This window comes from Erithacus rubecula (assembly GCF_903797595.1).
Source record: "Erithacus rubecula genome assembly, chromosome: 3".
Lineage (NCBI taxonomy): Eukaryota > Metazoa > Chordata > Aves > Passeriformes > Muscicapidae > Erithacus > Erithacus rubecula.
In genome coordinates, this window is record NC_136689.1 from 103,588,443 (window position 1) to 103,649,390 (window position 60,948).

At 37.8% G+C, this 60,948-nt stretch overlaps 1 protein-coding gene across 3 annotated transcripts; it reads right to left on the reverse strand.

Moving 5' to 3' along the window:
• Nucleotides 1–611: 611 nt before the first annotated feature.
• SS18 (SS18 subunit of BAF chromatin remodeling complex) lies at nucleotides 612–44,058 on the reverse strand. Of its 3 annotated transcripts, XM_079302754.1 has the most exons (11): nucleotides 43,646–44,058; nucleotides 40,083–40,159; nucleotides 38,715–38,799; nucleotides 26,812–26,965; nucleotides 20,432–20,653; nucleotides 11,500–11,667; nucleotides 10,675–10,779; nucleotides 8,405–8,497; nucleotides 7,556–7,678; nucleotides 4,805–4,938; nucleotides 612–2,689 (listed from the first exon to the last, which is right to left on the reverse strand). In XM_079302754.1, the coding sequence occupies exons 1-11, from the start codon at nucleotides 43,712–43,714 to the stop codon at nucleotides 2,663–2,665; spliced, it is 1,257 nt and encodes a 418-aa protein (XP_079158880.1). In that variant the 5' UTR covers nucleotides 43,715–44,058; the 3' UTR covers nucleotides 612–2,662. The 3 variants fall into 3 exon arrangements, with proteins under 3 accessions (XP_079158880.1, XP_079158881.1, XP_079158882.1); XM_079302755.1 differs by lacking the exon at nucleotides 8,405–8,497 and having other exon boundaries at nucleotides 43,646–43,834; XM_079302756.1 differs by lacking the exons at nucleotides 8,405–8,497; nucleotides 10,675–10,779 and having other exon boundaries at nucleotides 43,646–43,844.
• Nucleotides 44,059–60,948: the final 16,890 nt, after the last annotated feature.

Here is a 60,948-nt window from a genome sequence, read left to right on the forward strand (position 1 = left end):
TTTAGTAGAAATACTTCTGCATGGAGCTATCTCAAGTTGTTCTTTTGGCATAGTATCAGAGGAATAAGGTAATTTTTGTCACCACCAATTAAAAAGTTTTACGAAACAGGACTGTTATAAAACAATTAAACCTTGCAAATGCAGTAGTCTCTAGGAGGGAAACCCTGGAGGAAATTCTGCTTATTAAAACTGCAATTTTAGTTTCCATTAAAAAGGAGAATAAGACAACAGAAGATGGGTTGGCAAGACAAATTATTTCTTAATGTCAGTTGAGCCTATTTCAAATGAGATAACATATCTACACCAGGTTGGGTTCAACACATTTTTGCCTCGTCAACTCATTTATCTAATTCAGTCATCTTGATTACAGCCTCATGGACCTTCATTTTCAGAGGAAGAATTTCTTAACAAACAACCTACACAACATGCTGATTACTGAACAGTTAATTCTAATTAACTTGGCTATGGCAAGAGAATTTTGATAAAGTCCTAGACTGCAAATAAGGTTTGGTTATTCTGGCCAAACATCTTTAAAATCAAAACCCACAGCAGAGTCTCCAGATGAGACATCAGAGTGATAGGGATCTAATTTAAAGAAACAAATGAGAAAATTAAAATCACAAATAATTTATTCTTCCGTTAGAATTGATGGAGTACAGTTTTAAATAGCAATGAAGTACACAGTGGTGGAAAATTGGCACAGAACCTACAGCTTTTAATTCATAATAATGTTCCTCATGCCATATCTGTTCAAACCTTGATGTGTATTTTCTATTGACTTTAAGAAAACTGTTTTCCCTTTAAAAAGGATGCACAAATTGAAAATCTTGTCTTCCATATATAATGTCATACTATGAACACGGTTTTTTTTCTCCCTGAACATTGATTGTGAACTGAAAAAAACCCAAAATATTATTTTCCTCCTGGATTAATTTAAAGTTTTATCATTTATAAAAGTTCCCAGGGATTCTTGTATGCATATATGTCTGCAGAACAGAATATCCATTTATTTATCTGATGCACAGTTGCAGGGCAGTTTCAAAACCAATTTTTTTGTTATTGATCAAAGTGCTGCCTCTCTCTCACATGCAACACTATAAGCATTAACGCAGTACAAAACAAAATTTGGCATTTGCCTCACCAGAGGTGTTATACTTGATGCTGTAAAATATCCCCTTGGCCTCATGCTAATTAATAAGAAAAATGGGCACAAACAAAAATGCCCCTCTTCTGAAGTTACCAACTGCCATTAGGAAAGCTGTCCTGGTTCCGGCCAGGACAGGGTTAATTTCTGCAGTAGCCAGGAGGGGACACCTCGTTTTCCAGGGACCCTTCCAGGCTGTGCAGTGTGGAGTGGAACTGGGCTCTGCGTGGTGAGCAATCAACGTGTGTGAAGCCTTCGCCTCTTTCTTGCACCCTCTGGCACTGGTATTGTTGCTGCTACTTTCATTTTCTTATTTCATTGCTGTTTCCAGTAAATTGTTCTCTCAAGCCGTGATCTTTACCTTTTGTGCCTCTGGTTCTCCTCTCCAGCCTGCCACAAGGGAAGGGGAGGGAGAGTGGGGAGCAAGTGAGTGGCACGTGGTTTGGAGTGTCAGTGGGAAGACTAAAATTGGGGAATACCATTCCTAAACCACAACAAAAGTTTAGATAGGTTTTACAAAGTCCTCTAGGCTATTTTAATACATACAAATTATTCAACTAAAGGTTAAAATACACTTATACAATACAGTCCTGTTCTCCATATTCTTTTTCAAGTTCTTTGCATATTCAAGCCAAGTAAAATTAACACTTGTCATTTTCTTTGTTATTGCAATTATTAAGAAGGATTACAGCTTGCTTATGCAAAGCTCTGACAAAACACTTGAGAAATAAAACCCAAACATTTATCTTGTTACCCAAAAAATGTTGCAAAAAATTGTCAAACTATGTTAGAAACAATTTTTACAAAACCGCTTCACTCAGAAAAATTGGAAAGCTTAAAAAATTCATCTTTGCACAAGACTATATTACACTGTCCTTAATTATGTTCCCATTTAGGTAACTGGGATTCTCAATCTTTGTATGTGAACCCATCAGTGACATAGAATGCTCTCCATCTTTTCACTGTTATCTTTATTGTACACCATTTCAAGACTAATACAATCAAGCATTTACCATGCCTCTACCCATTTTTTTAACAGTAGATTTGCTATCCTGCCCAGCGAGTAGTGTACTGTCTTGCATATTCACCACATGAAAAACATAATATACAAAATATTGCTGCTGTAAAAAGTGTGCATTTCCCCTTTCCCCCTACAAAAAAAAAAAAAAATCTGTGGAAAAAATATTAAATTCCCATAACCTTCATAAACATACAAAGCTGTTCGCACCTCTCAGTCTGTAACAGTATATTTGACATACAGTTCTCAACTAACTGCAAATTGTTATGTCACAGATTTTCTGTCCAATATTGCCATCTAGAGTAGAGATGTGAAACTAGTTTCTGAGAATCTACAGTCTTTAACAATTAACCCATAAAGACTGTATACCATAAAACAGCCACAAGATTTTTCCAAAATCTAGATGGAATAGGAGGTTCTCATCTCGGGAAGATGTCCACAGTGCTGAGGAGACAATATGGCTGCTAAGAAATTTTGCCTACTGGAATGTGAGTACTTTTTCACTGTTGATAATTTCCATATTGACCCTAAAAAAAAATTCAAAATACATAATTAGATCACAAGGCATATTTTCCTACATTTAAAGCTGTAATTGGAAGACCATCCAAATAAACTGTGATTGTAAAAGGTGGAAACAAGTAAAAGTAAATTATATACTGATAGGAGTAACTAGTGTAGTTTCATCTCACTAAAAATACTATGTGCTTTAATGCAGAAGTAAGATCAGAGACATGAATTTAAGGCCAGGAACCTAATTTGCTCAAAACAGTATACCTTTATATTCAACAGGCTGCTGTGAAATTAGCAGAACATCATCAAAAAACAAAACATGGGGATTACTTCCCACTTAAACTTTGAAATTTATTTCTAAAAGTCAAGGTGACCTAAATTCACAGTAGTTTAGAAAAATAACCATGACACAGAGGTATCTAAAATTATTAATCTATCAAGCATTACAGAATAATGGTACATGTATTTAAAAACCAAAGCACATCCCAGTGAACATCAAGAACTAGTCTACGGGTGGCAATTATTCCAAAGATCTGATACACAGAATTATCACCCTTGTTGATATTCTCTACTTCTTTTGAATTTCATGTACTGCAGAGGTGGGCAGGGGTGAAAGCATCAATGCTATAAGATTACCATGATCCTTCACCACAGGGTTCAAGGCTTGCAGTAAGACTGTACTAGAAGTGAACATGCTCCAAACTGATCCTGCCACCATTCCATGTAAAGTACTACCACAAGGCAGCATTTTACATTTTAATTTTATGTTGCAATGTCAGTTATGTTCCATTATAATGTAACAATCAGTCATGAAGAAGAGTTTCACAACAGCTGCCAGATGAGAATTTAAGCAGCACAATTCCTAAGGGAATGGCCAGAATGAAAGAGAGGTCTTCTATAATTGAGTTTCCCAGTGGAACTCAAGACTGCACAAACTGGAGGAGCACAGCCTATCAGCAAAGAAGGTTATCCACTTCTACTGTAAGGAAATCTGGAAAAAACTCGGCAAATTGTGATTAAGTTTGCTTGACTCTATGCTGGCCACAAGCAAAGAATTCTCCTGCAGCTTACTGTTTTCAGAGGAAGTTACTGGTTCAGTGCATAAACACTTTATCTGTTAAATAATTAAAAGTAACTGCATCTCTAAACTACCACATTGAGAGTTTGTTCCTTCTTCCTTGTCTACTCTAATTTCTGTAGAAAGCCGCCCAGCTATTCTTCAAAATTGTGGGCAATTCTCACTTCCTCAGGTAAGTTTTCCTAGAAAAAGTCCAACTGATCTTCTACTGACATAGCAGAATTTTAAACATCAGAACCTCCACTTTATCATTTAGTAACCTTTACGTTATTTATACTAAGGAAAGTAATAGTGTACATTTTAATGACATTTCTGAATGATTTATAGAGAAAAAGATTTTTACAAATCAGTACCTTCTACAGGAACAAAACCTGTTTGATCCTTTAATTTTAAGACAGCTTTTTACATGAGCCCTTCACTACAATTCCAGCCATAAGTTTTGGTGCTAATTGTTTGCTTGCTTTAATCTTGTCTTAGCAGTGATAGGAATGAAGCAGTTGGTTTTCAGGTCACTTCTTTCCCAGGTTCACTGCCCCCTTGTACTGCTCAGAGAAAATCTGTGCAAAAACAGGTTTCATGTCTCCCCATAAGCTCTGAAGCTGAAGGACCTCAGCTGCATGCCTGAGGTGCTTTTGCAGCTGAAGAGGAAGATTTCTGATTAGGATTTGTGTTTGTGGAAAATAAATTCAACCACTTATATTGCAAAGAAGTAATGAAAAATGATCCACCATGAGATTTAGAAATCTCATCTTTCATATTAGTCATTCACTGTAAGGCTATGAAACACATCACCTTAATTTTTAACATCCAAAAATACTGCTGGGAATACCTCACTTTGCCAAATTGCATTAAAATTTAGCAAACTCAGGAGAGAATGACTAACCACAATTCCATACAAATGATTCTTGGTAACTCACCAAGAAATAAACTCCATGAGAACTGTACGTACATACCTGAAAGACTGTCCTAAAATACATTAGTTTAAATGTCCAGAATCTGAGATTACCAAATGAGTGTGTAAGAATCACAACTTTCTCATCAAATGAAAGAATACCTGGTCATATCCATAAGGCCTCTGCTGTGGTGGTTGTGGTGGCCCAGGCTGTGTGGGTCTGTAGCCCCCATACTGCTGTCCTTGTCCTTGTGGATAATTGGGATACTGAGGCCCTGGACCACTCTGGGATGGACCTGGGAATCATTAAATAGAAAAAAAAAAAAAAAAAGAAAAAAAAAAAAAAAAAAAAAAAAAGAAAAAAAGTGCTTAATATGTTGGAAAGAAGAGAACAGGAAAAACCCTGAATTTTACAGCTAACCAGGACTAAGAAATACCACTACTGTGCAATTAGGTCTTTTGAGTGGCCCACCCCCTCCCCCTGGAAAGCACCTTTGCTGCCAGGGCCTGTTCTCCAATCAGAGAAACATTTACTTTCATTCATATATTCATTATCTAATATCAATGCATGTAGCTCTACATACAAGGTCACAGGACAGAGAACAAGGCAAGAAATGACAGACATGAGCCCTTTCCAGGATTTGGAAGGCAGTCCTCTGATGTATGCTGCTTCAGTTCCAGAATTTTCTAATGCCAAGAGCAGCCAGATAATCAGCTTTGTTTAACATTTGGACTTTATGAAGAGACCAGCAGTACTATGCTGCCAGAAAGTGAAATCTCACACCAGCAGACAATCACAGACAGGGTGTCAGGCAAGCAAGTCATATATGTATAAAATGTGAGATGTGATAACAGTAAAAGCTACTGTGAGATGGAAAAAGCACCCTCTACTCCATACTCCTTTGGTAATATTAACTTTCCAGAAAAAGGCTATGAAAAAACCCAAATTTGGACTCCAGTCTTTTTTGTCTGCAAAAAAAGCAGTTCTTTTGCAAGTATAACTTTCTGTCACTATTCACAGGGCCTTGGCCTGTCTAGCATTGGAAGCTGCACGTTACCACCATTAGGTAGTGCAGCCATGTTCCAAACAAAATTATCTCCATCCCCTCCAGCACTGGCAGAGATGTACTCTGTATTTCAGTGGCACTCTCTGTGAATCCTTTGCATTGGATCTGTTAGCCTTTTCAACACCACCCCTTAAAAACTTTTAGAGCTGAAGATTTACAGCTCTTCAGAAGTGCTTTTTTTTAAACAAACCAACACTATTTTTCCCCTCAGAAGAAACAGATGTGTTTTAGCAATTGTGATTCAGTGCTACAGAGGGCTAGTTTTAGCTACAGACATTGGACATTAAGATGACATCAGCTGGTACCTCCTTCAGTAATTCTGAATCTATAAGACAGTGAAAAGAGGAAAACCTCCATAAGCTATTACCATTCTCCTCAGGCCTCAAATCCCCTTGAACTATGCAGTTTCAGCTTTCCACAGTGAAATAAAACCTTAAAGATTGATAATAATGGCTGAGATATTGATTTATTTTTGAAAATTAGAAAACAAATGAATATTAAATTGAGCAAGAATATGACATCCTAGAAGTGCTGTGTTCATCTGACAAATGAACACGGGTTTATTTATTAATGGTAATTCTTTATAGCTGAATTCTAAATATTCATTGACACATTTCACAGAAAAAATGGAACTTCAGTAACAATTTCTGCTAAAAAACAGAAACTGAAAAATATGTTATTCTGTTTTACAAATTATGTTGAGTAAGTGGCTCCAAAAGATTTCCTAATCCCTTTTCTTATAGTATTTCTTAACCTAAACTTTCAGAATAGATCAGATTCTATTTCTTTACTTACAAAGTTCATCTACATGGACCTCCACTCTGATCTTTAGTCTATTCCTATATAATGTTTAGCAGAATGTAGGTACAAGTATTACTTTAGAACTAACAATTCATCCATAACCTCCAGAAGCAGAACACTTGGGAAATCTCAGTGGATCCTCTAAAAACTTAACTCTGTCTCAGCATAACTGGATTACATGTGAATCTGGCATTTATCTACATGGCAAACAAATTACCCACACATTTCCACACATATATGATGCTGAAAGCTTTAGCATTGAAGCCTGCAAAAGAGCTGAAAGCTAAAATACATGGAATTCATGGAATTTCAGAGAATCCTTCTTCTGTCATAAATATATATGACTTTATAGACTATGCAAGCAAGTAAAACTTAAAGAGCAGTAGTTTCAGTATGGTCTGCTGACATGAAGTTTTTTAGAATTAATGCAGCAAAATTACATTCTACTGCTTTAAGTTTCTTTTTTGGGAGTTTTTCCTTGAATCCAGGGATTTGTGGCAGAGGATTTCTCATTTCTGCTGTGTATCAGAAGGTTTGGACTACTAGTGCAAATTTAAGGCACAGTTTCTTTAAAGCTGCACTGTCAATGCTTACAGTCATTTCTCTACTAATCAGTATAAGAATTTGAAAAGAATGATTCATGTATGTTGAATGAAGTTTTAAACCAGTTTTTCAAAGACTGTTTTATCTGGCAAATCAACAGATGAAATGGGTTCTTTGTCATCTTTGTAAGTGCGTTCAGCTACAGAAGACAGAAAAGAGCAGAATCTTTCTGGGTCCTTCTAAATTGCAGACACCCATTCCAATGCTGTTTAGTCACCTGCAGTTTTCTGTGTTACCACACTCTCCTAGACTGCCAACAGATCTAATTCCCAAAAGATGCTGACTTCTACGTTTTCTTGTATCAGCCCAGTGAAACTGAAGGCACAGAGCTGTTCTGTGCAAGCCTGGTCTCAGGACACAGTCTAACAGGGATGGTGTAACACACAACAAGGGTCTCTCTTAGTCTTTTCTGTGACAGCTCTCTGTGTCTTCAGGTTCTTACCATAACCCTGCTGTTGTCCTGGATAGCCTTGTTGGCCGGGATATTGCTGCTGTTGTGGTGGATAACCCTGCTGTTGGGGTGGTCCTTGATATGCATCTTGCTGCTGACCATATTGTGAGTTTCCTGTAAGATCATTGCAAGAAAGCAAAAACTCATAAAGATACCTATTTTATCATTTTTTTTCCTTCTAAGATGCACAGCCAACAACACAAGAACAAAATGAAAATGCAATATTGATTTCAAAAACTGAACAAAACAAAGAAAACTCAAACCAAACAGAAGGAACTCGGCCAAACAAACTGCAGTTAAAGCCAATTTTGCAAAGTTGAACTGCAGCATTTTCAGCATCTCTGCCAAACGAGCATTACATTTACTGGAACATCACAGTCATAAGATCATGACTATGCTAAATAAAACAAAAATAAAAAAAAAGACAAAATTAAGGACAGCTACAAGAGCACAGACTAGCTACACAAGATCAGCAAGCTGTTTCCTAACGGCACTATAATTATACAAAATATATACACACACAAAAAGATATACAACTGAACCAACAAATTTATGTTAAAATAAAAATTTCCATTGAGGTAAAAAAAAAAAAAATCTCTAGAGTGTTTTAGTCATTTTACTGTTGTTAGAATGGCAAATTGTGGTTATATATTTTAGGTGTTTGCAAGAAATTATTCTGAAGGCTTCAGGTTCCCTGCCATTTCCAAGACAGCCAGCAACTAGTATTCTACAAGAGCTTTGCATGGGTATAAGTTGTGTTGTGCGAGAGTGTCTGTTCCCGTTGAGGGTGGGGGAGGAAAGGGGATGTATGTGCGTATGTGTGTGAAGGTATATAGATACCTCCTTCGTAGTAATGTTGTGAGGAATCCTCATAAGGCCTATCGTAGCCTTGTTCAGGATACGACGGTTGCTGATAACCGTAATCATTATGACCTACATCAATTCGACAAGAGACAGGAAGAAACGTTAATGGCCTCTGAGTGAAAACCCTAAAAATATTTCATTTCTCAGAAAAATGAAAAAAAAAATTCAACTGGATATACATGAAAAAGAATTTTCAATTGTATTAGCCAAAGACTAATTAATATGATTTCCTTTTATATTGAATTAACATGTGACAGGGGAAAAAAAAAAAAACTTAATGCAGTAGCTCTAGAAACATCACAGCAAGGGATGGTCTTAACCTTCCGATAATCCTTGTTGGGGGAGTGGGGGGGGAAGTACTTCATCTTTCACTCAAAAAAAAAAAAATGAAAGCATTTAGGCCTTTCACATGTAAATAACCTGAATTAAATTAGAATGAACAAAGAAAGCAATTATCATACTTTGTCTAACACCTGTTCTGCTGATCTCCAATTCAAAAGCATATGCTAAAAGCAGTGTGAAATATAACAAATAAAGCTCAATGAAGTTATGAACCATCATCTACAGTAAATTCTGTTTTTGAATGACAGAAATAGAACACTCTCAATGTTTTCCCTATAAACAGAATTCCTACTGAAAGTGCTAAGAAAACTTTTCCTCTTACATTCCAGTCCTGAGCAGATTCATTACAAACAAACCTTTCTATTCAGAGACTACAGGCATCTTCTGATTAAGAAACCAATACATGCAGTAAGCACCCCACCTGTTGTTGGTTTTAGTACACATACATTTTGTCTTACAGATGATCAAAATATATCTTATTTGATAGCTTGGTCGAGAATACGTGCCAAAACTTTGTTTACATTCGAAATTAAATAATACAAACTTGTAATAAAAATTCTAGATACAATAAGGAAAGGAGGAAATAGTTCTGAAACTCAGTGGTTTTGCTATTAGGTCTGCAATTGTACAATACATCACTGACTGAATCTTACATGCATACATAACCGTCAAAACAAGTCTGAAAATATGCTCCTTGTATTATACATAAGAGTAATAATGAGGTAATGATAAAGGTGACTCCTTAGAAGGAATAGATCTTAGAAGTAATCCATGCTGTCACAGAGCTCTTGATAGTTACAAAACTGCCCTTACTAGAGCAAATTTACAATTTAGCATTCATGTGTGTACATAAATGTTCCAATATTAAAGCTGAATAATTACCAGTTAACGCAACTTGTAAATTAGTGCTGCACACACACCTCCAGAAACTAACATATTTAAGCTTATACAGATGTGGCTTGATGTATCTTAAAATCAATTTGATGGAAATTAAATTCAAATAACTGACTTGCATCCCTTTAATTGTTATGAGTAGCTGCTTTGGCAATTACACAGCTTTGCTTTGTATACATTTTTTAGGCATTAACATCTACCACATTTCTTGAGCTTTATAAGATACCATTAAGTTGCACACATGGTTATCACAGTAGTCAGGAGTCGGCATCTTTGTTCTCTCAGTCTCGGCTCAGCCTGAAAACAAGTTCATTTCAACTTGCTAACTTGTAATACAATTCAATAGTCTTCAGCACTCCATATTACAAAAGGTAGGAGGACAGATTTTTGAAATTCAAAGTTTCAGTCTTGTCTTAAAAGCATTGAGGAGACATCTGAAGAGGATTCACATTTCCAATATCCTCAGGGCAGGGACCACTTTATTCCTATAAAAATGTTAAACTGAAGGCCCATACCACATCAGCAATAACACATTTGTGCGACTTACATGTAAACGAAACACTAAGTTAAAAAAGTAGAGTATTTACAGAAAAAGCCCACATCTTTTTAGCAAGTTTTTTCAGTTCAGTAAAATTCTTAATAAAAGGATATCGCCCCCTCTCTTATTGATAACAAAGTTATCACTGTTTAAATTCATCTCAATTATATTAGATATGCTAAGGAACTCTCAATTCTTTGAGAGAAATCAATTATTTCCATTATTTTGAAATACTAAAACTGCTGTTAAGAGTTTCAAATGGGAATTATACAAATTACATGTTTTAAGTTGTAAATTTAACTAGTCATAGTAACTTAAACTGTAGTAACAATTCTGAATTTGGAAGGTTTTGTAAATGTGAGGTATGATATCCAATTACTATTCTTGCCTCATCTCCTAATTTTGGGCATATGACTACATAAGTATTGGGCAGGTATAGAAAATGGCAAAGTTAACATTTATGAGAGATTACCATCAGGGTAATATTGCTGGTTCATGCCTTCTGGAGGACCTTGTCCACCATGACTGTATTGGTCCCCATAATAGTCTTCCTGGCCTGAGTACTGCTGTGGTGGGCCTGAAAAACCACAACCAGTCAATACGTAAATAACTTGTTTTCTCTGTTATAAAGCCTGCTAATTTCTGATTTTAGTATGAGAAATATTTCTCAAATGTATTCCCCACCCATATTGTTGCATTACAGACAACGTATGTAATCTGGTTTATTTAAAAAAATAAGTAAATGTATCTATCTACATATACAAACACACAGTTGTTTGGCTGCATTAGACTGAGACTATATATATATATCAAAATTCAGTTTTGAGCTCATTTTAGGAATATGTTTATAACAGACTAGGGTGTTAAAAATAAAATTATTCCGTGTTGGAAAGGACTAAAAAGAAAAAAGAGAACCAGTATCGTGGAACATAGTTCCTTTTTTATAATTGAATGAGTTCAGAACCAAGTAGGTATTGTGTTCCTTTTCTGTACCTATCATTTAAATATCAAAACAAAACTCTGCATCAGCATATCTGAGATGCATAATTTCAGAATGCATAATCTCAGAAAGAAATCAAAAGAAAAAGAAATCAAACTTGTCTTCACACTTCATGGTGATAGCAATAATCTCTTGCTGCAAGAACCACCCTTAAAAAGGGTAAAAAAAAAGAGTGTGCAAACAAAGTCTGTCACCAAATGACTCGATAGAAATTTGGTGTAAGCAAGGAAGTGATGTAAAATGGTTTTAAATGTGGTTATTTAAAATCAGTGCAAAAATACTGAAGTGAATTCCTACCTTGCTGTGGTGGCCTGTAGGGAGGAATCTGTCTCTGCCCCATCATGTGATTTCCTTGGTTAACTTGGCCCATCATTCCCATGGGTGGCTGTTGCCCCTGGTAATGCTGGCCACCTGCCTGTGGCATGTTGTATTGCTGGGAGGGAGGTTGCTGGTGCATCATTGGACCTGCAAAAGGAGAAGCAGCAAAAGTGTCAAATATGCAAAAATGATTTGTGATTAAACTTTTACAAAAAACCGTGGAAAACCTAACCTTTAAAAATGGACCAAAAAAGGCTCTGTATATCCACTGCTCTGATAAGGGTTTGCTGTTTCTGGACCTATGCTAATGTAGGTGAACAATCCAGTAACCAAACTACAAAAGAGAAGTCAGCCTAAATAAGGTTGCTTTTTAGATGATTTTTCTTAAAACCACAGGTATTAGTTTACACATACACTAAGATAACTGAAACACTTTTACGATTTTTTGTTTTAAAAAATATCCTCAAAAAAGGTGTGGGTGAAAACCTGATGGTGAAACCTTGGTAAGTCACAGAAAAATTATTTAATGTTTGTGATCTCCTTAGAGCATAGTTTCAATACACACATAGTTGCTGTAATATTCCATCAACAAACCACTAAGCTGTTATCAAAATCAACAATTTTATTTAGCCTGTAAAGGCAAACCCCGTGAACCAGACAGGCAATTACACAACAGGCAAATGCAGAAGACCCACAGAACACAGGCTCTGCCTGACATTGAACTCTCTCTAACAGTCTGTAACAAAAAAAATCTTTCATACCAAGTTACACCAGGTTTCTATGAACCACAGGAAGAGACCAGGAGGGATCAAGTACTGTCCATGTTTTACCAACTCACAAAATCTGATTAAGGCTGTACTTGGAGAAATGCAAATTTCAGTAATGAAAACAGACAGTTAAAGAGCACCCTACTGACACCACACAGCAATGAAAACGATGATTACACCATTTCATTATATGAGATTGCAGGTTAGACTGATGTAACATTTAACAAAGACCAGCCTCTGTGCCTCCTCTGTAGTACCACTTCAGAAAAAAGTTAGTCCAGTATCAAAAACATGAGGAGAAAGCTGTGACAAGGAGCTAAACTTTTTTAAACAACAGATTTTTGTAATGCATTAATTCAAACCACTTCACACATATTGCCCAGTCTATAATGGTAAAACCCAAAGACAACAAATAACTAGCAGTCTCACTTAAAAAAAACTAAAAAATACCAGGATATCAAACATCAAATTAGCAGAGCCACTCCTATGTGTCATCGAAGAAGAAAAAGGAAAATACCACCAACTTTCCGTATGCTTAGATTTTTCCATTCCATTTAGTATTTTTAAATAAGTAGGTGCTGAAGCACAAGCAGAAAGTCCTGTGTGAAACTACAGTACTGGAAAAATGCCTAGATACAGTGAAGTGACAATGGATTTATACAGGCAAAGGAATATGTAGTCATTTAGATCCTGTCTATGCAGAGTTATGAGGGCAAGTTAAGACAAATTAATTAATGGTATGAATTCAAAGTGCATTAGTTAAAACCCCTGTGTGAGATCTCTTCTTGAGAAGTAAAGTGGTCTAAGCTAAATTCTCCTCTAAAGATAAACACTGGCCACTCTTAAGAAGATTAAGTTATGCTGCTATCCTTCATGGCAAGTTTTGGTGTCCCAATTATAAAGTTAAAAAAAAGGGTTAAAGATGTACTTGTGTTAGTTATTCGCAAAATACTTTTCTTTTTTGATCTTCTAAACAAGCAGGTAATTTCTATTATTCCATTTCACTGCTCCTCCATTTGGAGCTACTAAGAAACATTAGATAGTCTTGAAAAAAAAAAAAGAAACTTGTTGCCATAATATTCCTAGATCTCAAGAAAGCTTGTTAATTAACAATATTAATATTAGTCACAATACAATGTGATAAAATGTGTTGGGTCCCCATGGTGCAATGTAGAGATTTTCTGTTTGCTTTTTAAATTAGAACTTCATTAACGCTTTGTAGAGCCACAATGAGAATTCACTACCCTGTATCAGGCTGTGTGTTGTGCTCATAGCAGACGGCCTGGCGTCCTTCCAGTTTGGTTCTTCTTATTAAGAAGATACCACCATGGTTCATGCCTCATGAAACATAACCATTTATGCAGCAGTTTTGAGGGATGAGGGAACTTTCAATTTATTCTTCCATTTGAAAAATCTAGCCTAAGAAAAAGCTACGTTTATTCATCGTGCAATACTTAATATGACATAAAATCCCAAAACGTAATAAAAATCTTAAGACTATTAATTCATTATATACTTGGACAAGGACAAGCTTGAGAAGTGGGCCCAAGAGAACCTCATGAAGTTCAACAAGTCCAAGTGCAAGGTGCAGCATCTGGGTTGGAGCAAACTCAGACATGAGTTCAGAGTGGGAAACCCACTGAGAGCAGCACTGAGAAGAACATGAGGGTTTGCACTGATGAAAAGCTGCATCTAATCTGGCAATGTGGGCCTGCAGCCCAAAAAAACAACTGTATGCTGGGTTGCATGAAAAAACATGGCCAGAAGGTCAAGCAAGGCACTTCTGTCCCTCTACCCTGTTCCGGTGAGGAAAGACATAGGAAAGACACAGACCTGCTGGAGTGAGTCTAGAGGAAGGCCACAAGGATTATGAGAGGGAGAGAGCATCTCTCCTATAAGGAAACACTGAGAGAACATGGAGAAGAGAAAGCTCCAGGGAGACCTCACTGTGGCCTTCCAATATTTTGAGAGGGCTTTATAAAAGGGAGGGAGATGGACTTTCTATACAGGCAGATAGTGGCAGGACAAGGGACAATTGTTTTAGGTTGAAAGAGAGTAGGTACAGATTGGATATTAGAAGGAAATTCTTCACTGTGAGGGTGGTGAGGCACTAGAAGAGGTTGCCCAAAGAAGTTGTGAATGCCCCATCCCTGGATGCGTTCAAGATCAGGATGGATGATGCTCTGAGAAACCTGGGCTAGTTGTAGCACAGGCAGGGAGGCTGGAACTATGATCTTTCATGTCCCTTCCCACCCAAGCAATTCAATGATTCTATAATGTTTTGTAGTATTTGTGGCACATATTTTTACAAGCACCCTAAAACACAGTTCTTGAATCTCCAATCAGGAAACAACAAATTACATCTGGTGGAAGTCACAATCTCTTCCAGACCTGGAGGTAAGACTTTCATATATAAAGCTCACATAACTGTGAGCTGCAAGAGAATGCTCATTGCTTTCAAAAACTCTCTATATAAACCCTGTTTTTTTGAGTTTCTAGAATTATTTAATCCAGAGAGGACAAACTATCTTGTTTGTACACAGTTCAAAATGCATCCAAAGAAAAACTGTGTTAATATTATATCTGTAAAATATGCAAGTGCAGAATTTAACTGGTCTACATTATCAAGAACACATATTTTTGTTTAGTAGCTTAGTAGGTGCAGGCAACTTTGAGCAGTTACGGAAAAAAAGTAACTTCTGCTATAGCCAGTATCTCCTAAGGAGGCCTCATGTAGATGGAAAAAAGGGTACGTGGATTATGGACTTCTACCTGATCTTCTTGGAAGTACAGTGAAGCAGCAGAAATCTCCTGACAAGAAAGGACTTTAGGAAACTGACAATCTAGTCTCCACAGAGGTAAGATAGAAAGAAACAGAAATACAAGCTGAAAGTAGGTCCCAGATAAAGCTTACAAATCTGAGACCAGAAGTGCAGAGGATAAAAGAGCTGCAGAAAAGTTTAGTGTTTAAAAACATCTCCTTAGCATCTTCCCTTATGCTGAAACTCAGACACTGGTAGTAACAGTTATGAGAGGACAAGAATAACCACTGACATGGTTGAACCTTTTGAAGAAGCAGAGAAGTGAGGAGGCATACTCACAAATGAACTGGTGACTGTGCTGTTCTGACTGAAGACCTATGGGAATAGGTGGGTATGACCAAAAACCAGCAGAACAAGCTATTGATTCTTCAGTCTTCTAAACTACACTGGTTGTGTTGCCCAGGGGTCTATTCTTTAGGCATTTCACAATGCACACCTGCATAGATGAAGCAACTGGATATCCATACCTACAGTATCAGCAAAGCCCACCATGCCAGACCTACCATGGTCAATCTCATCATTGTGTCTACTGCTGCAAAAATAACAAAATATAGATCACTGCAGCATCCCTCAGCAAAACTTTTTTGCTGTTTTTCCATAGTTTAAAAAAAACAAAAACAACAAACAAAAAGAAAGCAGCTTGTTTTTTCAATGATGGTTTTAAGCCTTGAGAGAGCTATCTCAGGAACCTATAATGTAGGGTCAATTTAACTTTACAAACACTACAGTTCAGATGTGCTTAGTCAAATGAACCACCATCCGAAAGATGTTTTAACATCAGGAGCAGTTTAAACATTATCTCAAAAGACTTTGACGATCCAAAACTTTTGCTACTCCTAACGTATGATTCAGGCTGCAAACTGAAGACAGTAGACACTTCTCCACACTTTATTACTCCACAAACTTCTCATCTCAAAGTGAACCATAATTTCAGGTATGATTTAAAAAAAAACTAGAACACAAAATGTCATACAAAAAATTCCCTAGTTACCAGCATTGCCTTTCATGTTTTACCCCAGGGAAAGAAGATGAAAGCACAAGCTCTGTGGCAGCTGTTTATATCTTTTGTTTTTTTCATGACAAAACTACAGTGTCTTCCACAGTTGGATGTCCTACACAATGCAGCTATAGCCTGATGGTGTTTCAGAACATGAAGGAAATTTTATTTCCCTTTTAATAGACTAGATTTAAAAAAAATGAGACTGTCCTGCTTCTTCCATAACATCTTGACTACTGTAAGCAGTCAAGGTACTGAAACCTAACAGTCTCAGCTTACATGGGAGTGAACAGATGGCAAGACATTCACAAAAGGCAGTAAAACTCAGAAATCACTTTATCCTGGTCTGCCATACCCCAAATATGCTTATATTTTAGCTAACATTGGATATTCCTATCTTTACATTCCATTCTATGTGCACAACAAAAGAACCAGAAGCTGCATCTGCCTCATCTCTACTCTTTCCATATCTTCATATTTGCTCATAAGTGAAAATGGTCTGAAATTTTAATGTAATTTTTCCAAGGTTATATAAATCAAACTATCATTTAAAAATTTCAGCACCAGATTTGATAACTGGTCTCCAAATTACTGGCTCAACATGACACAGGAGCCACCTGTAAACTAGCTCCCTTCCCTTACCACAGGCAACATATAATGGTCATTCAATAAAGACTGGGAGTTTGGCAACTTTGTGTCAAGCTCTTCTAGCAAGGGAATGCAATCCCAGCAAAAGGATCTGAGAAGTAAGAAACACAGTCTGTGGGATGGCCACATATAACAAACAGAGTTTCTTATACGACCAAGCTACAATTTCTTGGTTCTTACTTGTAAGATGTATTAATTTTGCTATCAAATGTTATTCCCTGAGTGTGAAAGATTTGTTCAACATAAAAAAAAGAGGAATTTCCATGCAAGTTTCAGGTTTCAGAAAAATCATGCTTACATCTCCCCTCTGAAAAGTCAAGTACTGGCAATACTTGAAATTTTTTTTCAACCTAAGTAGCTTGCCATACACAAGAAGAAATGCACCCATAAGAACACAGCTTCTTCCAATTCATTCAGTTTCTTCTGCCTCCTATCTTTTCCAAAAAGGTAGCCAATATTCCTTGCAGATGTCCCGGGCTGCTGTATTAACTTTTCAATTATATAATCTACAGAATCATCCACTTAAAACATTTTCTGCTTTTTAAGTCCAAAAATACTATAATTCGTTTTTTAAAATGGACTGACTATATAAAATTAATCCCATGAAAACTTTGCTTCTCCTTTAAAGTATTACTCTGGATAGCAAATCAATAATGAGTAGAGAGTGGATATAGGAAGTAAATCCAGCAAACAGTTCTGTTACTATGCATTTTATTTCTTAATTAGTACTTTTTCTTTTTTTTTTCTTGCTAACACCATCTGGTTCACAAGGTGTATATACAGCAAGATGTTTTGGTAGTAAGTGCACGTAAAGAGGTTACGCTCAATCATAACCCAAGTGTTAGAGCAAGCCTTTCTGAGTGTTATGGTGGTTTTACCTATTATATAATAGTATGCTTTTTTTTTTCCCCCTAGAAGTATTAGCTTCATTCAGTACATGGTAGGTATTACTTACTGAAAAATTATTTCAGTATCTTGTTTCTTCCTAATAGTTCATGTGAGATATGATGCCTAGTCAAACATTGAAGACAGAATTATTAATTTATTCATAGGTTTTCTTATGGCACCCATAAGTAATTTGTCCAAATCTTCATAACGAATACATTTTCACAACTCTCCTGTGAAATCAGATGGTATCATAATCTTACCACCAGATTTATTCCTCTACAGATGAGGAATCCATACAGGGAAAGATTAAGGTCAAAAACATCTACTAATTTTTAACAGCCAACTTGAGATGCTAAGACCTCATCTTGCAGAATATTTAGCATTATATTTAGCTAGTGATGTTATTAACTGACAGATGTAGTAGGATCTCTCATTTTCAGTATGGATCACTCCTGTAAGACAAAGAAACAAAGCATACTTAGGGGTTCACAAATGTCTCCTGACAACAACACTGAGGTTCAGAAATTTTGGTTCACTTCTGCTTCTGAATTGTTGCACATGTGACTGGTTAAGAAATCTTAAAGTCATAATTCATTTATACTCCTTTTGTTAAACTGCACTGAGTGCATTTCCTAACAGCTCATTCTTGTTTCTTCACTTAGGTGAGAAGCCTGGAGTGGTCATGCCTGGCTGAGACCTCTGCCCAGCCAACTTGGGCTTGGCTACCTACCTCTAAATTTCTCATGGTCTCACAGATTACTCTGCTGTTCTATGCCCAGCTGTCTTGGAGTCACAAGAGAGTAAAGATATAAAAAGATTTCCTCTAATTCATCATCAAAATTCAATACACATGTAAGAACTAAGAGTAGAAAATGGAGGAAATGCACTAAGCAGACCTGATTGGGAATAATCTTAGATCAAAATAACAATCATGCCCATCTACAGACTTAAGACTTCCTCTCTCAAAGATATTTGGATGAGTATTTTCATTTAATAGCAAATAGCACTTCGCTTGCATAACAGACAACTTTCAAAGTCTTGCTGCCCTCTGCTTCTGTGAAACCTCTGCAAAAACCAGAACCAGCCTTGAACCAGACACTTGGAAAGGAAAAAGTCTCAGTCTAAAGGGTCAAAACTTGGCAGAATTAGTTACTCAATGTGAAAGCTTGCTGTGGCCCTAATGGCAATGGTACCATTGTTCTAACTAAACATTTTGCTCTTGTTCTTGAACCTATTTGGTAATACTGTTTTATTCTTTATTCCCTAAAGTCACTTCAGTGCCATTATTTGATCAGAACAAAAACCTTTTAAGTCCATTTCTGCTTCGTAATGACCAATTTTCAAGTTTGACAGAGTACTGAAAACACAACAGGGCAATATTATGAGGAAGAATAAATAGTGCTACTTTGAGACAGAATCATCTCCCAAATTTTAGGCCAGAAAATTGTTTTCCTGTGGAGTGACTTGCTAGATGGCTCTCTCACACATACTCCTACATAATTATTGCTAACTGTGCAACTAAAAAATCTGAACTGAAATGGCATAGGGTTTTTATACAGCATCTTACAACAGTCACAAAATTACTATACTATGTATTGCCCAGAATACAGAGATAACTTGCCCATTCAGAGAGACAGTCAAAATTATTCCCACTAATGATTTCCTCTGCTATGTGCCTATCTTCTTTTCTTCCGCTGATATACTTTAAGAAAAATGCTATCAACTATGTGGATTTTGAAGGCCTCAGACCTCCTACTTTCTCTAATGGTAAGAGAAGTGCAGAAACAGCTTCTCTCATCATGCCTTTCTTTTAGCCTCTCATTAAGTTAGTCTTTTGTCTGTTTTGCACCTTTCTGTAACCATCAGTATGACCTGGTCTGTCTGTACACCTCAGGAACAGATGGTATCCATATATAAAAAAGTGGAGCTTCGGTTTGTCATGTCTTCTAGCAGGTGCTATATACAGATCCAATGCAGTAACAGACCTAACAGGTAAGCTTAAAATACTGATCTGACTTGTAAAGCACCTCTATAAGAATATGCAGTACATATATACAACTTAATAATTTGGTGTGTTGTTACTCCAATGTACATTTTAATTCCACAATGTCCTCGCACTTCAACAAGGACATCAAAACACCAACGAAGATACCTTAGGTACAAAATTAGTTTTGATTTTTACTATATACACAAGGACATCTCATGAAAACAGAAGACAGTACTGGAACTGAATTTTGCTTCTCTAAGACTAAACAGACATTCCATGCATACAGCAGAAAACAAAGACTAACTACGTATAACACTTTGAGGGCTATATGACTTTAATTTTTCAATTTAACCAAGAGACTTAAAAGCAGAGATTTCTTTTATCAACTTGAATAACAGTAACGCTTAGGTAGAAGGGTAAAGTTTGAAAAAGAGTAGTTTCATCTTATAACTGATGAAAGTAGATTCATTCCCAGATTCTCACATAATACTTGAAAAAGTTCAGTGTCTGCAAATCAACAGTGTCACACATACATGGGAGAAAAGAGATGTAGAATCCTCCAAACATAGGTCAAGAATATTCACAGGGTATTCTGAGATGATCCTTCCATAAGGATGATTGAGACCATGTGTTAGGTAAATAGCCCTCAGGGTGACTGAAGTCACAACCTTAGTGCCCTTAGCACCATACTCTAACCAACTGAGCAAATCTCGGGGTACAAACACATTTAGAAAAGGAAATCTACAAGATAAGACCTCTAAAAAAATCTGCGCCCAAGATGTTTTCCTTTTACCTCACTTACCTTGGTTTGGTTGCATATTCATGTTTGGTCTGGGCCCATAGTTGCCCATTGGCTGACCCTGGCTCATTGTCATCTGATTCTGCACTGGCATGCTCTGTGATGATGGCACTGAGTGATTATAGCCACCCATGGACCCATGGCTACTTGAAGGCATATTCATGGAACTGTTTGTCATATTGAGTTGGTTAGGTCCAGGTCCTTGCATAGGCATATGGTTGGGTCCTTCAGAAAGAAAAACAGGGAAAAAAGTTGTACATTAAGCAGCATAAAAGCAAATGAAAATAGTCATCCTGAATCACAAAACTGAACAGAAGTCATTAAACACAATTACATGAAAATACTTTTAAAATACAGTTTGCATTATCACATAGTTAATCTTCTATCCATACTCTACACAAAATTAGTCTTTTTAGTACTTGCATAACACAGCCTGAATTTCATTCTGAGTGGCACAAGACCAATGTAACAGACAGCTTGGTAACTCCATCAGAGCTGTAATTGTTACAATGGCTGCAACATTTCTGTATTCAAACAACCCATGCTAGACAATTTTTTGAAACTAACAATTATTATTATTCTAAATGCAAGCAGTATTAACATGGCATAATTACATAGAATCATAGAAACATTTTGTTTGGAAAAGACTACTAAGATTGTCAAGTCCACCACTAAATGCTAATTTAGGCTAACTTTTATTCAAATGATTATACAGTTATTCATAGAAGAAAGAGGTGACAGGCACTGACTGCATGGATCACTGATATAACAGCAAAGGCTTTTACAGAAAACCTGTGAGCCAAACTGATTCTTCTACAGAGTTGTTTTAATGCCTCTGTAGATAAAAATCTAACCAAAAGTTGTTCACAAGAAGACAACTCCTGATTTTATCTCCTGAGATGGGAATGAGAACAAATCTTTGTGGTAAGATATCAACTTTTTTTCTATACTTCAATCATGACCTTTTTATAAGAATGACATGTAAATGGAAAGCATTTAGTGACCTATGTAGTAAACACATCACCTTTCTGTGCATACGTAAAAGAACAACCTTGGAAATCAGAGAAAGGTGTGAAAAAAAGGAGTAAAGAGGAAATGTTACAATGTGCTGCATCTTTTCTACTAGCAAATAAGGTGGAAAATTTCAACACAACAGAAAATCAATAATTTTGATTTCTGATGGACCTAGCATTGCAGTGATTCAGATAGTAGGAAACAATGTAGAATAAAAATTACTGAAGAATTGTTTAACATTTTTTATCATATACTATATAGCCAATATTCTGCAACTGTATTTGCATATAACTAGAGTGGGGGATGATGATTTGATTATCAGTTAACTTGTGAAGATGCAAAGGAAAAGCAACTTGTTCATACAACCATGAGCCAACAACATCTTTTCACCTTTTATTTCCCTTCTTCCTGACCACAAAGGTTGAATTTGGATTATTCTCTGAATATAATCTACTCTCAATAGTTATTTTTAAAAGTATGACATTACAATACCACCTGGGCAGTTTACTCATTACTTTAGGTAGAATAGGTGAACAGCTACTAGAACTAAAGTTAGTAAGAGGTGGGACTAGATATAATTATGACAAGTAAAAAAAGCAGATGAAATGCATGGATTATGCCCATGACAAGCACCACATGAAGACCTGATGAAAATATGTACAACCAGAGGACATGACAGACCAGGTCAACTAGAAACAAGGCAAATGTGGATATGTGAAGGTTTCACCAAGAAGATGCTTCAGGTTTTTAGTTAAGCTACAAAGTCTAAGAAGAGGAATCTAAAGGAAACTGCACTAGTAGAGCTGTAGGAAGGCACTGATTTGTTTACATATTTCCCAGTGAAAATTTTTAAAAACACACGCACACGCACACACATACACAAACACACACACTCCCCTCTGCCTTCAGAAGTAAACAGCTCCTAAGTCCCTGGCTAATGAAAAAACTGCACTAATCTACGGTAGAATGAAAGCAGAAGCAAGGACACAGCTGCACACAAGGTCACAGAGACAATACTAACTGACTGAAACAAAAAGATGCAGAAGAAAAAGATAATGATAAATGAACATGGCTACTAAAGTCAAAGTGAAGAAACACAGAATAAGTTTAAAAATATGTTTATCCTCTTGCCCTTTTTAAGACACCTCACTGAAATAAACACAAATCCACTTGGTCAAGGAAAGTGTAAAAGCTGAAAAAGATTATCAAACATGCAGTTCACCATTCCTGCAAATCAAGGTGGGCAGAGATTGCTGAAATATATAAAGGCAGGTCCACCAACAAACGGAGAAAACGTAGTTCAGTGGATAGGATTATGCCCATAAGAGTACTACAACAAATGCCCATACTGCCCCTCTTCAATTCAGCACTGCCTAATCCTGTAATAATGAGAACATGGAGACAGTTTAATTATAAAAAAGTGAGCTTGTCTCTAACCATGAGCTCAGTCATGAATGTGCTCTAAGGTGAAGTAAAGCTTCCTACTGTATTGCCAAGAAACTACTGCAGAGATGCTAGAAGACTACTTTCCTAATGAAAGGAAGGAATACAAGGGTTAGTGTCAGAAAGTTAGGGCCTGGGAGTGCTTCCGTTTTTTTCTGATTAAAGGAAGGCATTCTCAGTGACAGATTTCAGAGAATTAGGCAAGTACACAGGGGAGCAATTTTTAAAGACTGGTAATGTAAGAAGCAAAATGGGGAAGGCAAAATCATTGCAAGAGGCAACTTGAAAAAATAAAAAAAACTTCTCTAAAAGGCTGGTTTACACTTCATGTTTCAGGTAGCACTAAAACAGTAGAAAGCAATCATAAGAGGAGCTGCCATATGAAATGCGATGTGTTTTTTGTATTTTCTGTGGTCAAAATCTGGGGGGTTTTAGAGAGAAGCTAGAAAACAGACAGAAAAAGTTAAGACCACAGGATCAAAAACCTTGCAAATGAAAAATAATAATACCACACTTTACATATAAATTTTTTTCAGTTTGTCAAAACACTTCATGGAGTTCCCTTGCATATAAAGACAAAAAAAATTTATCTTCTTTTTTTATATGGATAAATGAAATAGGAAGAAGAGAATATGAATGAACTGTGAGTGAATTAATAAGGTATGAAGTATGTATCTCCACTTTAAAATAACTGCTTTAAATGCTGTACTTAGATATATATATAGTTATAATTAGATTTGTGTTATAAAGAAGTTAGCAGAGTAACTATCTATCCTGAGTATAAACAGAAGCACTTTTTCCTCTTAACCATCTCTGCACAGCACCTTACCTCCAAGAAGCTGTAATCCAAACTAAATAGATTTGAGACTACATTTGCAGACAGGAAGAATATTCTGAGAGAACTTGTTTGGAACACACAAACACCTGTTTGCATAGAAATGCTATTTCCCAGTTTACCATTTCCACTAAAACACTCCAAACCACACACCACTTTGCTTGCTCCCCTGTATCCCCTTTCCTGTGCTGGGCTGGAGAAGAGAACCAAAGGCACAAACAACAAAGATTACAAGTTGAGATAAGAACAATTTACTGGAAAAGCAATGAAACAAGAAAAAGTACAGTAACAGCAACAGTATTAACTACAGTGTACAAGATGCAAAGGATTCACAGGCAATTGCTCACCACCCAGAACCCCCAACAATATCCTGCAGGTCAGAATAAGCTCCAGCTCTACTGCCTTCTCCTGGCTACTGCAAAAACTAACCTTGTTCTGGCTGGAACCAAGACAACTTGTTATTCAGGAAGGTCACCTACCAGTACCACAACAAATGTCAGAGACCCCTACAGCTAGTCTTACATTTCAACTTTTTACATGGGAGAAAACAACCTCAAGGTATCAGGAAGACAACTTGCCTCTAGCACATCTTAGTTCATCATCTTTCAAATCCAGATCACCCTCACTTTCCATCACATAAACTCAGTCAAAGTAACTCTCCAGACAGCATTTTTTTTCAGCTAAAAACCACAACCTGTCACAGGTACAGATAACACTCAAGTCTATCACCAGCTGAAGAAGGTTTGTCATGACTGGCAAGAAAACACAGACGCAGATTTGTCAGGGGATGCAATTAAGGACCTCAGCAGCACTTCAGGTTCTGTATTAACCAGGACACAGGTACAAGAAAAATCATCCTTTGCCCTACAGGAAAGGGACAGATCTATAGCAGAACTTTAAAATTACTCATGGCCTGATGATCACCAGGCAGTTCTTCTAATCCTCTCATCAACCTTTCTCTTCTGGCCATACTCAGGTCTGTGGAAGCCCCTGCTCAGGTAATACCTGAAATCCTTAGTTGGCATTTTTAAGAGCCTGCATTTTATTTTTTCCAGGCTGGTCAACTGATGCCAGACTTGGATTCTCTCAGTTTAAGATTAATGACTTTACTCCTTTTATCAGATCATCTCTACAGATATTTAAGATTTTGTATCTGGTTTTCAGAGTAAGTGCCCTAAAACCAGAAAGCAAATGCATACACTGCAGAAATTATTAGAAATACATCTCTGTGAAATAAAGAAAGGTTCACAAGCAGGTAAACTAACACACACTTGAAAAGATATGTATAATTCAGCTTAACAAGATGATTCTGTTTCCCTTTTTCCAATGCCTACCTGTGAAAGGATTTTAGCATGCCTTTCTGATATTAAGAGATGCCCTCATCCTAAGCTGTTTATCTTTACATCCTTAGAGAAAATTTCAAACAGAGAAGGAGAGAACAGACATTCAAGAAAGAGAGTATGTTGGAGGAAAGGCTAAATTAAAGCTTAGTTGGAAACTGTATTTAAGTATCTGTCTAGGTGAATACCAAAACAAAGCTATTTACCTTTCACATATTTTCCTAAGAGCTCTTTTCTTATTCTATCTAATTACAAAATATGTATGTTTAAGGAGTGACTTTTCTCCCCCGTGGCTCTGCAGTGAAATCATTACGCTCACAATTGTGACTTAGTAATCCTTCTCCTTGGAAAAGATCACTACAATAACAATAATATGATTACACTTGAGGGTCAAAGAGACTGATTTTTGAGAGGCAACACTACTCTCCATGGGAACTGATGGATTTTAGATGGATAAAGGACACCATAATCAGAATACCTCTGCCCTACTTAGGGAGCAGCATATATATTGCTCTTTACACTTCCAAATGCAGACCATGACCAACATGTATGATGAAACTAACTTCTCTAGATCTTTCATTGCACTTCTTGCACATGGCCTCTGGAGGCTATTCAAGCTGCTCTTTCACAAAAAATGCAATTATCAAGTCCATTTTATCAAGATCTGCACAGAAATTAGAGACTACAGCACTTGTCATATTTTTTGTTTTGTATTAAGTTTTGTATAGTTATTACTGTATTTGCTGTCAGGAAGGTTATCCTCGGCACCAGTGAGAGTTGAATTTTCAAAGATCCTTTGACAGTAGCTCCCTTTCTTGAAAGTATCAATACCTTGAGGAGCTTTTGTAAGAAAAGTTCCTCCATAACCAAAAAAAAAAAAAAAAAAAAAAAAAAAAAGAAGGGATCCTGAACAAAAGCAATCCTGGGAATGCAATTTTAAGCCGAAAGCCATTTCACATGAAATAGACAGTATGATTTTACAAGTGGAAATTCAGGAAAATAGCCTCTATATAAAGAAGTATGCTCTTCCATTGCCTACTCTACTCTGATCTGACTACTAAAGGGAATAGTTACCCAGAAGCCAGTATTGGTAGGTACAGTATGGAATTTTATCATCCTCTTTCTCTGCTTTCTTTTTGTCTTCCCAAGTACTTTTCTTTTTATTATGAAACAGGATGGCATAGAAACTGCCTTAAAATTTACACCTAGAACAATAATCTGGAGGACATTTCTTTACAAATCCCTTACAATCCCTTACATCTTCAATAATAAAGAACACAGAAGATTAGTGGAAGCTGTATAAAAGCAATCCTTTTTTCTTTTAAACATTTACCCAAATCAGAAACAACCTCTTTCATATGTGTCTATTTTATTATTATCTAATTATTTAGCTACAATGATTTCACATTATCTTTTTATGGAAGGATTTGTGTTCGCTCAGCCACAGGCCAATACCTTTCCTCAGTAAGCCCTCTAAAGCCAGCTGTACTGCATGGTTTCAAACAGACTAAATTTAGCCAGTTCTGTTCATCAGAGGAATGCTGTGTGTCAGCTACATCAAAGCCCAAGGGCAGCCTGATAAACACTGAATACAGGTCACGTAGCTCTGTAGCTAACAAACTCTAAGAGAGCTTGTACTCGGGGGCATTCAAAGCAGTTTTGTCATCAACAATCTAGTATCCCTTGAGCCCCCATGTCGTTTCAGTTGCCAGGCAACGCTGGTGTTAATGTCTTAGAGGAGAAAAACTTACCAGGCATCTGGCCGTTCATCTGGTTCTGCATGTGTGGTGCAGGAGGGCCCCCACCTACCATACCATCTGAAGACATGTTGTGCGAGCGCGGCGGTGGGGGAGGGCCGCTCTGACTCATCCCGCCCGGACCCATAGGCATATTCTGTGTGGGTGGCTGAAAGGAGACACTTTAGTCAAACACCAGAAGCAGTTAGTCTGACAAATGTATTATATGTACATATGGTACAGTACTTGCCTATATTGTTCAACGGCGTATGAAAGAAAGCGCTGAAACGCATTTCTTTCTCTATCTGATATGGTTAACTCCTCCCAACATTAATTCTGGCAAAACGTTTAACATTTTAATCAATTTTACATGAAGTATTACATGCAGACAACTCCACAGCACCTTTGAGCAACATTTTAAAATAAAAAAGAACACAAATCAATGCCTCATTAAAAAATTACATCTGAACAGTTTATGACTGCTGAAGTCACTCCCTCACACACACACAAAAGCTTTCATTCAACAGAAAAATAAGTCTTCACTGTAATTCTCTCACATCAACAATTTGTTGCTGTTAACAGACCTTGCACCGGGACAAAACAGGTACAACATGAGATTAAAGCCTCTGAATGTTTATAGACCAGCAAAAAACTTTCACCTGGGTGTGGTAAAATGCAAGCGATCTCTTCCCCACTCTCCCCCAGAGCGATGAAGGCCTAGTTCATAATTCTGTGCCAAACACCCCCTACAGACTGGAAGCACATTAGTGCTGGCCTCCAAAGGTCCAGAGACAGCTGCCTAGAAAGGATGTTTTTGGCAAATTTCCTAATGAAATTGTGAGGAAAATAACTGAATAACCTTGAGAGTTCAGAGAGGGAGAGAAAGAAAAACAATAAATACAAGGGGGAATTTACTGGTAGGTTCTACTCATGGCAATGTAAGGAGACACAGACACTGCTAGTAGCCAGCTTTGTTTTCCTACTAAAAACACCTGTGAGACTCCACCATCCTCCTCACATACCTTAGCCAAGCACTTTCAGGGGAGCAAAAACCATCTCAGTGAGAGCAAATTCCTGGCTCTCTGGCTTTTGAGGACTCTGTCTACAGGTTATAACTATTCATGAAAAACCCTCCCCATGAGACAACCCCGTGTGTGTTTTTCAACATGTCTCCTCACAGACAAAACCAAGGAGGTGAACCCTAAACTCCTATCCAGCCCAGTCCCTGCTTATGCCTACACTATTCATGAGGTTCATAAAGACAAAATAAAACACAGTAGTAAAGAGTAAGGTTTTTCCAGCAAGTCTATGTTGGACGTGGTAACAGCAGGGTAACAAAGACACACAGACATATTCACTTGCCAGGGGAGGGAACAGTAGTAATTTATTGTCTCACCATTTCTTCAAATACCTCAAGCAGGTACTATTTTCCCTGCAGTACTTTTAAGTGAAGGTTTGGTTTTTTCCATGATGAAGAGAACGACATTCTACAAGAAAGTTCCTTCCTCAGCCTATGGCAGAAGTGACAGAAGGTGAAGAAGGTAAGAGTGAAGGACAGCTCTACCCTCTGAACACTGTGACTGACATGCTGCTCCATTTTGATTGTTCTTCCTCCACTAGTGAGCAACCAAGGCAAGTCTGCTTCACCTCAGTTAAGTCTTCCATCCCTTCACCTGAAAACTCACTACCATCCTAATTCTGCATCTAACAGAATCTAACAAATTATCTAAAACTAATACACATAGAAACAAACAAAGAAAGAAAACAAACAGATCATTTTCACTTTCATTTGGAAAGTATGTTTCAGGAATACTAGCAAAACCAACACACTTGGTAACCTCCACATGAACAATGAGAGCTCAGAATCTGCCCCGCATCAGCCTCAGAGCAGTCCCATGCCAGCAAACTGAGAGCAAAGTCAAAAATCATCCAAGTTGAAATAGTTTTAGAATTAAAATTAACTTCTTCAATTCCAAGCATAAAAAATCAGAAAGTCCAATGAAGTACTAAAGAAGATTAGCTCATACCTAGGTTTTAGCTATCCCTGTGTATACTATTTTACAAACTTGGGCATGCCCTTATCTGTGGAAAGATGGACAAAAAAGCTCCAAGGATTATTTAGACAAAACGATACATATTCCAACTCTACTTAGTCTTAGAGAACAAAAAAGTGTTTAAGGACTTTAGAGACAAAAACATTCAAGAAGCTTCATAAACCACATGGAATTAAGAAAATTGACAGAGCAACTAAAAACACTCAAAAAGGTAGCACGCAGCAGGCGCTTCTGGATATGGAAACAGCCCAAAGACCTGTGCGAATCCATATCAGAGTCTTGAAAATAATGCAAGAAAAAGGTCCAAGCTGCTAAAAAATTCCATCTTCCATTAAAAGAAACTACTCTATCATATGACTAGAAGGCAAACAAGCACTGTACCTCTATTTATAAAAAAAGCAGTAGGACCAATTCTAGGAATTATGGACCTGTGAGCCTTGTTCTCAGAGCTACAGGTAAAATTATGAAAATAATTAAATATCATAAAATTCCAAGGGTGATAAGGCTGAGTTAGTAAAGTGTCAATATAGTTAAGTCAAACATTTCCAATTTACTAGAAATTTTTAAAAACATAAATTAAAACACCTAACTGCATAATTTACAAAAAATTCGTAACACAAGTTTTTGACAAAGCCTTTTGGATCAATATATTGTCCAGTGGCACTGATCAGAAACTGCCCAAAGGGAAGTTCATGAAGTTCAAACAGTAAAGGAACATACAGAGCTCTCCTGAAAATATTTTAGCAAATGTAAACGTGTGAAGCTACAGCAACACTAATGAAAATATGAAAGAAAGAATAAGTAGAAAGTGTCAAATGATGTGAATAAATATATGGCAATTACACTGAACTGTAAACCACTTTCTTTAGAAAGAGGAAGCTCCTATTGCCATTAATCCAGAAAAAAAACTAACAAACAAAAAAGAATTGACCACAATCCAGACAGTTCGCTGGGGGAAAAAACCCAAACCAAATCAAAAAACCCAACAAAAGGAACAGAAAATTCAAAACCTCATAAAATCTATTCATAATACCTATGGTCACTTTCTGATTATCTTTAGTAATATCCAAAGTGAGTTAGAATATTAAAGAAAAAAAATGCCAATGTATTTGATACCATAATACACATTCAATTCAGGCAAAGTAATCTCAAAAAGATACTGCAAAAATAGGATTCTAAAGAGACACAATCAGTGATTAAAAACTTTGAATGCTTATACCTGAAACAGCAAAAAGGACAGATTTTTTTTTTTTTTGCATATAAAGGAATAAAATGTAAGAGGATATGACAGAAATACAATTGAATGTATGATACATACAAAAAGTAGATCATCCAATTTATGGCTTAACAAGAAAGAAAACCTCAGGAGAATAGTCAGTAAATTGAGGAATAACACTAAACATACAAGACACCCCATAAATCACATAAACCTGAGGTATTCATCAACACAGTACACTAGAACTAAGTTTAAATAAGATTAAGAGATAATTACACATACATATATGCAATAGAAACAGCTATATAGGATATTATAAAGGATATTTTAAAACAATATTACAAGCCTTTTTGTCAGATCATAAACCAATCACTACCTGATAGCAATTAAAATGAAATGTCTCCTGCAGATATAATTATTCCCCAGTGAAATTCCTCCAGAGTATTTTTCTAGTGGATGCAGACAGAAGAAAACAAGAAAAAATTGTTTTTAAATGGCAACTTCCCGATTTCTATTGGACTTTATCCAGACTTTTACAGATAACTTCTTTAAATTAACTTTAATTTAAAAAGCCTGCAACAGCAAAAAAACACCCCCACCCAGCTACATAAACTAGATTATTTAACCTTTTTTGTTCTTTACAGAAGTTAAGAAAATTTACTATCCCCAGGAACATGCAAAACATATAGAAAAGACTTTATAAAATGCAAAATGATCACACAGTATTCAAAAGAAACAACCCACCCTTTATGAAAAAGCTTTCAAATGAAACCCAAAATGAACCCTAGCCATTAAGCCTATATATGAAGGGTAAAATTATATCCAAACATAGTTAGGTAAACAGAACCAAAGGAAAGGCTACTTCTCTTATTCTGCTGGATGTGTGACAAAAATCACTGCTGGTTTTATTCCAATTATGTAATAGAAAATACGTATTTCACTATCAGTAAAAAATAAATTAAAGACTTAGAAAATGTTAGATATGGGTTCACTTGCTAAACACTAACTTCTGGCTCATTTCCCCAAACACACAGATTACACATATAGCCGCTAAGAGCATTTAAAATTTATCAGAGCATGAAAAAAAATAATTATAAGCTATTTAGTGAAACTCTGGAAATCTGAACTGGAAAAAGACTGAAATTGACCCAACAGTTATGACAAGAAAAAGAGACAAGAAAAAAAAAATTAAATTTTAACTGACAACCTCCAGGAAACAAAATCTACTGAATCCAACAGCTATTTGAAAGCATGCATTAAAGACAACAGCTATACTGCATTTTTAGAGGATTTTCTTTTAAATGATAAAATAGATCAAATTTAAGACCCAACAATAAAATCTCCTAGGATGGAAATGTGCACCTGAAGATGATAAGATATTTCTAACCACCACCAACAGGTTCAAAGATTTGTTTATGGAACATCTATTTTTATAAATACTGAGGTTGAATACCAGGTCAGTCAGGGGAAAAAAAAAAAAGAAGAAAAAAGAAAAAAACCAGGAAATACTATTAAGCACATTAAAACACAATATTGCTGATACATACAACTAATTATAGATATTTAAACACTATCAAAAGTACAGTTTTCTTGAAATTCTATCAGAATAACAATGAAAAGCTACAGGAAATGCAAACATGAACAGCCTTTTTTTTCTTTCCAAGAGAAGCCCTAGCTCAGGATTTAATCAACCACCTTTGTTTTGAATTCTCAAATACCTTTCTGCAAAGCAAAACACCCCTTCCCAGGGGGTACTCTGCCCTGCTCATATCCCATTGCTAATATCACAGGACCTGTCCCAGTCTCAGAGAGTTGTACTCTGTTGATAGATGCTGACGGCACCTGTGGAATACTTACTGAGGTGTCAGACTGGGAAATAAGATTGCAAAGGAGTAGGGGTTTGAAATTTGAAAGAGTAGAGATTTCATTGGGTTACAGCTTTTCTTCTGCATGGTACAGGGTATTCTAGTACTGAGTATCTTAAATGAAAAAATATACACCCTGTATCAATTCTCAGTTAGTGTAGTATTCGGGGGTAGGAAGGATTTCTACAGGAAAAGCATTTACGATCATGTCTAAATAGTGAAGTTAATTATAAATGTAATTTGTGCCTTTGCTGTTGGATTACCTGTTGTGATGCTCAGAGTAAAGAATTCTAAATTTAGAATGACAACCAGTTTAAACATCTTGATTTACATCAGTATTTTCAAAAATCAGAGAAAATTTTACTTAATATTTGAACAAATGTTAAAATAGTGCATAATGTAATACTTAAACGTTCTGTTTAAAGAAGAAATTGGAATCTTTGTTTCAAATTGTATATGTCACTGCATAAAATTATTTCATTGTCCCAATATTCTTTAACAAACAAAATTTAACCCTAAAATATCTGATGTCCTCTTAGCAACAGCTACACCAATACTTAAAAAAATAATCTCCCCAAAAATTCTTTGAGGGGCTTTAGGAGAACAAAAAATTATTTTAATCAGAAATTAAAAACTGTATGAATTCATATGGGTTTATTATAAGTGATCATGAATAAGTTAACTGTGGATGCTAATTCAGGGATCACTGAATTATAGGAACTAGACAACTTCTGAGGTGTTCTATAACTCCCCCATAAAATGCAGCTCCTGTCTCTCCTCAGAATCTTTGTGCTCCATGGTCCTTGCCTCTTTTGCTTTTAAGATGGTTTAATGTTTGGTCTGATATTTGCAGGTTTTGATTGCATTTAGTAGCCCAAGAGGAAAAAAGAATGTCTATTCTAGCTAAAAGGCTTTATGTACACTCAACTTAAGCAGAAAGAATCCCACAGAACCCTCACAGCAAGGCGTTTAGGAAAGAGCAAAACCATACAGACCCTGCACCTACATTACCAGACTGCTTGGTACAGCTCTTAGGAAACTGCCTACAGTTGAAAAGGTATTTATTGTGCAGATACTGCACTACAGAGAGGCAAATCACATCTTTGAGTATGAAAGAATTACACTTTAGAGCATACTCCTCATTCAAACTGCCAGTGATTTTTACTGATTTCTAAATCAGCCACAGAAGTTCATAGGCAATAGAAGTAGTTTTTTGTGTACAGTGCACTAGCTCCCCATGTGGACACACCTGATTAACAATACATGCAAAGTAGCTTACAAAACTCAGAGCAACCCTCTGCTTTAAAGTGGCAGCTAGTGGGGTCTGAATTCACTCCTAATGTCTATCAACTTGAATGCCTGTATTAATTTTTTTCTTAGTGCAGTTGCTGGGTTAAGAAGCTCTCTCCAGTGACTCTCCATTTCCAACAACATCCTTTCAGTTGTGCCAACACAGCCATCTTTCTCTCTTTTATAACATCTTAAGAAACTATTATGTTTTTTTCAAAACTACTTAACATTTAATCAAAGCAATTATTCTTCAAAATCCAAGCTCCAGTAATGACTAATACCTCCCTTGCCTCTTGACAGGAAACATTCAACCTTCCTTTTGCTCTGTTCTCTATTAATTCAGTCTACAAATAGTTGAACTTGAACTGGACATGGACTTGTGTTCTGAAAGGCTAATGAAGAATTATGCACCATACTGCACATACCAGAAATAGGTTTTCTGCTATGATGCTACCTGTCCTGATTTCTGCTGGGATAGAGTTGATTTTCTTCTTAGTAACCAGTGCAGCACTGGGTTTTGGATCCAGTAGAACAATGCTGATAATACACTGATGCTTTAGTTGCTGCTAAGCAGTGCTTACTCTTAGGACAAAGATTTTTTGGTATCCCAGGCTCTGCCAGCAAGGTGTGCAAGAAGCCAGCAGGGAGCATGGCCAGGACAGCAGACCCACAGTGGCCAAAGGGTTAATCCACACCACAGGGCATTAGACTCAGGCTGGGCACTGGTCTGTGGTTTTACTGCCTCATTCTTAATTGTAATTATAATCTTACTGTAGTATTTCATTTCAATTATTAAACTGTTCTTAACTTAACCCATAGGTTTCACCTTTTTTTCTGATTCTCCTGCCCAGCCCACTGGAAGGGGAAGGAAGGTGTGAGGGGTGACCAAACAGCTGCATGGTACTTAGCTGCCAGCTGGGTTGATAGTTGAAAGCTATCAAACTTTCCCAGGCATTTGGTACAGAACTGGACAAGAATCTCATTAATTTAGGATTCTTTTCATCATCAGTAACAGAAGTTTTATTTCAAAATTTTATTTTGAAGTGTGAAAACATGCCACCTTGCTTTTTTCAAGAAAAACCAAGTCAAGGTAACTCAATTAACATATATTTTAGACAAATATATAACCTTTTTGAGAGTGCACTGCTCAGTTCTTAAGCCCCCAATTTTTTCTACAAGCACATCACAACTACATTAAAACCATAGACTGAACATTACGCCTTTGAAAAATAAAGTGTTCAAATTTATGTTTTCACTGTTTGAGTGAAACCATGCTTATATTGAAGATTCCTATTTAGCCTGCAGAGCCTCACAACTCAGAACATTAAACATCATTAATAACACTTCATGAAAGCTTGTTTCAAGTTAATTTTTGGAAGCATTTTATTATTTTGTGTACTGGCAGTGGCTGTCTTCTGGGTTTTTTTTTTTCTATTAGTTTGGTTTGTTGTGGTATGGGTTTTTCCTATCTCTTGAAGCAGTTGCCTTGGAAGTAACCAGCATTTCAGTGCTTGTTGTTATTAGGTGTTTATAAAAAGCAACCATTATCTTATAGAGAAACATTTTGTAACTAAAGTGGCATGGACTTCTCCCTAATCTGTGTGACAAATGTGGGAACAGCACAAAATAAAGGATTTCACAAGCCCTACAAAAAGCTTTATTTTTGAAAGAAATAACTCAAGAAAAAAAATAATCTTTTCCCTTTTTTGTTTTTTTTTTGTAACTAGAAAGTTGATTAATAACTTTTCCAATATTATGAAATTTAGAAAAACTATTTAATGCAATATCCAGATTCTTCTACAACTTGGACACAGTAAGCTTTCTTGGAAGTCATTACACCTACAGACTGTAAGTTAGTACTGGAAGAAACTGGCACTTTCAACATAAAAGAAAGCTCTATGTTACACAAGTGAGTAATAATCAGAAGCACGTATTTTCAACACCTCCCTGAAAGACACACTGAAATCCCATGCTCTGCATGCTGACAGAATGTAAGTAAGGAAAACGGAAAAAAAATCACTTCCTAAACTAAGAAAAAACAAAACAAAACAAACAAACAAAAAAACCAAAACAAAACAAAACAAAAAAAAAAACCAAAACAACACACCAACAAAAATCTACCACCAAAAAACCCCAAAAAACCCACTAGCAAAAACCCACACAAAAATGTTCCCAAATAATTCCTGCAGACCTCAATATCTTCCTATTATAAAACGGAAAGTTTCCCACTGCACACAAAATAAAATTATGATCATGGGTTGTTTCCTTAAAAATATCTGGCAAAATGAAGACATATAAGAGAGGGAAAATGTCCAAGTAGAAAAGCTGAGGGTTTTTTATTCAGTAGTCTTCAGTGACTTTTTAGGGGCACTAAACACTTCAGAAAACAAAAAAAATATAACTCAAGGAGGATAAGATGCTTGTTCTGCAGTTTGAAATTTCATGTGTTTAGAAACACACACACACAATACCTCACCACCACTTCAGTTGCATCTTTGCTCTCTATGGTTCAAGGACATCAATATCCTGCTGTAGCCTCTCTCAAAAGCAGCACCAGTGAAAAATCACAAGAAAGCAAGTGTTGTGCTCCTCATGGTGCAAAAGCCTTTTCTGGGAAGGTAGCTTATCAAATAAAGTGATGGTAAAGAGACTCTTGACTGTGATCCAAGTACCTGCCACAACTCAGAAAGAGAGAACAAAAAGTTGCATCAGCTTCACACATGAACTTAGTCACTGCTCTTATCCAGCTGGGAAGACACCACATAACAGCCCTGTTCTTAATAACTCTGCTGTTCACACAGCTGAGAGAAGACTGGTTGAGTCAAGAACCTTGCACTTTGTCTTTCAATGTGAAAGAAAGTGTCTTACTCCAAAAGTAATAATTTAGTACTCTAGCAGGCATACAAGACCACAGGAGCTTTGTTATGACACTGGATTTTCAAAGTTTTCCTAGTTCCCTTCACCCAGATCCTGCAGTGCTTGCTTCACTTGTTCTACCTTTTCACACTTCAAGGTCCCAGTTATATAAACACTTCTCTGCACGGCACCATTGGGTCACTACACTTTTTGCTCCTAAGGCAATACCAGTTTCAGAAATTACATCAGTCATTTTGTTAGAACAGTGAATTCTGAAAGACAAGGGAAAAGGCACAACAGCCAACTACAAGCATTTTTCCTAAAAATATAAGCATTAGGTGTGAGGAATATTGCTAGAGGACAAAATTAAATTCTCATAAGGTTAGAGTAATTTTTGCTCGTATTAAAATTTTCAACCTGGTCACTTATGTCTTTTGTTCAGTGTGAATGATACCTAATCAGGACCATTCTCTTTCCAACCTCACTTTAACACATAACTATTACTTTTTATTAAATGTTTTAGAAGTTGTGAAATTTCTTGAGAGCATATTTACCTGATTAAAACAATAACATAAAAAAATTTAAACAAGAAAAATATAGTTTACTAGGGGGTAACAATCTTCCAGAAATGAATAGGTGAGACATAACCCAATTTCAGAAGCTATCCAAACTCAAGGTCTCTTAACTTCTAGGGAAAGAAACTGCAATAGAAACTGATGTATTTTAGTATTAAAAACAGATGTCTACACACACACATTATCTTGCTCTGTATTTAACTGTTACCATCCATACCTTAAATTTAAAAGACTGATCAACTGCTGATACACAAGTATGGTAAAGAGAATCATACTACTTCCAAGTGAGCATGAATCCCATCAGCTCCTACATGAAAAGTCAGTGGAGGAAAAGACTCTGAAGTAGTTCATCTTGCATTGAAAACAGAAAGATAACATGATAGCTCACATGTTCCAAAATTCTGTTAGCTAAAATTTACTAGGAAGAGGGAAAGAATTCAAAGAATGTTTTCCTATAAACACCAAAATAATCGTCTTGTCTGATTATGCTACATTTTGGGACAATCTTCAAAGATGTCAGAGCATCCACATTCAGGTAGACTGAAAAATCTACATTTCATTTAGCATTTTTGAAAGAAAACCCAAGAAGCTACCTTAATTCTCTTCCTCACCTGTCCAAAAGAGACTGTCTCTATCCATTCACACACTATGCTACTTTTCTCAGTACCATGGAATATTCCTGACACTGAAGATGAGAAACATACTTCTGTCCAGATCTGTAAAAGCCTTTCCCAGCCCTATCTTCATTTTCTTCTTCTAAGAGAATGTCATCACATTCAACTTTAACAACAGGGCTGTCCACTAGGGACTAGGATAAGGTCAAATTCATTTTCAGTTGTCATCAGAACCGGGATATGAATTAAGCCTCCAAAAATGTATTATTTGAGGAACACACACAGCCCTCTTAAAGGTTTCTCTCCCTCCCCCTCAGCTACAAGTATGGATTTATAAAAAGAGAAACCTCTACAGGCACAACAGGTTGGACATAATGAAGCACTGCTTCTATAGTCCTCTAGGTACCAACTTGAAAGGATGCTTCGCTACTAGCAATGATTGGAGAACACTTCTCCAGAGACCAAAGAAAAAGTAATTCAATTTCAGTTGGTGAAAACTAGTATCTAGAAATGGCTGTTTTATAGACATTCTTTTTAGCTTCATATTACAGAAATGAATCAAGACTATATTAATTCAAGAAAAGTCTTATTACCAAAAAACAAAGAACTTCCTTGTGTTACTCACAATCAACTCCCCAAGCTTTCTGATTAGCACAAAAAGCAAACAGATAGCAAGCTATTTTAACACTGCTGTTTTCTATTCTGCTGGATAAACAATGGAAAAGAAGAAAAAAAATTGAGGCATCTTATAAAATACAGAGTTCAGGAATACAGACTTAGAAAAAATTCAGACTGAAAAAAGATAGCAACTAATATCCAAGACATGTAAAGTGATGCATTGTTTTAAGGGCCCATGGATCCGTATTTCTTTCATACTATTATAATCCACCTTAAAAAAAAAAGGTTGTTTTCCAATACAGGAGAAAAGTAAAGAATTTGAGACTCACCCAGAAGGTGGAAAAGCAGAAAAAATTTACCCAGCCTCCTTCCACTGGGGCAAGCGAATAAATGATATTCCAATGAAAAATAAAAATATAAGAAAAAAAATCACACTCCCTCACCCTTCCCTAATCTAAGAGGAAAGAGAGTACTGCTGTAGTTGACTAAGAACAATACCACTATGGTTCTCAGCTGAGGGGAAAAAAATAAAAAGGAAAAAAATAATTGTCTTTGAAGCAGACCAGATAGTTGAGTATTGCATATCTCATTCACAGTAAGAGCCTACAGTCAAACAATTTCAAGCAAGGCCTAAGCAGTGTGATTACTCCAAATACAGCATGAAGAGACAGCATCATGTATTTACTTTACAGTAAATCAGATGTCAAGTCTTTGGCCATTATCACAAACATTTGGTTGTTGGTTTCTGGTTTGGTTTCTTTGTTGTTTTGTTTTCCCTTCAGGAATCCAAATGAAATATATTCCCTACTTTTACACTATTTTGTACTTACTGCTGGTAGTAGAGACTGCATGTTCTGGTTGGAGTCAGCTATAGTGGCTAGGTACACCAAGTTTGTATGCAGCATCTGCTGGTATCTATCAAAATAAACAAAGGAAAACAAATTTTAATTCATAAATACAGTAACATCAGAATTTACTCTAATTCCACAAATGTAAAGAAAGTTACTTATGTAAAACGAGACTCAAGAGGCTTACAATACCATTACTAGAAATATTCTAGGAGCCCTTTCTCTCACACTTATCCAATCTTTCCCAATATCTCCATCATATCTGTGCCTATCTGTACTGCTTTCTTGCTACCAAAAAAAAAAAAAAAAAAAAATCTAAAGCTGGGTGACACTGTTCTCACTTATTTCACTTTCTGCCTTAAACTAAATCACCAGAAGACATAGAGGTACTGTGTTTGTGTCTGGTATAACTTCCACCACAAACATGAGAGAAAAAGAGCTGTTTATTATGTCCCCATATTCAAGATGTCATAGACTTATGTGAATTGTGACCACATTTCATCAGGACCCCCAGCTCTGGAAGTTTGCTATGGAATAAATTTTTGCTAGGGAACCACAGTCCAAATTCTCAGTATCTACCCCACAGTCACAAAACTAACCTTGAAAACTGAAGCAGATTACAAGTACATAACTACACGCTTGCAAACGAAAGCAGTCCCTTAAACCAAAAGCACCAATTATTTATGATGTCCCTCCTATTCTCAGACTACCAGTTCTCTTGGCAAGAAACTAAGTTGTCCTATCTGTCCATATTTGTCTGATTATATGAGTGCCATCATCACCTAATGCCAGAAAAAAGTACTGGGAAATTAACACTCCCTAACAGTTCACTCCTTCTACAGTTCTCCAAGATCACTCTCCAAAGGCCCCACTAGACAGCAAGTCCATGACGGATGTTTTGGCAAGCCAAATTTCTAAGACAAGGCTTTTTGTTCTTGGGCAAGTGAAAAGCAGGTAGTTTTTAAACATACCATCAGGAATGTTCCATCAGGAAGCAAAAAGGTCCATTTCCCTATGCGATTCTGAGAATTCTTCAAACAAAAGAACCTCTTTCTAATAATGTAATTACAATATGGAGGGAAGATATCCTTTTTGTACAGTCCTTATTTTTATGAGTATCATCATCACAACATCAACTTGCAGTAGGCAAGCTGCAACATTTCAGTGACAGAAGAGATACTCATAGAGCAAATATAATCCACCCAGCCCCCACAAAATTTCAAGTGCAGTATCTGTAGCAATACTTTTCTTCACAGCACAGTTCTCCTGTAAGGTAAGATAAACAAATCAAGAATGATGATCTAGACAGAAATTCACCCAGTCCACAGTAGGTATGGATTAAGATCTTACTGAGAGCATTCAGAAGTCTTTCCCTTGTTCTGGTAGTCCATTATACACTGGATAAGATGGTTGTTTTCATCCAACATCTGAAACAATAAAGAAGTTTGGAGTAAACTGCATGTTCTTTGTGGAAAGAAATTGAAGATAAGTTTGAGTCTTGAGTAATGCTCCTCTTCTTAGTTTTAAAAAACAACAAAAATGTTGTCATCCAGAAAGTTCTACTTCAACAATTACTTACCGAACACTGCTTTGTTCCCATTTCACCTCTCTGATTAAACTTACAGGTTTTGGCTTAAGGACTTCATAGCACTACCATCAGCAGCTACATTTGTGAAGCATCCTGTTAAAATACCTATGCTGACTCTGCACCAAATTCTAAAAAAGTTTTAAAAGTTTTCTGCATTCCTTCATCTGACTGATAACAAGAAATTCACTTAAAAGACTATGCCCCCAGTTTCCCTTCTCCTTCTAAAGCCTGTAACTGCTTATAAATTTAATTTGAAAAGGCACTGAAATTGTTATTGACAAAGACACAGCTGACCAGATTTGTTCAAAGCAAATGCACTGGAAAGCTGGGCAATACTTACATGAAGAATCTCTAACTAAGCTGCATTTTATAAATATTTGGTATAATGGCATATTACAGTTTAGGAATGGTGTTGCCCAATTTAGTGTTTCCACTGAAACACTCCAAGCCATGCAATCCCTCTCCCCTCTGGTGGTGTGGAGGGGAGAACTGGAGGTACAAAAGGTTAAGATCACCAGTTGAGATAGCAAAAATTTACTGGAAATAGCACTGAGATGAGAAGAAACAGTAACAGCAAAAATACTATTAATGGAGGGTACAGGAGAAGCAAATGATTCTCATACAAACACTCACCACAATGAGCCCCCAACAATACCTGACCACACCACACTAGATGACCCCTTTCCCTATCCCTGGAAAATGAAGTGAGGTGCTACAGAATAACCTCCAGGTCCATGCCATGACCCCTCCTGGTTACTGCAAGAATTAATCCTGTGGTGGCAACAACCAGGACAAACAGGCACAATAAATCTATTCTACTTCAGAAGCGTCCATGAAAATGAGCGCCTGTTAACTGATTTTCTAACAAACAAAGAGAAGTTCTAAAAATCATGGGAAATGGCCAATTTCACAACTTTCTACATGAAGTTCATGAAGTCAGTGTTCCAAGCTCTACAAACAGAAAAAAATATCACAACCTAATCTCCTAGAGTGCATGTGTCCACACACATCTTTCTAGCTCATGCTCTGCACTCTGATTGGGCAAGATTCAGTAGAACTATGGCTAATCTGAGCCACCAGCCAAGTTATACAAGTCCAACTTAATGAAATGGAATATTTACTGCCAAATGCAAAATTCTGCATCAATTTACTCCTTTGCTTTCTCTCACTAAGGAAAGTTAGTTTAGATCCCTTTACCCAGCTGCTGAATTTCACAAAACTAGCAGAATCTTAACATCCCAAATTCTTTCCTTCTTCCAAACATGGCTGAAACTAGCCGTGACTAGACTCATCCTTCCACAAGGAAAGCACATCATTACACAAGCTTTATTTCCCTAACAAATTCTACAGAGAGGGAAAAAAAAAAAAAGAAGTAGTGACACTTTTCTTCTGACCTAATCCATCTCTACTATGAAAAGAGTGTGGAGTCAGAAACCTTATGCAGCTCACTCAGGACTTCTATCCACATAAGAACCAGCCAGCCAGCCAAGTTTTCTTAAACTCTAAACAGTAATTCACCAGAATGGACTAGAATGATCCCAGTGCAAGTATTTTGCCTGAAACTGCTAGATCTGGAAAGATGCATTAAGCACTAAAAACAGACATAACTGCAGTATTTTCAGCTACTATGTGAGCCTCAGAAAATGGGCAAAGCTACAACTGCACTTTCTGAAGAGGCTCACAAACCCACTGTTACACATGTACTAACTTAAAGTTTCGTAAGAAACACAATGGCCATTTTCACCAGAAAAAGAAGGAAAAAAAGGAGATAATACCTTAGATACCAAAGTCTAATGGAGCACTTGCAAAGGAAGCTGTGAATCAAGGCTCTCCTCAGAGTATCTCCCACAGTCCTGAGGGGAGCAGCAGATTCTTAAGGCTTAGCAGACAAGCAGACCTTGACACTGCCCATTAGATGGTTGCACTCTTCACTACAGCCATGTAAGCCAGACCTCTTGGGGAGGAAAGGACCAGAGGGGGGCAGGAATGCTAGGGCTAAGAGGAAATGGAACAAGAAGGAATATAACTGCATCCTAGGTGGGGCTGCAGACAACTGTTTTATACAAGTTTAATCCAGTGTTTGCAGATAGAAAATTGAAATAGTTATAATATCTACCATCGAAAGAGAATTTAGTTTCCAGCTGGATGAAGATACCTTCAGGGCTTCTGAAAACTTATCTACATTACAAAGATTTTTTCAACTTTAATACCAGGATTTTGCCAGCACACCACCACCAAACTAATAGTTTGACTACAGCACAAGAAAAACTTAATCGTCTGTATTCTCCATGTGCACCTCAGCATCCTGAAGTCTACTAATCAGCTTTGTGTGGCTTTCCACCCAGTGGCTATGTACTTTTCATCTACAATTCCCAAGCACTGACTTCTCCTACAGTACCCTGGAGGTTCCCACTACAACTCTAGGGCCTTCTTTGAGGTCCATATTGCTGCAACATCTACTCTGCAGAGGTTCTAATTCTTTACTAAATCAGCGGCTAGCTCTATCTACCCAAAGGACTCCTCTGGTAGCAATCTGAAATCTGTTTGAGCCATGGCCATCCACACCAACGATGGTACAAGTCTTCAGTAAAGTTTCCAAACACCACACAGTGATCAGTGAACTTGAACATGCTCCTTTGTTGCTGCTAATACAAGATACTGTGGGTTATTATAAACTCTGTGTGCGCTTTTCTTCGATCGCCTTTAGCGAGTTAACTTGTTCCCTCCCACAAAAGCTTAGGTGGAGTCGTCCGGAGCCGCTGTCATTGGCTCCGACCGCAATACTCTCCTTCAATCACACCTAAGGTTTAGTGGGAGGCAGCCTTAACTACCAGGTCGACCAAGTTTGGGAACTGGAGCCGCCTCCTACCCCGCAGCGCCCGCAGTCATGCACAGGGTCGGAACAACTCGGCTGGGTCGCACTGCCAGAGCCCCCGCAGGAAGGACTTACTCAACTCTTCCACTTTCAGGCCGAATCCTCTCGGGTTAATTCAGGCCCACGGGGGCGATCAGGGCAGCCCAGGGGGAGGAGGAAAAGTGAGGGCTGGGACATCGCCCGAGACATCGCCCGCCTCCACCCAGCACCTCCCGCCGGCCCCGGGACCCTCCAACAAGTGTCCGAGCGCAGAGAGAGACACAAGCGCCCGCCGGGGCCGAGCCCTGCGCACAGCGAGCGCGGCCCGGCCGCCTCCCTTCCCCGCCGGGGCCTCGGCGCTCCGGGCCTGAGCCGCCGCCGCCGCCGCCCCCGTTCCCCGCGCGGCAGGAAGCGGCAGCTGCAGCCCCCGGGGCCGCCCGGGCCGGGCCCTCCTCCCCGCGCCCTCCTCACCTTCTGGATGGCGGCCGGCGTGATCTCGCCCTTGCCCCGCTGCCTCGGGGCCGCGAACGCCACCGACATGTCTGGCGGCTGCCGGGAGGCTCCGCGTCCGCTCCCGCCCGTTCGCGCGCGCGCCCCGCCGACCCAGCAGTGGCGGCGATCCGGGAAGAACGCGGCGCGCGGGGGGGCGGGGGCGCGCGCCCGGTGGGACGGCCCATCCCCATCCCGCCGGAGGAAGGGGTTAAGGAGGACCGGCGGCTCCTCCCTGCTTTTTCCCCTGGCGAGGGGACGCCTCGATGAGACCGCGGCCGCCTTGCATGGCCCGACCACAACAACTGGACCGAGAGCCGACGCTGAGCCGCTTCGAAAGTCATCCCCTCACACAGTGCTGTCACGCGGGTTTCTTGGCTACCCCCTCTCCCTCCAGTGCATTGGTACGTTCCGGCTCGATGCGCCTCATAGCAGGAAAGTGGTACGGCCGGCTGGAGGGGGTGACGGCCCCGTGGCGTGCACGTTGCAGGGGACACGCTCGCGCTGTACCGGGCGCCTGTCTCTACTCCCCCCTCTGCCCAGCGCCGCAGTTGGTTGCACCCAGGCAGCCCGCTCTGGCTGGGCTGGTGAGGGGCGGAGCGGGACAGGACAGAACGGGAGAGGCTGAAGGGAGGGAAGTGAAGGGGACTTGCTTTGGGGTCTGGAGCATCTCCCATGAGGAGAGGCTGCGGGATCTGACCCTCTTATTCTAGAAAAGAAACGATTCATTAATGCATGTAAACATCTCAGAGGAGGGTGCCAAGAGAGTGGTGCCCCGCGACAGAACATGGAGCAATGGCCATAAACTAAAACACAAAAGTTTCAATTCCAACACGAGGAAGGACTTTTTTGCATGGAGGGTGGCAGAGCAGTGGAAGAGGCTGCTCAGGAGCTTGGGGCAGCTTTCCTGATGAGTTGGGCCGCTGCGGGTTCCCTGCCGTGAGAGTGAAACGCAGCAAGAAGCAGCTCGGCCACACATTAAAGGTGAGCTGCAGACGCTGGAAATGCTGAAACCAGCCGTGATTTGTTTCAGAGCAGCCACCGGAGGGAATCTCGGTGTCGCCGAAGAGCCTCATGAACGAGTTTGTAAGACAGTTCCTGGAAGAATGAAGAGTTGCAAGGCGCTGTTGGTACAGGGACACTCAAAGTCCCCAACCAAGGCTCTGTACGTCATGATGAGATGGAGCAATGCCATCATTACTTTGTTTTCTAACCTTGCACTCATCACTGTGGTCCATTTTTTGGACTATTTTGGTCCATTTTTTTTCTGTCTGCTACTTTATCATCATCGTCGTCGTCATCACTACTATAATACTTGTAGGTAACCAAAAATAAAAAAGGAAGATTTGAAGAAACTGTGTTTTTCTAAAGTTGATATGTTTCATGGTGATCTGTGGTTATTATTACATGGTCTTGGAGTGAACTCAGCGAGTAACTGTTGTAGTAGCTGTGTGTTCAAATTGGTATTTTTTAAGTTACTACAAACAGCAGCAAAGAACCCTACAAATGAAGAATGCATGATGGCCATGGCCAAATCAGCATGTAATCAGAACTAACCATCTCCTACCCAGTTAGTAACAGAATTATGAACACCTGCTTTTTTTAGCACATACTTGTCCCTGGGGAACTGGTGAGGTGTCTGAAAGTGTCCCAAGGCTGCAAGCATAGCAAATGTGTTTCCATGAAATACACTGAACACTGGGAATGCCACAAAATGTTTTTCTTTTTCCACAAATGTTGCTTCCAGATGTTGTGCTCTGGTTACCCACCCCCCATGTATAAAGTCTTTTTTACACTATCGTGTCTTGGTCATTGCAGTGTTTGGGACATTGTGGGTTAGTTCCAGCTACATAAACACTGCTCTTAGGATCTCAATGTTCTGTTTTGTTCTTCCACACTTTTAGGTTGGCTTTTGGGTTGAGAAAAAAAAAAATAGGCTTGTGGAATGCCATAGGTGAGGAACCTTAAAGTGAAAGGAGTAATTTCCCATTTTATTTCCCCAAATGATCCAAGCTAAATACATTTTTTTTTTTTTTTTTTTGTACATTACTACTTCCATGCAAAATACAGGAGAACAGTCTTTGAAATTCAATTCTGTCAGTTTCTAGAGGGAAGATACAAGATTATTCATTCATAGTTGTTAAAACTATCTCCTTTGCCTCACTTTGTCTGAGGATTAAATCTTTTGCCATTTGTGATGTTTTTTCATTCATGCATTTAACATTTTGGACTTCCACATTTATAAATAGCAACAGATCTAAAGAAATGTTGAAAAAAGTGAGTCTGAAGCTCTGGGTTTTTTACCATGGAAATTCACTTTCAAAATCAACATTTAAACAATGGCACAGATGCATACAAGCAAGGAAACAGATAGTCACAATGGAAATGTGCCACATGTCTCAGAACACATAACCACAACAGGGTGTCTCTTTTATGACTTCCTTAATGCACTGTGATATGCCTAGATATCAAAGGACATATGGTATATTTTCCCTTTAATTGCACATTTCTTTGCTCTTGTGAATTGCTCACAACCTTAACATTATTTAATTTTAATTTAGATGCATAAATCTCAGTCATCATCAAGTGTTTCAACTGCAAATGTTTCAATGAATTCTTGCTTCCACCTCTATTCCAGCTTTTTTCTTTTTTGTTGGTGTGCATTTGAGTATATTTTTTGGAGAGAGAAGAATTCAGAGGAGGATCAGTCCTTTTCTGAAAGACTTTTTTTAATGTTTCTGACTCATATTTCTTAGTAACAAGTTGTTTTCTGCCACTTATATTATCTGAATTTCCACAGAGTCACAGACATTTCCATCCACAAGAAGGAAAATACAGAATGCTGATTCATTAACACTTTCAAATGGACATTTAAAATGTAAAAATTTTAAACATAATATTTATGAAGCTATATATGCAAGCAAGGGATAGCAAAGAATTTTATGCTAATACCACTTGCTTAAAAACCTTCATGATACAGGTCTTGGTATGAAAGTTAAGAATTCTTCCTCTGAGCCAGGTGTTTCTGAGACATAGCTTTTAACATCTTTTTTTATGAGAGCACCAAATTTTGTGTACTCACTCCAGCTAACAGCAGCCCACTCACTTTCTTTGCTATAGTAAGGATGATAACTCAGGATCTACTGCTAATAGAAAGGACAGTAGTGAATTTGAGCCTCTTTTCCAGAGTAGACTATTTTTTCATCTTGAAATTAAAAAAAAATAAAATAAAATAAAATAAAAACAAATAAAAAAAAACAGTGCGTTTATGCTGGTGTTTTGTAACATCAGCAATACCATCAGGTAACAGAGCAGATCCCAAAGAAGAAGGGTCTTTCAGTAGATTAAAATGGAGGATGGCAAAAGGAAAAAAATGCCATTTTTGGTGTAGTATTTCTTTACCAACTGAATTTGGTGATCTCATAACCTTTTTGGGATTTTCTACATGCCCAGTCTCCATGTTAATTCATCTGGTGGCAAAATTAAACTCGCATCTCAAGGTCTGCCTTTTGATTGTTGATGTTCAAATTCTGTTTATTTAAAACCCTGTGACTTGTTAGCAAAATACACAATAATATCAGAGTGGTTTTTAGGGTAAATGGTGCTTTTCATTTCCCAAAAGAGATGATGCTAACAGAATTAATTTGTCTTTAATTTATTCTGCCAGCTTCTTGCCTGTTGTTTTTTGTTAGTTTTTTTTTGTTTGTTTGTTTTTTTGTTTGTTTGGTTTTTTGGGGGGAGCAGTTTCAGAAATTTTAAATTTCTACTCTGCATTGGCTATTGTATGGAATAATAATAAAAAGTGGTACCTGAAATGCAAGCCTCTATATTCCACTATAAAATGAAGTACTCAAACAGCACTGCACACTACAAGGATGGAGGTTGCTCTGGAATTCCAGAGGGCCAATAACAAACCCAGAAAAAAATCATTGGGATGCTAAATTTTTATTCAACTACCTGTCATTTTAGTCTGCAAATATAAATATTTAGAATAAAGAAGCTCACAGCAGGTTCAGCAGTTTGCACTGATGTGAGTAAGTGCAATGTCTGCAATGAGAAAATCTTTTCATGTCCTGATTTCATTCTTCAAAAGCTACTAGGAAAAAATGCTATAAATAAGAAATAGCAGAACATCTAATCTAAACCTCCTTGGAGCTGAAAATTCCTCAAATATTCTGAGACGTTAATATTTTATTTTAGGGCACAGAAGCAAAGTGCTACAGTTCACTAACTCCTTCAGTTTTTGAATGCTGAAAGCAAAGCAGGAAATACAAACATGAGAAGGCACTGCCAAGCCATGCTGAAGAAAAGTCAGCAGTGATCTCCATGATCACTGAACTTTCCTGTCTGGTAAAAGGCAGCACATTTGCAGTGGAGAGTTATACTGTTTCGGGAACTCTCACTTCTGCATCATCTGCATAATCTCCAGCATCTGCATTCCGGAGACTCGTGACCATTAGGGACAGAGGAGATGACTGAACAACTAGAGGGCAGTACTTCCACCTTGCCACAATTCCAGTAAGTGTCCTGAGGGAAAATAGAAAGTCCAAATAATGTCGAGGGCAATTTCCTTTCAGAGAGTCTGATCCCATGAGGTAAAGAAGACTCCCCTCATCCTGCTGGCTGTGCTTTTTCCAGTGCTGTCCAAGATGCTCTTGCCCTTTGTGGCAGGGGCATGTTGCTGGCTTACAACCATCTCATCCACCAGGACTCCCAGGTATTTTTTGCACAGCATGAGCTGGTGCAGGGGGTTGGTTGTCCCCAGGTAGAGGGTTTTGCTCTCCCCTTTGTTGAACTTCATGTCTGTATTGGGTTGATGTGGACAGAAATGTGCGTTCTATCATCATCTGTTAAAACCGGGTGTGGTAGTGACTCCTTATCTCCGTGGCACAAATTATCTGCTAATGGGCCATCTTTAAGACAAGATGGGGCAATCACCTTTATCTTTTTCACAACCCATCCTCCCTCCAGGAAGATATCATCTGCTGTTGGTCCATTAAGTCTCACTGTATGACTGATAAAATTACATTATCCCACTGGGAAATCCTCCAGCCAAGGGGAGGAAACAAGTCTTTCCTACCTAGATAAAAACTGAGATTTTGGACAAGTTACCCTTCTTTCCACTGGATTCCAGAGGAAAACCGGACCTTTCCACATCATCCCTGGACTTTTGGAGGAAGGCTGCACCCTTCTACAGGAGCACTGCTTCAGCTGAACCACATCTGCCACTGCAGGGGGACTGCAGCCACCATTTAATGGGACTGCTGCCAACACCCTGACTGACAGGGTGTCAGGCTGTATTCTGACTGTTAGTGTTTTGGGATTGTTCTTTGTAATACTGTATTTCTATTTTAATTTTCCTAGTAAAGAACTGTTATTCCTAATTCCCATATCTTTGCCTGAGAGCTCCTTAATTTCAAATTTATAATAATTTGGCGGGATGGGGTTTACATTCTCCATTTCAATAAGAAACTTCTGCCTTTATTGGCAGATAACTGTCCTTCAAACCAGGACAATATCGACTATTCATGGCTGGTTCATGTCTGACTATTTCTTCAATCCACTGAGGTCATCCAAGAGCAATGGTGTGTCAACAGCTCTCACTCTTGGAACATCTGTGAACTTGCTGAGGGTCCAATTCCCTGCTGTCATCCAGGTCAGTAATGAAGAAGTTGAGCAGCATGTGACCAGCAGTGACTCCTGAGATGTAGCACTGTTGACTGGCCCCCAGCTGGACTCCATTCTGCTGATCCCAGCTCTGTGAGACTGATGGCTCAGTTAATGCTCAGCACACCTCACTGTACACTCGTTTAGTCTGTACTTCATCAGCTTGCCTATGAGACTGTTGTGGGAGATAATGTCTAAAGACTTTACTAAAAATGAGTCTATTGAAATACCCCTCTCTGCTCAGACAGTCTTTCTGTATTATTCCTCTAAATCGCCTGTCCTTGCTTCCACCTCTGGTATGCTGCATTTTTATGTTTGGGTTTTTTTCAGGAGCTCCTTGCTTGTGTTCATCCATGCAGACAGTTTGCATCTATGCCTGTGTGTTTCTTTTCAAGAAGGAACAAAAAGGAGAAGAAGGAAGATGCTTTGTGTGAAGAGGGTCCCAAGGCAGAGAAGATGCTTTTTCTGCTGTGAAAAACAGGAGAAAGCAGAAAATATAGTAACTATGTTGATTTCTAGTATTTATTTTAAGGATGTAGCAATGCTTTTTACCACTCTCATTTCCTTTTATTCAGCATGAAATTATAAAGCATGCCTCTCATACAAAAATATACTTTTAAAAAGTGTTATCCCATAATTGCAATATATTCCTTTCCAAGTAAAATAGCAATGTATCTTACTCTTAAGTCAGTCTGAAAATCAAGCTGAGTTTGCTTTTGGTATCAGTAAGAAAAATTCTAAGTTAAAAGACTAATTAGAAGCATTGCTGATGGGAATGTGGGCCATAATAATACTTACTCCTTATTCATGTTGGTTCTATAGGAATATGATTTTTTTTCCTAGACTTTAACCTTATTATTAAATACTACTAGTCTTCAATTAATGACAAAATGCAGTTTTGTGTAATTTTCTAAATACATTCACAGTCTATCTATTAGTGTGTATATCTTTTTGAAGGAATAAGGTACTATCACTCAAATAAATTCATTACACCATTTTCTAAATACTCTAATCTTTCTTAGTCATTCCAAGTGGGCCATTCATTCTGCCATCCATGTTGCATCATTTTACCCTGTTGATTTAGACAGTGAGAATAATTCAGTTTGGAATAATTATCTTTTGTAGGTTCAATGTTTATGTATTTTTTGAAAATGCTAAGCATAGATTTTATTTTTCTTTATGTTTGTCTTTCTCAGAATTCCTCATAGTACTTGGTCAGCATCAGCTTGGAAAGTTGCTTAGATACTGTCAAGGAAAATAAATTATTACCCAAGAATAAAGAATCAAAGTAACCTTACTCTCTGGAGAAAGGAAACAAAAGAAAATTTGAATTCATCAGAAATTATGACAAAGAGAGCCAAGTGGAAGAGAGAGTGGTCAAATCTGGTGAGGAGAAGCAGACTAAACCTTCTATGTTTATTGATATTTATTGGCTTAGACCTTATTTTTCTAAGCAATGTGAAGAATTGTAAGGCTAAAACAAAGGACAAAATTTGTAGTGGACTGACAATGTAACATGAAATTGTCCATGAAAATTTTTTGCTGGTGTATTTTTAAATGGAGGTTTTATGAGCTCTAAAACAAGTGGAATTGATGGCGAGATTGTATGTACCTATTGGTTTGGACTTTTGACAAGAGCAATCATTTCATATTAGAAGTATGAAATCATAGCCTGTTATTCTTCTTAAATGACCAAACAGTCAGGTTATGTCTTTTAAAATAATATACCATTTTCTACATTTATGCATGTAATATTTTACCCTGTGTATACTTTGTATAAAATAGTCACAAAAATTGTAAAGTTTGATGTTGCTTGTGTTATACCAAAGCTTTGCTCTTAGGTAAATGATAAGGAGAATATTTATCATAAGAAACTTGTCTAAAAAAACTATGAATTTTGCATGTAGTGTACTAAAAGTGCTTTTCTTTCTTGAGTTCTGGGTAAGAAGATACATTTCTGCAAGGAAAGGACTATGTGAGGTCCTATAAGCCCTATTTTACATAAGTTCATTAGTGTTAGGAGGAAAGCATCTTTGAGGAAGACTGACTAAGCAATGGAGGGGTTTCCTATGTTGTGTTTCAATCATGCTTGAGATAGTCAGCTCAAAATCCTTGTTTATTTATCACTGATTCTTATTTTGATCATTATTTTAATTTCTTCAGTCCATTGTCAGATCTGACACCGTACTGGTCTTTTTCTCATCTTCTAAGAAAAAGGTTTTATGATGGGAAGTGCTGGTTTTCAAACAACTGAGATAGCAACAAAGTTCTTATCTACTCTTGAATTGTTGACTAACATTCTTTCCATTAGTCTCAGAAATTTTCAAAGCAGCAGTTATCAGCTCTTTCTTTCTTTCTTTCTTTCTTTCTTTCTTTTTCTTTCTTCTCTTTTTCTTTTTCTTTCTTTTTTCTTTTTTCTTTTTCTTTCTTTCTTTTTTTCTTTCTCTTTCTTTCTTTCTCTCTTTCTCTCTTCTCTCTTTCTCTCTTTCTCTCTTTCTCTCTTTTCTTTCTCTCTCTTTCCTCTCTCTTTCTCTCTCTTTCTTTCTTTCTTTCTTTTTTCTTTCTTTCTTCTTTCTTTCTTCTTTCTTTCTTCGTTCTTTCTTTCTTTCTTTCTTCTTTCTTTCTTTCTTTCTTTTCTTTCTTTCTTTCTTTCTTTCTTTTTCTTTTTTCTTTTTCTTTCTTTCTTTCTTTCTTTCTTTCTTTCTTTCTTTCTTTCTTTCTTTCTTTCTTTCTTTCTTTCTTTCTTTCTTTCTTTCTTTCTTTCTCTTTCTTTCTTTTTCTTTCTTTTTCTCTCTCTCTGACTATAAAAGGAGCTTCTTATAAATCTCTGTAGTGCATCTGCCTTCAAAACTCATCCCCACCAAAATATGAAACCAGTGACAGTGTTTAAGTTGCAGTCTGGTGTTACCTTACAGCTAAGTAAACATCACAGCGAGCTGTTACCAAAATTAATGTTTTTCCTTCAGTCCCCTCTACACTCACTCGTGTTCCCACTCTGTCTCCTGTGCCATCACTTTTACTTGTCTGATCATGTAGTGAGATGTTTAAGGAAGGTAAATTGGCAGAAAACCAATTGCCTTTCTTTAAAAGCTCTTTTCTGCCTGATCAGTTTCTCAGATTGGGAGCAGATGAGTTTCAATATCAAAGAAAGGGAAGATGATTCTTGGGGCAGAAGAGTGGAGCAGCTTTTAGAAGTTAACTTTTAGAAGATCATAGCACCTAGGACTGCACCTACAAACAGTGAATATACTGAGAATACTACTCACCACGTTGATCTGTGGTGACTTGCTATCTGCCTGGGTTCTCATATCTGTAACCACCTTATTTCCTTTCTTTTCTACTTGGTTATAAGCCTTTTGTCCAGGGACTGCCTATCTCTACTGTATTTGTAAACCACAAGTTTTGCAACTTCAAAACTTTTTGCTGTGATGTTTACCATACCTTAGAATTTTCCCTTCCTAACAGCTGTCAGATGTTATTATTATTTCTAATTTGAGGAGGATGATACAGCCTCCATATAACTGTTTGCCAATGTCCTTGTGAAAAGACTTATTATTACAACATCTCCTTTGCATTACATAAATAAATATTCGGGATAAGAAAAATTTATCCTTGCTTAACAGGATGGAATTTGAGGACTGGATACAGTTGTGTTGGGTGTACAAAAACAAAAATCTTATCAAGCTTCAAGAGGAAAGAACTGTGAGGAGAATGTATGCACTGTATCACACCTGTTTGGCATTTGCAGGTATTCTTACCAGTTATTGCACCACAATATGTTGCCTTGCAAGTATATGGTACATAGGAGACTTTATGAAGACTGAATATAAGAAGATCATTGAGTAACTAGAAATTTATGAACAATATTGTGAGGATGGACACTATGGTTTGGGAGATTGGTACTAGGACATGAAAACTTCTACACAACCATTCTGAATATTGCCAAGGGATTCTTATGGGGCCAGTGGGAATAATTTTGATTTTGCAAAATTAGTGGTACTTTTTTTATAAAAAATAATCTTATAGGCATCTCGTTATTAGGAACAAGCCACTTGGATAGCAGGAGTTGCTCTTTATTAATTCCAATGGCAATAGGCAGACTGAAAGGGACAAGAAAGGCTAACCTACAAATAAAATTTATCAAAACAAATGGATGATACAGGAAATATTTCTGGATACTTGGAACACAACTTTGGGCTTAAATTGCTGCTGCTGTCCTCCTCCCCTGCCCTAGATCCTGCCTCTTGATGAGTCCATCTCATGAAAGAGACCCCCTCTTCCAAACATGTAAGTCAGCACTTTAGAACATTTGCCTCCACAAGGAATATTTTTCTTCACATGAGGACTGAATGAAGGCAAAACTGCATGGAACCTCAGCAGATGGTCAGCAGAACTGCCCAGAGCATACATATCATCCCCCTGTACAGTTCCATGGGATCCCTAAACCAACTGGTCATTGCTACCTGGCACTCCAAGGAAAAGGTCTTACCCCAGGCTGTGCTCTCCCACTCTCACTTCTGTGCTGGCCTTGCTGCCTGGCTGGAAACCCTGCAGGGCAGAGAGATAAGCCAGGAAAACCAGAAGGTTTCCCACAGTGTCTCGCTCAGGCCAGGTGAGAGCCAGCAGACTCAGAAGAAGAGGAAGCAATTCAAAGAGCAAAGCCACAGCACTGACTTAGATCACTCTAAACTCTCACATTAGTGTGTGCTACTGGGTGGTGGCACTTCTGCCTCTGCTCAGTCATGCTCTGCCCTAAGCACTGTCACCTTTTCCCTGGTCCCCTTTCTGATACTGCTTTGAAGCCATTGTGAGTTGATTCAGCTTACCAACCTCCCTGGAAAAAAAAAAAAAAAAAATCTTCACTTGCTTGTTGCATTGATTCAGTGGGCAGCCATATAAATCCCATACCTGAGACGGAAAGGGGCAGTGAAGGAAGAAGTTGGAGGAGGAGATGTAACTGTTCTTTTTTGGAGGTCAGACCATTAATGTCACCTACTGAGGATGGAATTTGATATTACACCTAAGCAACTGTGCATGCAGGCTGCTACTGAATATGATAGTGCTAAACTCACTATCTGATGCAAAGTGAGTTCTCTTTTTGGTGAGTTGCCACAAAGCTGTATGATTGTTAAAGCCAGTTCAAGGAAAGCTGCAGGAATATCTGTGGAAGTGGTTGGGAAGAACAGAACTGCTGTATTTTGTGGCAATCTCCATTTAGGTTCTGCTATCAGGAGGTGAAACTATCCTCTTTGTCTCCTTTCAGAAGGATGAAAACAAAATTCGGCATGTAAAAAGTTAGTTTTGAGTTGGATCTATACACAGGTCTAACAACATCTGTAGAACTGCTCATCTTAAAATAGGGAGAGAATCAAAATATGCAGTGAGGGGCAGGAGAGAGGAGAACCTCTTCTTTCATACCAGTGAGCTCTTAGATTGACTGATGCTGAATATGGAACTGCTCCCCAAGAAGGGGAGTCCAAGTGATCAAAGAAATTTCCAGCTTTTTATAGTAAGCAGCTCATCATAATGATCCACTTAAAAAATAATTATATTTTACCTTTGGAAACAGCATGTTTTCACTGGTCTCACAAGCAGGTGACTTTGTGGGAGAATGGGAGAATAAAGAACTGTATCAGAGAGTGAATAATTTACTAGGAAACTAGGAAGTAAGGAACTTACTCAGCAGGCTTTACCATCAGGAAAGTTGTAGTGTGGTGCTTTGGATTTTCTACAGTATCTTGTAATGAAGAAGAAAAAGGATGTACCTCAGTAGCTCTCTCTTCTTACAGGCTGTTATGCTGCTGGCAACTCCCATTTCCTGGTACTGTGGCTGGTGGGAGTGGTACAGTACCAAAACTATGATATGTGGTAGGGAAAAAGGTGCTTTTCATATGTGTTTTTTAATTTAAATCCATATTTAATTATGCAAGTTAAATTTCTGTAAACTTAGAAACTGTTATGGCCTGAAATTTTTTTTTACTTAAAATTGCTATTTCTCAGAATAAAGTTACTTCTGTGTGCAGTTATAAATTTGTCTCTGTTTTCACCTACATTGTTTTCTCAGCAGTTTCTGACTTTAAAAAAAAAATTACAATGTTTTCCTCCTTCTTGAATAATAATTTGTTGTTAGTTAATGAAGGCCTCTTTGTGAAGACTTTATTGTTGTGATTATGCAGACCTGGCTGCTGGTCCACAATAGTGATTTAAAGCACCACAAACTGACTCTTGAGGTCCAGCCACAGTAGAATACATTACACACTGCATTGTGACTAAAGCAGAGAAGCAGTTTGATACTTCTAGGTTTCTGCTTAAAAGTGTCAGATGATAATGAGTATCATGAAGATGTATGGAAGCTGTTTGAGGAAATCCTCTGGCTAAAGGAACAGTCACACCTGACAGCAGTTGGTGTTGTCCATACTTTGTACTCAGTCCATCAATTATTCACCACTATAATCCAGTGGAGTAATTTCATTGCTGAATTTGTGTTTAGGGGATTCTGAAAGCTCTTGCAGTGCCTGAGCTGATGGGGTGCCTCTTCAATACTGAACAAAACTGCTGAAGACTAAGTTTTGTCCTCGAGACCATGTTCAACCCAGTCTCCTTGCCTCCAGAATGGACCAGCTGTGCCCTGGCTGCAGGTTCCCAGTATGTGCCAGAGACCATTGTAGCAATAAAGATGAGCATGTTCCAGTGTCTGATGATGTTTCTGTTTTGGCATGTCCAGCTAAGGCAGCTGGAAGTTGTTGTACTGGATTTGTCTCCCCAATGTGCAACAGGAGTGGTGTCCACCTTCACTGCACAGCTTTTATTAGTTCTCTTATGATAAGGCTTATTAGGAGAACAGGAGAGAGGAAAAGAGTGCATCAGCATGCTTTGTAATTGCTTCCATACTTTGGTTATGAGTAAATTGGAACAATTTTTCTGTAGAATTAAAACTCCCCCAGACCTGTGAGAGTATCTGCATTGGTGAAGGCAAAATCAAGTGTTACATTGGCTTTGAGGCAAAGGGCTGAAAAACATCAGGATCCTTTAGAGTCTTACACTAATTTTATGTATGTTCTGTGTGTTATGAATTTCTCTTTCCACCAATGAAATAAAAAAAATTTCAAAGTTGAATTGTGATTATCACTTCTATATTGACCTATCTTTGTTTCTAAATAGGTTGTTTTATTACATAAGTGCTTCTCATTACTGTGTTGATACTGTAAATGCTAGTTTTATCAATTTAATGTTTTTGCCAATTTTCTTTAACATCTTAATGCTATTGATGCTTTGATGTAGTTGCTAGAACTGGTAAGAGTAAGTACAAGCTTGTGTTGTCTCTATATAAGTACTTTGGTGGGGAAAATCACTTTTTTGATAATTTGCCACATAATAGCCATTCTTGCTATCTCCCTCACAATTCCCTTTCACTTTTGATTTAAATGCCAACAGAACTGGAAAAAGTTTGGAATTCCATTTGAGAGAAAGCCTGTGCATGCCCTTTTTTTCTTCTCTGATGTAAAGAAGTATGTAGCAAACCTTGGCAGTTCTTTCAAATGGAGCTTCTTGGGTGTTTTTGCAAAAAAAAACCCCGGCCTAATTCACCATGGTATTCCTAAAATGTTGAATATAGATTTACATGGGTTATTAAAATAGTGTACATCCCAGCTTACTCAGAATGCTTCTACTGTGGACAGAATTTGAGTTCCTTCAACTGTTGCTCACAGGAGTATGTTAAAGGATTGAAGTTTCTGTGCTTTCCATAGTTGTTGATCAGAAGTTTTGGTAAACAAGAGTTGCCAGAGAATAAAATAAAAAAGACATGTGGCATAAAAATAGCTGAGAACTGCTGCTCTCAAGTATTTATGTCCCTAGATATCCTAAGATGAAGTACTAGAACATTAGCAGTGTCCAGCTATGAGCTGCAAGGGGAAATGGTTGAACTGGCAGACAGGAAAGTTGTGCACTGCATGTTGCATAGTGACTGTGAGGGAGTCCCTTTGTAAAATGTATGTGAGCCTTTATAAAATCAATTTATGCAGATAATTTCATGTGTGTTGTGGTGAGATTTGCAACTTCCTTTCTGTCATCTGCTATTGGTAGCAATGCTAAAACTGGGCAAGAGCTTTTGGAACAGAAATACCCAAAAGTTGCTCCAGGAGCTCAAAGGACCACCATCAAATTAGCTAAGAAGTCATCCACTACTAAGTGCATGCTAAAAGCTTTGAGAAAAGCCTGGGCCTCTTTCCTTTATGAAAATGCAAAATACTTGGTAAATATACTTGTTTTAATTATTTCATTGTATGCTACACTGTGAAATCTGGTGGAAAAAACATTGAACTTCTCCTCAGGAGAAACCAGCCATCCGAGGTATGTATTAATGACTCTATAGGAAACAATTATATAAATAGTATGCAAAATCTTGTCACAAAAATTATTCCAGGTGACACCTGTGCATTCAACTTGATATATGAAATCTCCCCTAACATCTGGTGGTACAATGTTAGGTGACTTTTGTAGTGTCTCTGTAGATTGATAGTGCTGGGAGCTATAATGGTTGCTGCTGATTTATAATAGTGTAAGATACTGTTGGGAACATTTCATGCAGGAAGCAGTGTAGGAAGGTGTATGGCAACATGCTACTTGTGTGGGTTGTGTAAGACATTAGCATTGTCTTTGAAAATGATGAAAATTATAGCAGTGCTTTATCCTGTAGTGATCCTTATCACAGTGTTTCTGACATGCTGTGGTCTCTTTGTAGCTTAACAGCTTCTTTTTCTATCACAAGTGGAAGATATAGGCTTTAGAGTATATACAAAAATTTGCATTAAAAATATTATCAGAATGCAGTGTTCTCATTTTTCATAATAGTTACTGCAATACTACCTCTAGGAAGGTTAAAGGAAGGCACTGGTGAGGCCACATCTGGAGTGCTGTGTTCAGTTCTGGGCTCCCAAGCATGTACTGGAGAGAGTCCAGCAAAGGGCCTCGAGGATGATGAAAGGACTGGAGCATCTCATCTATGAGGAAAGGTTGAGAGTGTTGGGACTGCCCAGCCTGAAGAAGAGAAGGCTCAGGGAGGTAAAGTCAATGTCTATAAATACCTGACAGGAGGGTGAAAAGAGGAGAGCGCCAGTGGTGTTCAGTGACAAGAACGAGTTAATAATGGGCTCAAAGTGAAACACAGCAAGTTATGTTGAACATCAAGATTTTAAATTTTTTTTAATTATTATTTTTTTTTTTACAATGAGGGTGATGGAGCATCAGAAGGTATTGCCTGTGTCTAGGTATTCACCTTGAATAATAAATTTTAACAAGTTTGTACTTTGAAATTTGGTACGCATTTCCTATAGTACCATAAGCACTGTGACTTGGATGTTTTGGAAGCAGCAGAGAAAAAATAGGGGAGGGAACAATATGTAAATGCATTTTCCCAAATGTTTACAAAGGGAAACAATTTGCTTTGCATTAGTGCTTTTGAAATTAGACTAATTTTCAGTTTTAACATTTGCTCCAAGTTTAAAATACCCCTCTTTTCCCCTTCAAATATGAGAACAGTGTGAAGGAAGGAAGAGAAAAATACCTCCATCTTTTTATTAATAACCAAAAGAAAAAGAAAAAAAAGAAAATCCAGCTGTTCTTTCCAAGCACTTTTTGATCAAGTTAACCAATTTCTTTGAATTATCCATGAAACAAAAATAAGGAGACAAGATTGCAGCTCCAGGTTCAGAAATCATTAACTTCCTATGCTTTTATGCTTCTTATGTATTAAGGGTGAATTAAATTATTAATTCCCAGTGGAAGACCAGTAGTTCAGCTAAAAAAAAATGCACCTGCTTAATCTAAGACAACATGAAATGAATATGAAAGCATAGGGATGTGGAAATTTAACACACCACTCCTGTAATAGTTTTCTACAATGTGATACTTCTGAGTATAAAGGAAAAATAGATTGAAACATCACAATTGGAAATCTGTGGCAATAATAATTTTGTTTTACTCAAATTTTTAATGCAAAAGATACTGAAATAGAAGTTACAGAAGCAGAGAAGGGAAAAATATCTAAGTCAATTAGATAGATTATTACAGAACAATTATGACAGCATAATGTTTTTGAAGCTCTAAGAGGCAGAAATTGTCCACAGTGCACAGAGCTGCTGAATGAACTTATTTCTATCTAAGCTGAGTTTTGTGGTTTTCATGAAACATGATGGAGCTAAATTTGTGCTACTTCCAATATGCTTGAGCTGTGTATAAAGAGGCCCTTTTTTTCCCCTCACACATATATTTGCTACAAAAAATTACTGATGTGTTTTCCAGAAGCTGATGATTGGCCTGGGTTAGTGGCAGTACAGGATATGTAAAATCTGTCAGAACCTCTTTTTCCCTCCTTTTTAATTGTAATTTTTGCAAATAGGTTAATTACTGCTCAGTGGTACTATGAGTCTAGTAAAGATCTTATTTGTGTTCTGTTTCATTTACTGTGTTGCAATACTGTGCATTATTCATGAGCAATATCAATAAATAAATAAAATAGCAATGTCACTTTACCTAATGCAGTATTATTATAGGCCACTGCAGCTTCAGTGATAAAACTCTTTTCTTTTAGTGAGTGGTATCTATTATAACTTCATAGTATAGTTCTGTAATTCTTAATATATTAAGTCTGAGATCGATTAGTTTTATTCTCTGTGTTCTGTTGAGAATATATTTGTGCCCAATGGCTAAACTTTAATACTCTTTTGTAGAGGCATTTTTACTGTACCTTTTTCCTGTTACTGTATATTTTCAGCTACTTGTGAATATTGCTTGTGCCCATTCCTCCCTTCCTTTTTCCTCTGTTCACTTAGTTTTCTGATCTATCTTTCTCACTTAGAGCCAAGCTTGTGAGGTGTGTGTGCTTTCCAGACCTTCCCACCTCACCAGGTCGTTTCTAGCTGAACAGGAGCCCAGGTGGCCAAGAAGGCCAATGGCATCCTGGCCTGTACCAGCAATAGTGTGGCCAGCAGGACCAGGGAAGTGATTTCCCCCCTGTACTAAGCACTGGTGAGGCTGCACCTCAAATCCTGTGTTCAGTTCTGGGCCCTTCATGACAAGAAGGACATGGAGGTGCTGGAGCATGTCCAGAAAAGGACAACAGAGCTGGGGAGCACAAGTTGTTTGGGGAATGGCTCTGGGAGTTGGGGGTGTTTAGTTGGGAGAAGAGGAAGTAGCCTCAGGGGAAGTTTAGATTGGAGATAAAGAAAAATCCATTCATTGAAAGGGCTCCTGAGTATTGGAACAGGCTGCCCAGGGAAGTGGTCAAGTCACAATCCCTGGAGGCATTGAAATGATCTGTATGTGTGGCACTGAGGGACAAGGTTTAGTGATGGACTCGGCAATGCAGGGTAATGGTTGGACTTGATGATCTTGGTGGTCTTCTCCAACATAAACATTTCTATGACTCTCTGTGGCTTGGGGTTCCTCAAATCAGCTGGCATTGCAGGTGCACAGCCAGACAGGAATTCCTCTGCTGGGACTTCACATGATTCACTGTTACCTCTCTTGCTATTAGTAGCTCAATACAGTCAATCAAGTTTTATGTCACAGAACAGTAAAAAAGTATATCCCCAATTCTTTTATTATACCTTCCTGTT

Coding starts and splice junctions, on each gene's coding strand:
- SS18 (XM_079302754.1), bottom strand. CDS start 43,714: ATGTCGGTGGCGTTCGCGGCCCCGAGGCAGCGGGGCAAGGGCGAGATC. Junction 26,966..38,714: donor TGCAGTCTCTACTACCAGCA/GTAAGTACAAAA, acceptor GTCTCCTTTCAG/CCACCCACACAGAATATGCC. Junction 20,654..26,811: donor GATGAACGGCCAGATGCCTG/GTAAGTTTTTCT, acceptor TTCTTTCTGAAG/GACCCAACCATATGCCTATG.